The 72,089-nt window shown below is 39.4% G+C and overlaps 1 protein-coding gene and 1 pseudogene across 1 annotated transcript; both read right to left on the bottom strand.

Moving 5' to 3' along the window:
* Positions 1-19,458: 19,458 nt before the first annotated feature.
* RAB11FIP2 (RAB11 family interacting protein 2) lies at positions 19,459-61,775 on the bottom strand. The gene is made up of 5 exons (XM_036106499.2): positions 60,789-61,775; positions 54,782-55,224; positions 53,612-54,080; positions 29,307-29,352; positions 19,459-23,498 (listed from the first exon to the last, which is right to left on the bottom strand). The coding sequence occupies exons 1-5, from the start codon at positions 61,139-61,141 to the stop codon at positions 23,271-23,273; spliced, it is 1,539 nt and encodes a 512-aa protein (XP_035962392.1). The 5' UTR covers positions 61,142-61,775; the 3' UTR covers positions 19,459-23,270.
* Positions 61,776-68,604: 6,829 nt separating this feature from the next.
* Positions 68,605-69,353, bottom strand: LOC118544535 (ferritin heavy chain pseudogene; annotated as a pseudogene).
* Between the last annotated feature and the right edge of the window lie 2,736 nt (positions 69,354-72,089).

Below are 72,089 nucleotides of genomic sequence, written 5' to 3'. Positions count from 1 at the left end.
CCTCTCCCCCTGCTCAAGCTCTCTCTCTCTGTCTCAAATGAATAAATAAAACCTTAAAAAAAATAATAATAACTTTGAGTAACAAATGCAGTTACCAGGGTAACCTAGGGCTCAAAGGTGGGGTGTGATCTCCTTTTCTCTGAATGGCTACCTTTTTGAGTCTCCACCAATCATTATGAATCTCCCTTAAGCATACCCAAAGCATTTAATGAAAAGATTTGTCAAGCTGTCATCCGTCCTGAGACCTTTGCACATGCTGTTTCATCTGCCCCTCCCCCATCACGGACTGAGTCTTCCTATCTTTAGGACTCCACGTAGAGGTCACCACCTCAGGGAAGCCCTTCTAGATTACTGGTGTGAAGTAGATTCCCTGACTTTCCTGACTCACAGAGGAACCATTTTTATAGACTGCAAGAGCCAAACGAGACTGACTCCATTTCCTGACTCCATTCTTCTCCTTCTCAAGCTTAAAACTTGTAATCATGTACCACGTTGTCTGCGTGCTCAATGTCAACTCCCAAATCCCCTGACCTGGAAACCCCATGAGATCAAGGACTGCGTCCTTATCCTCACCAGCGGATTCTCAGAGTCCAGCAGTATGCCTGGTGCACACGGTGGGCCTGGTGCACATGATCATATTTATTGATTTTTTTTAAATCTTAAGAAATAAAAATAGAACATCAGAGATCGCTACAGTCCTGTTGCCCCCCACCTCTTCCCCAGCCCTGCTCTCCTTTGTCCCTCTCAAAAGGCTGTGCCTTATACATTCATAAAAAATACACTGGATTGTTTTGCATATTCTTTTCAGTAATCGTAAAGATTCCTTTCAATGATCATAAATGCTGCCATACCATACATGCCATTCTGCAACATGTTTTGGTACTGAGTGTTACAGTTTTGAGATGTATTCAATTGAATATTGCCTGAGGAAAAAAAAAAGTGAAACAATGCAGCCTGGGAATTGTCCTAAACTTTCATTTTTTATTCACATGCCCCATCTCAACAGAGATTATTTCTAATTTCCTGTTTCCTTAATTCCCCTCGCCCACTTCTGCACTTGGCTGGAGTGATCTCATTCAGTCCCACAACTTCACATGCCGCACCCCCAGTGATGACACCCGGCTGGTTATCCTCCAACCTTGACCCCTCCCTGGAAGTCCACACTGGCATCACCCTGGTGCTTTGATTCCATCACCTGACTGTCCTACAGTCATCTGAAGCTTCTCATGCTGGAAAGGGAGATTAGTGAATTTCCTCCCAAGACTGATTCTGCCCCGGGCTCCCCAATTTCAGCAAAAGACCCAAACCTGCTCAGTCACTTTAACCAACATTTTAGGAGTTACCCCTGTTCCTCCCTTTCCTTCACTTGGTCTGGGGTAATAAACCCCCGAGAGGATGTGGTCGGAGAGCGAGGGAGGGCAGCTGACATCTGTCCGGCAGCCTCGCGTCACAGCCCAGGTGGGAGGTAGGACAGAAGTGGTCTGGTGTAGCATATAACGCAAAGGCAAGCGACCCTCACGCTCTGCCAGGGATGGGGTGGGTGAGGACGGGGGTTGTTGGGGACGCGGCATGCTTGTTTGGATGGGGCATCTTCCAGGCACATCTGGGGATTGATACCATCAGCCCAAACTTGCTGGATCTTCTAAGAGGAGCTAAAGACCTGCATTTTAAATGTTGGCAACTAATCAAAACCATTTTTATAGACTGCAAGAGCCAAACGAGACAAAACATCCCTATGTCCTGATCTGGCCCATGTGTCACCACCTTGCAATCCTGTGTGTGTGTGTATGTGTGTATGTGTGTGTGTGTGCATAGGTGTGCGTGCGCATACGTGTGCATGTGCGCGTGTTTGTGTGTGTTCTATATTTGGGGGAGGGACAGTACTTGAAATGCAGAGATATGGGTTCATCATACTCAGTTCATAGTACGCTATTATTCCATATACTATCTTTCCATCCATAGCCCCCTTTTCTGTATTTTTAATTATAATATTTATTCTTCATGCCCTACTCCCATCACCCACCTCCACCACATGCAATTGACTAGTGTCTTTTGTTTTTGTATGTGTTCTTGTAAAATGCATACTGTTTTCTGTATGCAAGTATTGTCGATTTACATAAACAGTGCTGTCATATAGATCTCATTCTGTATCTTGCTTTTTTTTGGTCAGGACTATGTTTTATCCAGTCAATCATCTTGCTGTGTAGATATCTATTCTGTTACTTGGAATTACTGCACAGCATCTATGATATGCGCCACCATGTTTTACCTGCCCACACTCCCCAGTCTCTTCCAGGATCCCCTATGAAAAATAATACTGCAATGAAACCATCCTCTACCTGTCCTGTAGGAACCTGGATGAGCATCTGCTTAAGATCTACCTTAAAAGGCAGAATTGCTGAATGATAAGGCATGCAGGCTTACCTGCCCAGCACCGCCAGCAGTGTGGGAATATGCTTGCACCCCTGCGTCCCCACCAACTTCCTTCTTCCCAGCCTAAGTGGAAAGTGATACCAAGTGATACCTCATTTGCTCTATGGTTCCGAAGAGTATTTCTAGAATTAACACAGCTCTTTTTTTGGAAAGCTCGAAAGACTTTAAAAACTCTTTGTGTTCATCCTCAGACCTGGTGATTCTCCCCACTTGACGTTGATTCAGTTATGCACCAAAAAACTTATACCTCATAAATTCTAACTTCCACCTACTGGCAAGGAGGGAGAGATGAGGACTGCTTTTCTTATCATCGTATCTCTCCATTGATTCAGCTCCGTATGCTAATCACTAGCAAATACTTCTTGGGTAGGAACCATAACACCTACTTCTGACTAGAATGTTTTGTCAATTAAAAAAAAAAAAAAGAATGTTACTTAAATAGAAATCCAAAGCCTAGACTATAAAGTGAACTTTTTCAAATGACTTTTAGAAGAAGTCACAGTCCCCATGTGAGATGAAATATACTCCGGACACAGAGAAGTTGCTCTACTTTAAGAACAGACTAATATGATGATCTGGTCCAGAGTCTTGACTGATGTTGCCTTGTCATTACAGAAATTATTTTCTTCCTTTTCTTATGGCATAATGTAATCCAATACTTAGGTGCTTAAAAAATGTTTCCCCTAAAGCGGCAGGAGTGATTATCATGAATGATAAGTGCATTTGTCAGCATGAGCGCACCAAAGTAGCTTCCATCGGTCTACTCGGAGACATACCCCAAGGCTGGCAGGGTGCTGTGGGCGTCCGGCTCACAAGAGGGGCTGTTGGGTGTGCGCCGTGTTTTGTTTTCCATTCTGACATCGCAAGAATATTATAAGTAATTTAATGTTTGCTAAAATATTGAAAATCCTTTTAATTGAATAAGTTTACTGAAAAGCTTCATAGATTTAAATGGTCTTACGAGTCATTTACTAGAAAAGATTGATTTCCTTAAGAGGATCCAGCTGTAACTTGCCTTGAGCATTGTACAAATTCTTTAGGGGGAACGGATGGCTTTTTTTCTTGTCAGTCTAGTTGAAAATGATACTCAATAGTTCTATTTATCAGTGGGGAGAACTTGTTTAAACACATTCAGAATGCTGCTCCTGTTTTTCTTGAATCTAATCCTTCTGTTTCCCTTGTTAAGAAGGTTTAAATATAAACACAATCAAATTTGTTCTGTGTGAGCTGTTAAAACCCAACAGTAATACAAAGAGGACCAAAATAGCTCTGCCATAATTCATATTGACAACATAATGCTATTTATTTATAGGACAGAATGATAACACCCGAAGAGATCAAAAGAAGAGTGAGGGAGAACACTGTCCACAATTAAAAGTAACAAAATTAAATTTCATAATTCTAGACTGCAGGTTGCTCAGGGCAGGGACCAAGTCTTAGCCTTCTTTATAGACTCGGTTCCTGGGAATGAGCCTGGCTCCTTGTAGGTAGGCGTCGATTGACTTATTGGAGTTGCAGGGGCCACAGTAAATCACACCCCTTTCTTCCTAACCTGAGACAGAGGAGGAATGGGACAACCGGAGACAAAAATACCCACTTTGTTAAAGATAAAATTAAAGACATCATGCATCCAGAACGGGTTTCTTAATCCTCCATTCTGAAGTTGATAAAATTGGCCACTTAATCACAGTCAGCTCTGGCCAACTAAAGGTTCCCCTGCAGATGGGGGTGGGGAGCACCCATGAGCTCCCAGTTTGACTGAGATGCCCCAGAATGCATGCTTCCTGGGGACAGCCTGCCTCAGAGGCAAAAATGCTCCGCCCCCTCCCCACGCCCACCCATCAGGTAAGCCACGCCCCCTCCTGGCACCGAGAACCTGCAAGTGATTCAAAGGCTTTTCCTTTCTGGAAGCAGAGCGGGGACTGCAGCCTTTCTATGGAGTCACACAGCCTTGGCAGTGAATGTGTAGTAAAATGGGAGGGGCAGCGGGGGCCAAATGGTAGGTTTTAGTATCCTATATGGGCTGCGCTCTGGCTAGAATTCTCAACTTGACGTACGCTGGTAACCGAGGTATAACTATTGGCAAATACGGGTATCTCCTCCTTTTCCAAACTTCACATTTTGCCCCTTTGCTTTTCTGAAAGACCTACATGAGTACCTGTTTTCGCCCACCGAAGTGGGATTTTTCACTTTTGCGGAAAGAAAGGGTGGCGGGGGGAGTGAAAACAGCATCGAGCGCCGAGCGCCGTTTGCCGGAGGCCGGCGGAGGCTGCGGGCCCGGGGAGAGGCTGGGCAGTGGGGCCGCCCCGCTCCTTCCCCGGGGCGACCCTGGGCATCTCGGCACCCAGCCGCCCCGTCGGAACTGTCTGTGAGCACCTGTGCTTTATCTTGACTTGCTTTGTGCCCCCGTTAGCAAGATGTGTCCTAAGGTATCAGAAAAGCCTAGGCTGGGTCATTTTGGGGTCTGGAAATGCTCACATATTTTTTTCCTAAAAATTAATGGTAATTGTTTCTTCGCTTTACGCCTTTTCAAATTATGAAAGGTTTCGAGGAGCACTCTACTTTTCGATAGCGGGGGAAACCTGCGTTCCTCCAAGTAACTTGAAAGTTCATGCCATTGCTTAGATCCACATTTTATATCTGCCTTCCATTGAGCTTAAATTATGTTGTTGTCAAAGGAATTGCTTGATCATACTTTTATTTCTACGTTTGTATTTTCCCTCCGTTCTCTGACATGATTTGGTATACTCTTTTTGTAACTTGTTGCTGGGGAAACTCACTAATTCTAAGCTTGGGCAGCTATTTGAATCAGGGCACTGTTCTTTAATGACCCTAATTGGCTGGAAAGAAAAATCCTTGTTATAGTGCTTTCTATTCTGTTTTGGGTTTTAGAATTTCCGGATGTGTGACAAATATTAAACAAACGATCACTTTGATTTGGGGTTTCAGGCTCAGATCAAAGTTACCATCATCAAACACTCGGGGTGAGGTGATGAAACCAGGCACGGCTGGGTGGTGTAGAATGCAGACGCGCAGGCGGGCATCCAGTCGTGTTTGCCGAGAGGCTCCTCTGGGACTCAGATCAATGAGGAAGATACCCTGGTGTTGATTCACTGCCCTGCCTGCCCCCTGCTCCGGTCTTCACTTGTCTCCCGCTTCGTTTTATATCATCCTCACCCTGGGGTCTGATCAGGTTTGGCTGCTCAAAACGGAGCTATCAGAATTATGAAATACACAAAGGCATTTTCTAGACACCATCGGGGAAGAAGGTAAAACCCCAGACCACCCTATTTCACGGTCATGGGGCTTTAGGGCTGGAGGAGGCCGTACAGGTCATCAAATCTACCAGCCCTTTGCCCCACTTCCTCAATTTACAAAAAGGGGGAACAGACGCAAACAAGTTTGGTAACTTGAACAAAATTACAAAGCTCATCGCTGACTCGGTCAGGGTCAGTACTCACTTTTTCAGATCCTCCAACTATCTTTATTAGTCTCTGTTTCTCAAATGTTGGAAACTTGGAGGAAGAATACCCAAGAGTCAAGAGAAGAAGGCAGTGTCGATGCCACCTGGCCACCTGTACTTTGTGTCTAGTGCTGATTTGTTGAAGTATTTAACTAAGGATAAATCTATGTTGTAGATAGCAATGTTCTAGCCCGAAGCCTGACTGTCCCTTGGTTCCCACAATTTTCCAGTTTTCATTTCTCTTCTTGGTAGATTTTTATACTATAGTCACTATACTAATAGTCCAACCCATCGGACAGATCACAGCTCAGATCTGGGAAATCCAGGTAAGAATTTATCCATGCCTTGCTTCCTTGCTTGGGTGGACCCAGTACGAAAATCATTAAATTGGCCTCAACTGTTTGGATTTATTTGCTTTTGGCGTTATTTGGAAGGTCTTGGGGATTCCAGGAGAATGATAGGAAAGCTTTCAAAGTGTGAAAGTTAAAAGGTCAAACAAGGGTGAGAAGGGGCGGGGGGGCCCCCAGGAAGGAAGAAGCAATGGCACCTTTCTTGCCGCATGGGCTACTGACAAGTGGGAACACAAACCCAGACAGGCCCTCTCTAGATAAAACAGATGCTGATGATTGAGAACATGTCCCGGGGCACCCATGTTGGGAATCGGTGCCTGGAGAGACGTGGGGGCACTCTCAACTGGGCCTTCCTGGTTTTGGAAAAGGCCAACAGCAATTTACATCACAGCTATGAACAGGACACCTGGGGATGCTGCTGCCCGGACAAAAGGGAAGGGAGGGCAGGAAAGGCCAATGATGCTGACAAGAAATTCATGACAGCCCCAGAGGGGAAAAAAGAAAAAAACAAAAACCACCCACCCAAGGAGGCCCAGGACGGAAGACGTTGCCAGGTGGCACCACTTCAGTTTAATTAGACAAAGGCTTAAGGGGTGGGAGCAAGACAGAAAGGGGGGGTCAGGGCAAAGGTTGAGAAAAACAAGCCACCTGGGACCCTGACAGAAACACTCCCCCCGGGAGAAGGTGTAAGGAAGCAGGTCAAGGAGGCTGGCGGGAATGGAGGCTGCGCAGGGGGCAGGTGGTGCCCATGACCTGGCCTGCTGTTAGTCAAGAGAGGTCAAATGGACCGGGAAGAAAGGACAACGCTCACAGGGACCTTACCAAGAGAACGTCCTCCCCTCGGAGGAATCGGGGTACCTGTCAAAGCAGGAGGGGCGGCAGAAAGTGAAGGAGTCTAACCTAAAAAGTCTTCCGTCTTCTTTTTTATTTTATTTTCATTACGATTTGCTACTACTAAAATTAAATACTATGATCACTATTTAATACCACTTAATACTACTAAAATTTTCATTTTATTACTATATAACTACCATAATATTATTTTTGCTGTATTTGTTTATTAACAGTATGATTTTATGAGTCAAATCAGATTTTTTTTTCTCTCCATGTTTTCATTTGAAAATTTCAAACTTTCTTAAAGGAAGAGCTGAAAGAAATATACGCTCTCCACCCATCTACCCTTCATCTCCATTTACAAATTGTTGCCGTTTGCTACATTTGCTTTAGCTTTCTGTTGTGTATTTTTTCTGAGCCGTTTTAAAATAAGTTGCAAACACCAAAATGCTTCCGTCCTAAACACTTTAGTAGGCCCCTTACCTAATAAGAAGGCCATTCTATTACATCCACATACCTGAGAAAATTAACAGTAACTTTACTTAATAAGAGTTCATATTCAATTTTCTCAATTGTCCCCCAAATATCTTTTTTTTTTTTTTGCCTTTTTTGTTTCTAATCCAGATCCAATATTTGAGCAATACATTTGGTCGTGTCTCATTAAACTATTTTAATTTGGAGCAACCCTTTTTTGTTTATTGTTTTTCATGACATTGAAGATTTCGCAGGCAACTGATTAGTATGTACTACTTCTGGATTTATCTGATTTATTTCTCATAATTAGATTCAAATTAAATATCTTTGGCAAGAATACTGCATAGGAGGTAACTATTTTTCCTAGAAGGAAAGCATGCCTTAACTACCCCTCACCTAGAGGACAGAAAAGGTTCTCATCAGAGTGACTTCAAGCCTGATCATTTCTTTACAGTTTACTTTGCTGTCATGGTTTCTCCCATAAAAGATTTACAGTAAATGTCTTGGTCCCAGACCAGATCCTTAAATAGTTATTAAGCACCCAGTTATGTACTGAGCTCTGAATTTGGTTCTAAGATTCTGTGGGGGGGGGGGGAAGCAGCATTCTGGTAAAGAAACTGAATTCAAGAATTTCATTGTACAACTCATGTTGTAAAAAGAAATTCCTGGACTAATTTCTGCCGGAAATTTATCCTAAGAAACACATAATGGGCAGCACCCTCCCTGTGGTTCTCCAGCCGAGGCAGCATCCATCCTCATGAAGAGCCTGGGTCACAGGGATTCTGTGCTCTAAGGAGAAGGGCCCCATGTATTCTGGATGCCAGATGTGACAGTGGGGAAGCTGACAGTTTTGAAAATGAAGGAGCCTGACTCCTATTCTTGGCCAGATGGTGAACCCCTCACCTCAGCAACGCAGTGGCTTACCTGAGGTTCTCTGTGTATTATTTTCCAAATACAGACCCCTCAAATTAAATAAAGAGTGGCTCAAGTCTCTCATCAGAAAATAGTCAAATATTCCTGAAAAGGATCAAAAGATGTATCTTATTCAATTCTGAAAACGGCACATGGATACGATGAAAAATTAAAACAGGCCAAAAGGGGTTTATGAAACATTAATCTGTCTCCTATGCACATACCCAGTCCTATGTTTCATAAATAACCACCACCTCATATATTCTTCCAGGAATGTTCCTGCAAATACACATACCCATACCATACATAGTTTCATAAGAAGATTATTGGAGCTCTTTATACTTTTCTATTGCCTTTTCCTTCTCTCTCTACAATGTACCTTGGATATTTTGCTGTATCAGCTTATATACAGATTTCCTGCTTTTTAATTGCTGCATAGTACTCCATTAGATACCAAAAATGTTTGGCTAGTGGCCCATTTCCAGTTTTTTGTTTTCATCAACAAAGCTGCAGTCAGCATCCTGGCAAGCACATGTTTGTATATGTTTGAGAATATTTGTAAGATAAATTCCTAGAAAAAAATCACTGGATCAGTAAAGGGATGCATTGAAGATATTAACGGATCTTGTCAAACTGCCCTCTGAGGAGCTTGTCTCCAGTTACACTGTGAATGACCTGAGTACCCACATCTCCTTCTCCTGGCCAGCCGGTGTGTTTCTATGGCCTAGCCATCTGCTAGGTGAAACACAGCATCTCCTTTGTTTTTTCTATTTTGTTGATGTTTATTAGGATATTTGGGTTTCTTCTGCCTGTCTGTCATCTTCTGAATATTCTCCTAATGGTTTACCTTTCTCTTACAGGTGTGTGGCCGTACTTTGTATAATAGAGAAGTTAGACCTTGTTTATCACATGTGGGGCAGTCTTTCGCCATTTTACCATTTGCCTTTTGACTTTGTTTATGGTACTTTGTTGTTCAAGTGTTTTAAAAGGTTTATGTAGTCAAATATATCTATGTTTTCCTTTATAGAATTTAGGTTTTGTGACGAACAGAAAGGCCTTTTCAGCTCTGACATTATTAAGAAACAAAACAAAAACAGAACAAAGTTTCCCACACTTTTTCGGTGCTTCTCGTATTGTATGTTTAAGTTTTTAAACCATATAGAATTTATTTTGGTATAAAGAGTGAAGTTTGGATTTGAATTTGTATTTTTTCCAGATGGCATTCAGTTGCCGTAAGTCTATTTATTGATTGGCCCATCTTCTTCCCATTGCTTTGATGTTTGGTTTTCATCTTTTGAAGGTAATTATTCTCAATAAAAAGGCTAAATCAGACATCATTATATCCTGGATATGAAAATTTGTCAGTTAGTTTATTCAGTTTAGAAGCTACTGAAAACAATTCCTTTTATATACAACTCTTAATCCATTTGGCAGTTTGATACTTATTTTTCTCCAAACCAAAGAAGTCATGTGTCATAAATGTTGATGAAGTTTTCTTTTTTCTTTTTTCTTTCTTTCTTTCTTTTTTTTTTTTTTTTTTTTTAGAGAGAGAGAGAGCGAGCATGGAGGTGTGGGGAGGGACAGAGAGAGAAGGAGAGAGAATCTTAAGCAGGCTCCTCGCCCAGTGTGGAGCCTCACGCGGGACTCGATCTCACGACCCTGAGATCATGACCTGAGCCAAAATCAAGATGTGGACGCTTAACCAACTGAGCCACCTGGGCACCCATTAATGAAGTTTTCTTAAATACAATATCCTTTCTTCATCTTTCATTTCTAAATAATATGGCTGCAATTCCAAGTGGAGAATGAGGAGTTTTCTGCAATGCAGAAAAGGATAGCAATTGGGACGCCTGGATGGCTCAGTCAGTTAAGGATCTGACTCTTTTTTTTTTTTTTTTTTTTTTTAAAGATTTTATTTATTTATTTGAGAGAGAGAGAGAGCACATGAGAGGGGGGAGGGTCAGAGGGAGAAGCAGACTCCCCGCTGAGCAGGGAGCCCGATGTGGGACTCGATCCCGGGACTCCAGGATCATGACCTGAGCCGAAGGCAGTCGCTTAACCAACTGAGCTACCCAGGCGCCCAAGGATCTGACTCTTGATTTTGGCTCAGGTCATGATCTCAGGGTGATGGGATCAAGCCCCACATGGTGCTCTGTGCTCAGTGGGGAGTCTACTTGTGGATTGTCTCTCTCCTTCTGCCCCTCCCACGCCCTTCTCTGCTCTCTCTCTCTCTCTCTCAAATAAATAAATCTTAAAAAAAAAAAAAGGAAAAGGCTAACAATAGTCCATTTACATCATTACCTCTAATCATTCAAGAATTTTCTCTATACTGGAGATAATTCAGTGTTTTCTTTTTTTCTTCAATCTTGTTAGGAAACATCTCCCAGGTTTCAACTATATTTTGTCAAAATTAAACTTGTGAATTAACTAAGAGAGTCATGGGAGAATTGCACGTGAGCTCATCATTACTTCTTTGTGATACTGGATACATCTATCATTAGCTGTTGTCCAGTCTCAGTATCACAAGATGACATAAATGTCCACCCTCATAAGAAGATAACACTTAACTGGTTCCTCCAACTTGAGTAGACCTTAAAAGACTCAAAAATGCCTCTTAAAAAATGGGGTGGGGAAGAGGGAGCATGAACTTCCTGAGCCCTTGGTAGACATCACTGATTGATTATGGCACTCTTTCTGTTTGTCCATCTTGTTCAACTGTGTATCATTTGTGTTCAGGATAGTACTTTGCACATAGCGGGTATTTAATTTGTTGAGTGGAAGGAAGGATGGGTGATTGTGGGGTCCAATCAATGGATGGGTGGGAGACTTTGCCAACGTCTACAACATAGTGGTAACTGTTTATTTATCAGTTAACACTGGAGGTGAAATCTATTTACCTTGCTGCACTGAGGTTTTATTCTCGACTCATTTTTCCTGACTATTCAATGAAAAATAGGTGCATTAAATAAAGCACTTCAGTCAGAAAAGCCCACCTTGCTTAGTGTGCTCATCAAGATGATATATTTTTGCATCATAATGTAATTAAATAAACTGTTTTTATATCTAGAATTTCCATAAGACGCCTAAGCAAAAGTAGATCAATGTACTCCCTGTTTCAAATAGGGACCACTCAAGCTTTCTTTCTTATTAATTACAAATATAAGCCATATTAGAATGGGAGCTCCTCCCTTCATCAAGGACAATGAAAAGTGTTTTTATAACAACCATGGTTGCAATATTTTAAAGTGCAGATAATTAAAATCTCAGCATGCTGCCATCCAAACCACATACAACAAAAAAGTAAAACCTTACATCGTATTTCAAAGAACCAGCTACGAAACTCCTCCCTCCCCTCCTTTCTCTAACGTGCATCTAGTGAGGACCTGGAACGTGACGTGTGATCTGTAAGTGGTAGGGAAGCAAAGGTGAGCAGCTATTTTGTTCTGTTCAGTTTGCATACAGATGAGCAGGGCACGCAGACAAGTAAACAAATATCTACAGTGGGACATGGCAAGCCCTCCTAAAATATTGAATGAAGAAGCTGATTAAGCATGCTTATTAAATTTTGATAGGCTGCCTCCAATTGGAGATGAATTCATTTCTGCCTGCTCCCAGTTTCCCCTAAGCAATGTTTTGGTAGCCATCATTTCTCCTCTAGACCCAACTCCTACTACCTATCAAAAACCCTTATTTTCATTCATTTCAAAGGGGGCTCCCTTATAAGATAAAATCACTCTTTATAATAGCTATTCGTAATAACTATGTGGATCTTGGTAAAATAATTTGATCACTCATTCAACGAATATTTATTTGATATATACTAGGCACAGTGCTAGCTGTCAGTACTGGGGTTCCAATGACTAGAGGCTCAACTCTTCGTCGGGAATTCTTTGTATATTTTTATAACATTAAAAAAATAACTATTAGACTCAAAGACAAGGACAAGTAAATGTGTAGGTTGGGGGTTTGCTGGAGGTCGGCAGAGATCAGATGCGGCAATTTGTGTGGAGTGAAACCAGCAGGACTGGAAGAAATGTATTCATATGATGTAAATGTATTCATGACAGCTCATTCCACAAAAGATCTGAGGGGATTGGCCAGGATACGTACAATTCAAAAATGATGAAACAAACGAGTCAGGACAAAGAAATAAGGATATAAAAATAATAAAGATAGGAGTTAAGTTTACCATTTAAAAATGCATACTGAAATTCACGTAGTTACTAGGAAATGCTGAACACTAATGATTGCCAAACTGAAGGGTAACTTTGGGGAAGTCTGTTCAACTCGACGATTCACTACAGAAATAGGAGGAACTCAGTGCAGAGAAAACAGAGAGGCATTTATAAAGTGCTTGGCCCATTTGTGGGAATCAGCAGACAAGAAAATCCCAAACTATTTTAGGTGGATAATAATAAATACCTAGGGAATCTATAATAATGTTGAAAGAGTAAGGGTCAGACAAAAAGTTGAAGTAATATACTCATATACTAAACTAGTGAGATATTTGCAATAGCAAATCAGAAATTAAGGTGTGGTCCATGGCTGTGGTCTTAGTCTGGCTTTTGACAAGAGATGTGCTTTGGGAGTTTGAAGGACACCCATGAGTGAGGTCACTCCTGTCGTTGTGAGGCCAATAAGTAACAGGCACTAAAAATAGGTTGGAGTCTGGTTTAGACCACAAAACACAAGAGTTGAAAGCAGTCAGAGAAGGCACCGCTGGAGGGTGAATCCCAGGATGAAGACTTACGATCAGCTAGACATTCCCTAGGTCTGGTGGGAGCTAAGTTTTGTCTCATGTGTATACCATTCTGGCACATTCTTAGGAGGAGGCATCATGATAGGTGTCTTGGCCCTAGCTCCTCAAGTGGTGTGACCCCGAAGTCACAATAAGCCTCCCAGGAATGGGCAAGTCTCCTCGGAATCACTCCTAGCTCAAATGAAAGGTGGGTGGTATAAGATTCAGGTGTCTCCACGCAGCTGAGCGACTTAGGACACCTTTGTTTCCAATCTTTCACAGAAGGTCCCTTGCTCTGGAGTGCTGGGTGCCAACCTGCCCTCTGCCCCCGTCCTTCACCATCCAGAGAAAAGAAATAAACAAATAGCCTCAACCTGCAACAGGATTCAAGGATCCTGCACAACCTAGGATGTCACCTTGCCAGCTCAGGGTTCCCAAGACCATCCAATTAAACCCGATGCTCCCCGCAAACCCTTCGTCCAGGCCTGACCCCCAGACCCCCAAGCTGTCCCAGTCCCAGCCTCCCTCCTGGCCTGCTGCACAAAGCAGTGCGCTTACCCCGGGTCCCGTGCGGTCTTTCTGCAAGCACTCCTCACACCTAATGAAGAGCTCATATAAGCACAATTCCAATTAGTATGATTTCCAATGTTTTCATTTACAATCTATTCACTTAAAGTCAAAATGACATCTTAATGCCACTCAGCAGAGCAATTTGCCCAGAATAAGAAGTGAGCTGCATTTTTGGAAAGACTTACTGCTAGATTTCAGTCCACATTTTTTTTTAATTAAAATACATGGATTGTCTTCACAAACTCTTCCTGAATATTTCATGTGTTTTGTGCTTTACTTGCTGTACATATCTTCACAGCATGCGTATTATTCAAATATTCCCAACAGATGGTCTCAAGTGCTACATATTATATAGCATTAAGTGAATAGCTTGGTAAACAAATGAGTCAAGGATTAAAATATTTTACAGCTTATAAATCATGAAAGATGTTCAATAACAGTACATTAATAAAAAAATCTTTAAATGTAAACATAAAAACATTAAATGCCGCTATTGGATCAGTCAACTGTTTATGACAAATGAATTTTTTCGTAAAACAGGTGGTCGTCTTGTACGGTCTCAGATTAGAACCTAAATTAATCTGAGGCTGGCAACTAGCCTACCTGCACGCCTGGCCTCAACCCTGGTCTCCTCCACCCACCTTCCTTGGCTTTCCTTGCCATCTTCCCCTCATTAACACCTCCTCCATAACCAGGAAAGGAAAGGAAATACGTGAGCCAATTCTGGTAGTCTTTGGACTAACTTGAGCAGAATTTTGCTGAAAGAAGTTCAAACTACAAGTTCAAGTTGAGGATTCTGACCTGGCTGTGACTCTAATGCCCCGAGCTCTCCACAGTCAGCTAAGCAGGTGTTTGGCATAGATGTCTCCACAGAGGAAACAAACCAAAACAAAAAAAACCCCAACCCAACAACTTTTGCCAGTGTTCAGATGGCTTGGAATCCATTTTACGCAGTTAATGTTCTAGCCGTTATTCCACTGAGGAATAAAAAGCAATAAAATGCTCTCCTGCTAGATGCTCTCTCTCCCACCACCCTTATTTTTGATGATGTTACTTAAACCTAATGCATAACGGCCTTTCCTAACTAGTTGGCATTTCTAGTAATGATGCAGGATCTTGCAAGACTTTTAAATTTCATTCTAGATTTCCCTGGAAATGAGAACTCAACCCAGTTTTGATTGTGAAAATAATATAAGCTTTCGAAACTATTTTTTTTAAACATTTTATTTATTTGAGAGAGAGAGAGAGTGAGAAAGATGAGTGGGTAGAGAGTCAGAGGGAGAAGCAGGCTCCCCGCTGAGCCGAGAGCCCGATGTGGGACTCGATCCCAGGACCCTGGGATCATGACCTGAGCCAAAAGCAGTTGCTTAACCAACTGAGCCACCCAGGCACCCAAGCTTTTGGAATTATTTGACAAAATGATTATAACCAGCAAAGTTACAAGGTGCCTGTTAAATAGAGTCTCTCACCTACAGTCATAAGCTGGCCGCATTTGTCCTATTAAGGTTCGTTACCTGATTGCACACACAGAGTCAGGCTTTATTCTACTACATTCCATATGCGGCTGTGTTCTCTATTTCTTCTCTATACTAGTATCTTTGACTTCAGATAAAGACCTCTGTGAGGCGGAGAAGGATGCTGCCTTCCTTAACCAAACGTGGAATAGCCACATCACAACAAAAGGAAGACACTCTAGCCTGTCTGCAGGGAGGCCCATAGTCTCAATCAGAATCCCCAATCTTACTGCACAAACCAAAACATCCGTATCAATAAATCCATAGTATTTATTAAGTACCCACTTTGCATAATGCATTGTGCTTATCTTACGAACATTCTATGATGTTTCATCATACTTGAAGACTAAGTTTCTTTAAAATACAACATGTTCATTTCACCAAAAAAACAGAAACAAAAACAAACCCAAAAAACAAACAAGAAACCCCCTCCCAGATTCATAAATTCAGGACTGGCAAGGAAAGTTATATTAACTTAAAAAACAAAAAAAAAGGATTCTCTATAATAAGCTACCCCAAAAAAGGGCAGGGGCTCTATCTCAATGGTTCTCAAACTTGAAAGTACATTTGGAATACCTGGAGGGCTTATTAAAAGGTTCTGGGTCCTACCCTCACAGGTTCTGATTTAGTCAGTGTGGATAAGGGCCTGAGAATGTGCATTCTAACAAATTCCCAGGTGATAGTGACATTGCTGCTTTAGGGACAACACTGTAAGAACCAGTGACCTACACTAATCACCTTTCCTCACCTGGCTGGAGTCAAATATGGTAGAATTTTTTATTTTATTATTTTTATTATGGTAGGATTTTAAATGGCTAATGTACAAAATCAAGCAAACTATGGAATTGACAGCCATTATATTTTCATTGAAATACGTATTTTATATCCTAAAAAAAACACATGAAAACACATAACTCAATACAAAGTAAGTACTACTAGAAATTGTCATAGACCTTATGACCTTAACACAGCACATTATGTGCCTAACTGATCTTTGGGACACTGAGCTTTTTTGTTTGTTTTTCTGGGGGGGGGGGTTGGTTGATTTTTTTTTTTAATAATTTTTAATGCCGTAAAGTTTTGTTGTTGTTTTTTAAAGATTTTATTTATTTATTTGACAGAGAGTGAGAGAGAGAACACAAGTAGGGGGAATGGCAGGCGGAGGGAGAAGGAGAAGCAGGCTCCCAGCTGAGCGGAAAGCCTGACGGGGGGCTCGATCCCAGGACCCTGGGATCATGACCTGAGCTGAAGGCAGATGCCTAACCGACTGAGCCACACAGGTGCCCCATGTTTTGGGGTTTTTTAAAGATTTTTAAAATTTATTTATTTGAGAGAGAGAGCATGAACAGGGAGAGGGGCAGAGGGAGAAGCAGACTCCCTGCTGAGCAGGTGCCTGGCACGGGGCCAGATCCCAGGACCCTTGAGACCAGGAGCTGAGCCGAAGGCAGACGCTTAACCGACTGAGCCACCCAGTTGCCCCGTATTTTTTTGGGATGCTAAGTTTTAACACAATTTTTGCCAAAAGCAAGACCATCATAAACAAGATACTGAAAAATCGTAATTACCACAAGAAGGGTATGTAAGAGATCCCAAGCTAACATTCTAAAATGCTTTAAACACTAGTGCAGTGGCCCTCCGACCGTAACTTGGATTTATCTGTACAGTTTTCCTTGTTCAAAGCAACTGCATGTCAGGCTCAGGGACAGGCTAATCGGGGAAAGTCTTTGTTCTTTACTGTAGTAAGAAAATTTAATGCGACCCACCCTCTTAACAACTTTTTAAGTGTACAAAACAGTGTTAGCGACAGACACAAGTTTGCACAGTAGAGCTCTAGTCGAGCAGAACTGGAATTGTGTACCCATTGAATGGGGACTCCTCAACCCCTGCAAGAGTCTTGAGCTGGGGTTCTTACATCTCACACACACCCCACATGCCTCTCGGCCAACCCAGTTTTTGATTAAACACAAAATCATTTGTTGGGGGAAGTAAAACACCCAGAGTCTGAATTGCTCTGACGACGACCAGATGGTACATTAGAAATAGTGACTCAGGATGTCGCACACTGGTGGCCCTCGGCTTTGTTGAAAATATGAATTCGTTGCAAACATTTGGAAATCGTATTTCATATAGAAATCTGTATTTCCATTTTCTCTAGGAAGATCAGGTTTAGCAACCCTGGCCTCAGCTTCACTTCCATGTGGCCACATGAGCCCGAGCTGAACAGCTGCTGTCCCCTTTTAGAGGAAGAATTGGGCTCTCCAGATGGCCCCGGCCTCCCCGTAATTGCTACTCTGCTAAGCCTGGCCTGCCTGGTGACCCACCATACTTACCGGGCTCTGTTCACTCTGGAGTTTGCAATCCCTGCACGAAGGCTGTTGCAAATAAGGAAGTTGGCTGGGAACTGCAAGTGACCTGCAGACTTGGTCTCCTACACTCCCCTCTCCCTTCCCAGAGCCTAACAGGATGCAAGTAACGTTCTAATGGTGAAATCTTTACTCTGTTCTAATTCATTAGAAAAGAAATAAATTGTTTGCAAACTTTGGTACTAATATTAGTAACAAACTGGACCACAGCTTCCATTTGGCCACAACACACTATCATTGAAAACCTCTGATAGAGGAATTTGATTCTGTGCTTCCCAGCATCAGTTCTGGCTTTGGGGTAGACCTACCAAATGATGAAACCGCTGAACATAGGGTGTGAGGAGTAAAATAATAGAATCAAGCATTTCTAGTTCATGTAATTATAGGTTTCTAAAAATGTTGCTTCTAAGTAAAAATGTGAAAGCATGACATTTGTGTTATCATGTAAAATTATTTGGGGGAAAAATGTAGAATGCGAGCATCCACGTCACAAGGCCATTACCTTGAAAACCTGAACAGAAACATTTCTGAGACAGGCATTGCATTACAACAAATCCTTTGGGGAAAATGGCCACTTTAATAACATGTCCCTATTCTCAAATTACCCCAAATATCTTTTGTCTCGGTAGACTAAGGAAACTTAAACCTGGGGATAGGCGGAAAGGGGAACAATCTAGAGATATAGTGGGGGAAGTGCAGGGATGTGTTAAATGGGCCCCCCAAAACTGATAGCAGTTCAAAACAGGAAGACGTTCTGGCCTGCAGAGAAATCCCTTGCTCCAAATGTGTGTGATTTATGCCCCAAAACTACTACATATGGATCACATCTCCCAGTCTGGAGTAATACAGCTGCCTGAGAGGCTGCCATCCATATACACAGCCCCATCGCCATGCGACTGGGCCCTTCCATGCCTGCCTCCTGCAGCCAGCAGAGGATGGACAGGCGCACCCTTGGACTGCTGGGCGGAGACAGTGGGGGGTGATCAACGAGTCACTTCTGCACGAGCTGGACAATCCAAAGTGGTAAGAAATGCTATGGGTTTGCCAACTCTGTTCTTGAGTTTCACAAATAGACTTTTCATTCGTCGTCTTACATTTCCTCTGAACCCCTAAATGGTCCTTACCTTACAGGGTTGTTGCAAGGGATAAATGAAATAATGCATAAAGGGAGAGCTTTCAGGCTCGGCCCTAGCCTCCATCTAAATACTCAAATGTCATTTTCTACCCAAACCATAAGCTCCAGCCCTCTGAGGGAGGGCATTCACACCTCTGTTGAAGAATGTCCAGTCTCGGGGGCTTGGAAACCACTCTCTGAATGACTTTTCAAAACTACTTTCCCACAGTGAAGTGAGTTTGTAGGTCTTACAATACGCTTGCTGTAATACGCCAAATAAGAGGCATCCTGAGTATTTTTCAAAGACAAGCAGGACTCATGTAGAAATGCGTGCACTGTACAGTTTTACCTGCAATAAGAAATTACAACTGAATTAAGATTGAACACTTTAATCAACTATAATAAATCGATAATTATATATTATATAAAAATTCTGATTCATGCATCAGATTACATAAATTACACAACTGTCACATTCTGCAATGCTTACAGACTTTTGGGTTTGTACCTGCAAAAATGTATACAAGTTACCAGAGCATTTTACTTAAGAGGATGTAATACTCTTCAGTTATAAATAATGCTTATATCTTTCAAGTACCTACTAAATATATACACTTCTAGATCTGCAGCATTTTTTTTGTACCTCAAAATACAAACCACCTGGAAGTTTCAAAGATTAATAGGTCCAATGCATCATTTTTTACAGACCTCAATTCCATTGTAAGAGTGGAAATTTTCGACACAAGAAAATAAATAAAACGTCAACTCTAGTTTAATGCTTGAAAGCTTCTACACTTATTAAATACATCAGAAAACCCTTCATATGCAGATTAATTAGTTAAGGTGCCACCTATTGCATATTAAATACTTCCAATGATTGCATCTGGATTATTAAAGTTATAAATCTGTGAAAATGGGGGCTTTCGATGTGTGCTGACAGACCCTTACATCTCCATGAACCAGCAGCGCTGTGGTCCTTTACCTCTTACTTCAAAGAGATCGAGTGAATGAGCATGCTTTATACTTCACTTACACACACACACACACACACACACAGACACCTACCGTATCTATAAGACATATGAGTACATGGACATCAAAAAGTTTCAGCTTGAATTACAAATCCAAAGTAGGTCGCTTCTCCTAAAAAGCTACAGAGGAAAATAAAAACTCTAGTGTAACAATTACTAGATACATTAAAGACAGCAGTTTTTTGTTTTCGTTTTAAGATTCTCCTTGCTAAAGAATAAGTACCCTTATGGGGGTGGGAGGTGGGGGGAGGGGGGTGCGAGGATGGAGAAGTAGGTGAAGGAAGGATGTGAGGAAAGCAAGTCTGTCACTAATGAGCTGAGTTTTACTTAGGTTTCCATTCATGAAATCCTTTTAAATACACGGCAACATTTTCACAGCTGGAAAATTACAACAAAATCTTCATTTACTGCCAAAAGCAATAGATGTAGTTATGCATAATCTATGGATAATACTACATTCATGGGAGGGTGGCAAAACTAGGTTCAATGCACAATACAGCAGCAAAAAGCAATACTTGAACGTTTTTCATGAATGGGTGACACGTCACTTTATATACAATTCTAAGCTATAACCCTGGGATTCGGTAAATGCAATTTGAAGTCTAAGTGGTAGGACAGTAGGTTCAATACTTTCAAAGCCGAATTTTAGAAATGGAAGGGGAACCGGTTGGAAAACAATACTGTTTTGAAAGTAACAGCAGAAATACTTTAGTCAGTAACAGAAGTATGTTAGCCTAAGATAGGTTTAGGATAAATATCGATGCTGTGATTTAAAACAATTCTCTTATGGTGGGAACATTCTTCAGCATGCATTGTTTAAGCCTAAAAGTAAAATCTGTCTATGTCTACTGTGCTGTGCATTACTGAATGAGTGCATGTCTTTTATTTCTATGTCTAAACTACTAACAAAATATACCCTTAGAATACTTAAAAGTTACATTTTGGAGAAATTAAATGAAGGTGATCTTTTTTGGCCTTTTTTTCCCTACAATGCTAGAAACTAAAACTACTCTGTTCACACTTCTGCCCAAACACAGGAAACACTGACATGTTTGCTCGGGAATTCATTTTTACTTTTTGATTTTAATGTTTTATATTGACCAAATTATGAAAACTTATAGTAAGTTTGACTCTAGGTCCCGAGCAGAAGTTCATAAACATTGGGACAGAACATTTTCAAGCAGTGACAAGTACAGATTCCGTTTTCAGCACAATTCTTGTCTCAGGTTGAAAGATAAAAATATTGATTCAGTTATAACCGAATCATTCATGTCTGATAAGGCTAATCCTTAACAGTTCCATCCTGGCAGAGAACCTCTCCTTAGAAATGAATTTCCTCATAAAAAGAATAGTAGTATTTGCACAATACTTTTTAATGAATTCTATTTACATAAAACAAATCCCCAATACAAAACGGACATCTCGGTTCATTTTATAAGGAACAAATTTGGCCAAAGCATATTAAAATATCTGCAGATAATCTGTCATAATACTGAAAACACATGGATTTTAGTATTTTAAAAAGTATAAGAAGAGCTTCAGTTATACTAACAGAAAAAAATGCTAAGAATTTTATAATATTTAATAAAACGCTAACTAAAAATGTCACTGTGTTAAAAAAATAATAATTACTAAGACCTCAAATGAGAAAATAGAATTCTAAACCAGATTTTGAGGTTTAGTACAGAAATTTATAAGTGGAAAAAAAAAAGTTGGTAAAAGCTATTTTTCCTTCTCCATTTCTTCATTTAAAAAAATTATTTAACTTTTTGTATTTAGGAAAAGTTCCCAGAATTTCAAAACATATATATGCTCTCATAGGAAAACTAAGGTAACTCAGAAAACACAAATGAGCAATTTTAGCTCACAAATATACAGTTGGCCAAGTATTATCTGATTCAGAATATTAAAATGAGCAAAACTATTCTATCTGCTTTGTACTGAATTTTCAATAAAGTCTTTGTGGAGATAAACATTAGACAAAAATGCAGTTCATTAAAAGCCTGGAGGACATAGGTCTCCATATACGGGTGAATTTTTTCTTTTAAACCAGAAACAGAGATTCAGTGTTTCATGGTAAGTATTTCAGATTTTTAAGGGAAAAAAAAAAGCAGATGACTAGTAATATTTTCATACCATTGTTTTCCACTTTACATTTCAGGCTTATTTTGTACAAATCTATAAAGATAATTCACGGAAGTAATCAATATTTTGGGGGAGCAGACTTAAAAGAGCTGACATAAAATTTTGCAATAAACCAATTCTGAAGGGTGGATGTGGAACAGTGTGTAGAGTGCCATGCTAGTGAAGGGCTGTTCCAACAACTCACTCCTCCTTCAGTGACTCTTATTTTGGTTCAAGACCCAAATGCAACCATCTGTTCTATTATTTACGTAACTTGAAACCAAGCCGAATTCTTCATTCCTAGAATTTGTCCATTGCTTTGGGTTATCAGGCATCTGACGATCACCTACTTTTTTCCCCCTCAGAATTATTTTCAGATCTGACTTCCTAATATTTTCTTTGCTAGTGATTTAAAGGCATTCAGAATCTCAACAGAACAGACTACATTAGCTTCTCTCCTACTTAAACAAAACGCAAATGTTAAGATAAAAAATTAACTCAAGAAATTTGTACTCTTGTGACGCTAGTAAATTTTCCTCATATATGTCACGCTTTAAAAAAAAAGAAAAAAACCTTGGAATCAGTCCTTTTAGAAAAAGAGCAAACATCTGATGCTGGAATAATATACAGGAGCAGCTCATTGTGAAACCAAGATTCGCAAAGTCAAGAGTGATCTGAAGCAGCTTCCCTCTAACACACTGTACTGGCAGCAATGACGACTTGTTTTGCATCGACAGAGCACACACTAGATTTTCAAATTAAGAAATTGGTATCCTAATTTTAGAGGCAATCAGTTGTTTTTAAATGTTCTAGAAACACATGTATACATATGAGGTATATGCATGTATTTTACATACAAAGATACATGAACATACATTCATGTACATATATATGCATATAAAATATGAACTTTTTTTTAGTGTTTATAATGAACAGTATTCCTGCAGCTAAGTATGTCTACAAATTGACTTCTGAGAACCCAGCCAGAGCATCGATTCTGCTTTATGAGATCCATTCCTGAGGAACAGTACGTCACGTACTTCGCAGCTACCCCTAGGCCTGTGGCAGGTTAGTAGGCCGGCACCAGCACCTAAGTGAATCCTAAGGAACTGCTTATTCATTGAGAATCTGGCCCGTTTTCACTTTAAATGTTTCAATTATTGAGCTCACTTCAAAGGTCACTCTTGATGGTCCCTGTTAATATTTACAGGTAAAATAATTTTTCGCAAGGAAACAGTATATAATGACGCCTGATAATGCAGTTTCTTGCGGTACCAAGATTTTCTTCATTCTTTTTCTCTTTCTTCTTTCCTTTTTGCCCCTAATCATAAATGCAGCACAACTGGCTTATTAACTGTTGGCAAATTTGCCAGCCTTCCTGGACGGTTCGTACGGCACTCTGAGGATACTGGGTGTCTCCTCCATGACCCTCACGAGGAGGTTGTCGATGTAGTCCTCGAGTTCCCGGATGTGGGTGTCTTTCCTCCTCAGGAGCTCTTTGTGCTTCACCAGCTCCTGGAGGACCTCCTCGTAGGTCAGACCACGATACCCTGCAGTGGCATCAAAAGGGTTGCTGTCCTGGAATAGGAGAAAGATGGGTCACTTTAGGAGACAGAACATGGCGGGCAAATTCAGAATTATTTTGAACTTCAACTTTTGATTTTTCAAATCCTGATCAAGTTTTTTCTGTGTCTGTGGCTAGAACCAACGCGACTGTTCACACCGCGGCTAGCCTGTCCTGAGGCAAGAATTAGGGCAGATGCACCAAAGCCTTGATTGTGATTCTAAATCCTTCTAGAACCACTTTTTACTTTGTGGACAATGTTCTAATATATGAAATTGACCATATAATTTAGAACTAAGAAATAAAATGTTCTATAACAGATATAACTAAAATAGATTAAAACTAAAGATCTCTAAGAGTTACTTGGAACAACTCTAAGAAGTTACTGAAAACTATACATTTGGACAATGGCTTAGTCCTCATGGAACTGCTTCCAATGAACTGTGGTTTAATGTTATGACTTTGGCTTTCTATTGAAGATGGTTTCAAGAAGCAGCAGTATCCCATGTGCTTCTCCACTTTGCTATGAACTGTTCAAGGCCTCCAGAATTAAATCAATGAGCAGCCTTGGAAGAAGCCCCGTGGGGGTAACTTCTGTTTTAATTTAGAGGCAAACGAAGCTTCTTCTCCCCTGAGGCACCAGTCTATTTCCTCCTCCTCCTAGTGCTAATCCCTATATAACTTATTTCCCTTTTTGCCCTGGTTATTAGGAAACTCGGAGTTCAACTACAATCATGTGAAGGAACACTCAGGATTAGTTTATCTGCGTTCTCTCCTTTCACTTATTATTTTGCTAACCTTACTCTATCGGTATTCTTTTTTACACAAAAATAATATAAACAAAACAGAAAAAGACACTGATTTAATTCATTTTTATTACAAAGCACTCCAATAATAAAGAAAAATATTTGTCAGAAATTTCATCAAAACAGCACTGGAACATCATCTACAGTGTATAATATTTAGATTTATTATATAAACTGTAACATCCAAATATAAAGGAGCAACCTTTATGCCTTTTTATACATAGTTCTATCCTTAAAACTCAACAGCTTAGAACTGGTTTTTATCACTTTCTTTCAAAACACTTCCATTTGGCTGTAAGGAAAAATACACTGAGGAAACCAGTCCCGCTCTCAAGGACTATATCTAATCTATTCCATGGAGGATGGAGAACAGGGACTGGCAGGTGAATGCAAACAGGCCTTTTTCTTTCTTGTTGTCATTGGATTAAATTTGTCTTTATTCATTTTCAGGATCTACTTTAATTTGGTATATGTCTAGTGCTCATCACGAGAGCCGAAGTGTAACTTTTTATCCCCTCGGCCCCAAGGCACCTTGACTTTGCCGATCAGAGAAACACTGAAGTACAGTTATCAGTTTGATGCTTCGGTTACCAAAGTCACTCCCTTCTCAAGGAGAAAGGGAAAAATTCAGGATCGAAAAATGCTCCAACCTCATGGAATCGCTCACGTTTTATAGAGAAGATATAGCTCATGCTAGGCCTTCAGAGACTCTGCCAAGCAGAAATGGATAACAGGCATCCCAAGCAGTGGGCTCTGCTTGTTTAAAGGAGGAAACCAGATTGAAGGCACAGTGGGCTCAACAGCAGGTGATCAGGAGGGAATGGGTGCCAGAAAACAAGGTTCAGGGCAGGGCATGGAGAGACTGAGATGGGAGGTTCCAACAGACCATCGAGGACGCTGGATTATTGCAATGGGAGACAGGAAGCCACTGAAGGTTTCTAAACAGGGGCAGGAAATGACTGAAGCGAAGTTCTAGGAAAATTAAAATGGCAGCAGTGGGTAAGATCATTTGGAGGGGCTGAGATTCTCTGTAAAGCTACTGCAATGTTAAAGTTAGTGAGAGCCTCCGCTACATTAACAGAATGAATAGAGGGGATGCCAATGGAAAATGAGCTTAAATTCTCTAAGACTGTATTTAAAACAACTTATTTTAGCAATAGAAACTGGGACCAGATACAACTTTAGCAGTTGTATTACCTTTGTCCCTAAAAAACATTTAAGAATATCGCTCTACCACAACCCTGGGGACAAGTGTGGTTTACTTTTTCTTCTCTCTCAATCTTTTGTAATAATAAGAGTATACACACACACACACACACACTCACACTCATGTATTTACTAATTTATTTAATTGGTCATGAGCAGTTTAGAGATATAAAACTTAAAATTTCCTAACCACAATCTTATTAAACATTTATTATATTAAGCAGATTTCTACAGAAAAGATAAGACACAGTATTGAGGTAAGTATATTTTTTAAATTTATTAAAAATAAGCTAAACTTTCTTACTGTAACTCAGGTAATTCTGCATAGATTTGAGACAGATACCAGCCTGGGCCTCACTTCCCTTATCTGATAAATGAGATGTTCACCACGGTTCCTTTCAACTCTAAAATTTCCTGGTCTACAAAGTAATTTTTTTTCCTGAACTGCATTTTAGAAAAGTAATAACATCCAACTAATGTGATTTCATTTATCTAATAAAACATATTCTGAAAAATAGGCGTTCTTGTGCGAATTGCAGGGGTTAATGAAATCGAACTAAATGGGTTTCATTACTGACTAGTTGAGGCTGTTTTATGTTTTCTTGGTTTAACATAATAACAGCATCTGAGTCTCTCTAATCTTAATCAAGTTACACATATATGAACTGATTTCTCCAAACTAAGTGATGATACACAGTTAGAAAATCATTTATATTGTTATCTTTAACCACACCAGTACTACCAGATAATGTGATTGAAACTTTTTTTTAAACATTTCTCTAAAGACAATGAGGATGAAAGACATGTTGAAAAATTCTTATTCTGACATACGTAGTCTACATTAATGCCATGATATGAATCAATCTAACGATTTAATCTCTCAAAATAATTCATCATCATCCCAGGATAATGTTCAATGCTTTAAAGCCATAATCTAGAGTAGAAAAGCCATTATTTGGCTTATTTTTCCCCTCACAACCATCTAATACTTATGTACAGACAGATTTCCTGAAAATACATTTCTGACCTTTCAATACATTTTCCATTTGTCCTTTTATGTGAAAATTTTCCCCCAAATTTCTGCATCAAGTTTCTAGGCAGGAAAACATCTTAGAAACACATGTACTATAAACTATATTCTGGAAAAGAATATATAATAATTAAAAACAGTTTTGTGCTTAGTTCCAGATTTTATCCCATATTTGAAAAGCATTTAACCCCTCTAATTTTAGGCCTGAGATTCTCAAACTGACTGATATACTCAATACATATGTATAGATCTACGTCTCCTTCTGTTGTTGATATAGTTCCCAATAAAATAATAAAGATTAATATTAATCCATACAATAGGAAATTAACTTTCTGGTCACAAAAAGTATTTTACTTGAAGAGGAAAACTCTCAGGCAAATACAAAATCAATTATTTTTCCAAAAGATACTTCTAATACTGTTCTCGGAAAAACTTCTAAAACTGAGAAACCTCCAAAATGGTAGAGACCCCCCTAACCTACAGTGGGACTCGGAATTACTTAATATTTACTCCCCTGGCTCCACACAGATAGCACATGTGTTTTTAAGATGTCTTCTTATATTGAAATTTAATGTAAATTTGTCTTCTCTCTTCCCCTTTCACAACCGATCCTTTGTCATTCCGACCCAACCTCTGTTAAAAATTTCCATATGCAGATATCAGAAAATAGGGAGTGGGTGAGAGATCAGCAGAATTATCACAAGAAGTTTTCCAATCGCAATTTTAAATAACAGAGTTGTACAAAAGACTTTGGAGAATTACTAGTGATCTATTTTTACTTCACACATAGCCTAGCCTTTTAAATGAGGAAATGTATATTTTTTGCAATATTTAAATTTCAACAAAAGCAAATTATCAGGACTCAAAATAACTGGAGATTTAAAGAAAGGTTGTCCTGGTAACCAAATATTGGTGGGGCACTAACTGACATCCAAGGCAGCCAGAGGAGAGAGAGAGAGAGAAGATGAAGGCTTGGCATTCTCTGATCATCTCATTATTGTTCTAATGAGGAACTTTGCTCTGGGAATATCATCTCAGCTACTTTCACATCTTTTGTCCTACTGCCTTCATCTCCCTTTCAGTTCTTAATTAGGCCTTAAAGAGCTCGCACTGCCCTTTCAACTGGCTACTCCTCCTGTTTAAACACTGAGCTTTCACAGACAGGTGTTGGCAACAGCATGTAAGACACACAAACTTAATTACAAAATACTATGTCCAGAAGGGGAAAGAAATAACTTGGTGGACGGCTATTATCGGAGAACTTAATGTAAATTACTTCAAACATCTTATAATCTTCAACATAAAAATTGTTCAAATACTTTTCCTCAATAACGCTCGGTAGAAGGATGAGCTTTCTCCTCTTAATTGTATCCTGCAGTAAATTAACAACACCTAGTAATCCTTTCGCTGCCATTTAGAATAGTTAGTATTCCAGAGAAAAATAATCACACATCAAGGATTCTTTTATCACCTTTAAATCCTTTAACTAAAACAATTTTCACATTTTATTTCTTTAAAGAATTCTAAGGATGCTTTTACGGCAATAAATTACAAGATTGGGAAAAGTACATTTACAAGCACAGAGAAATTGTAATTAAGGTTACTTAATAAACAATGGCTGCACATTAGATCGATTTTTTGATGTTGCATTTTGTTTGAGATTAAGTAACCGCCTGATAGAATTCATTTTACTATCTGATCAAAGGCTGACTTCATATATTCTGACATTTCTCACCAGACTGCCATATTCTAAAGACTTGAGTATTTATGAAACATCAAAACTTATAAATCATTTACATAAAACAGCAAAAACGCAGCACAAAGTCCTCTGCTTCTATAGTGTTTTCTACCGTTCTAAGTACAAATAACTACATTTAGAATGGTTTATTCACCACACCACACTGTCTTCTAGGCATATCACATCATAGAAAATTGTGATATGTTATTGCTTTAAAAAATTCTTATTATACATCTGGATCACACACATTAAGGACAGATGGTTCAAACAGCAACCACCAGTCTCTTGGAATAAAGGCTCTATTTCTGTTATTCAGTGAGAATTCAGTTTTCTACCAAGAACATGTGCCCATACTTTTGTAAAGTAACTTACTCTCCAGGTTTGATGCATTTAGAATTGACTGAAGATGCAGTGGAACTCGGAACAGAGAGTCAAACCTGGGCTTCAAATAATAATAAAATGAAGTTAAGATATCTGAATAGTCCTTGCACAATCTGTGAGTTAATTCAGCTGGTCGCTTCCAAGCCTGTTAATATATTTGGTTTTGTTCTAAGAAGGTAAGTGTCCTAAAGGTTCTTTCAAAGCCTCTCCCCGTTAGCTAGATCTCTTGCCAGGACGCTTTTCCTATTGTTCAATGTTAATAAGGCAATTTTATTCTTTCTTCGATTTTTGCCACAACAACAAAAAATGTTCATTTTTCTCCACGTGCTCTTATTTCCTAACTATAATGTTGACCCTGACATACAGCTTTCACATTAATTTTAAAACAGTCTGTAAACAGAATATGTGGATTCTAAATTGGCTTCAATTAGAACTATCATATTTGCTTGAATTTCTATAGATCATAAAGTCACACCCTATCGTATATTAAAGACAAAGCTGGAATTTTGCTTTTCTTCTTTCTCCCCAGATTACCACATTAAACTATAATCCAAAGGTAACTGAGGGATTCAGGATGAAGGTCTTTTTAAAAACGTATGCCAGCCAGAAGGCCGGCTTGTGGCTTCTTTTCCCGTAATGCACTAACCCCTGTGCAACTTACCGGGATTTTCCTGAGGTCCTCATTACTTGTCGGATTCACATGAAAACTAAAGAACAAAAGACAAACACAAATGTTAAAAGTATATCGCACAGTCCGCATGGTTGAGGAAACATAAAAACAGAACCCTCCTAACCAACACGGCAATAACAATTTCTGAAGTCCTAAATGACATGGATGAATGAAACTTAACCCAGGATGCAGGAGAAAAACAATATTGACTCAACATTCCCAAGCACCTACAATTTTAAACTTTAAAAGAAAACCTTTCAGTTATTATCAGAACTGAAGAACTGTACCTCTAAATGTATAGTTTCTAAAAATCTTTAAACATAAGCGATTTTACCCAGCAAGATAGTTTATACAGCTGAATTTTATCACTTATTCATGTTATATACACACTCACCTGAGGCCCTTCTGATATAAACTGTGGAGAATTCAATAAATTTTAGTTGGAAAGACTGCAGAATGCCAGAGTTAAAACAATGTTTTAAAAAGATTATATAGGTATTAGAAAAATTATCTTTTAAACATTATCCTATCAAGGAGAATGAGTTCAGAGTTGTATGAACTATTTCTGTCATTAATGTGACTTCTAAGTAAGTGGTCTTCAAAATTTAAATACCCAAATGACCAAAACAAAATGGATTTCTTCCAGGCAGAGAGTAAGAGAACATCACAGCTGAATGCTACAATCATTTTCTTCTTTGAAACATCTCCATTAGGAAGGGACTACAACCAAAAAGTGGCTAAACTTCAAAGCCATCTGATGAGTAAATATTTCATCATTGCTATTCAAGTTTAACTTTTACCCAGCACTTAAGAGTATTGGACATTAGAGCCTCTACTAAGCATTACTGTCCTAGGAATCTTTTTATACCACCCCCCCCAAAAAAATACTTAGCTATAAAATAGACATTTTTCTTTATCTGTGTTTTATCAGCCAAATAATTGGAATCCTTTGAAGAAATTGAGTTTTACAACTTTGGATGGCACGCACAAAAAGTCTGAACACTGGCTATAACGTCTGGCCAGTCTCTCTTCCTACGGGCACATGTCCCAAGCTATAAACCCATGGGGCACACCTGCGTTTCTTGCATGAGAGCAGGCCTCACACGTCCAACATTTCATTTGTTATGACTAAGATTCGTAGCACGAGCTTCCAGAACTGATGACTGACCTTTTCTAGCTAGAACTCCTGTGGATAAACTGAGTATATTTCAGTAGAGCTGGGTGACATGGCAGAGAAGATTAAAACATATTTTAAATACCCACAAATGAACACCCCAGCAACAGGCTGATGCAGCTGACCCACATTCTCATTCACTGTCTTTACAGTGTTCTGTACGGTTCCAGACTAGCATCAGTGTACCAGCAAAGCCTCAAGAGCCTGAGCAAAGAGTGGCTTAAAAGAAATTAACACAAATAAAATCCAACAAGCCACACGTAGGCCTGGAGTGTCATGGGAGGGGCTGCTAAACACAGGTGGTCCCTGTCCTCCCCAATTTCCAGTCCCAGGCAGTCAACGTCAGGTTAGTCCTGGACGGCTAACCTCTCCTGGCCATCCCCTCACGGCACACTGTTTTCTAATAGGTCAAGAAACACATCCTGTCGCATGGCTCTCCAGCCAACAGAGATAGTCTCATGCTCAACATGATTTCCATTCAGGTCTGCGGTACACACCGTGGTTAGAGGAGAGAAGTGACTGATGGCCCTGGGGCCAAGGGGCGTGAATTCAAATCCCGATTCTGCCCTTATCTTGCTGTGTGACCCTGAGCAAGTCACTTAACTTTGTATCATCTGTAAAAGGGGGGTGGCAATAGTCCACGCACAGGAGACTACTGTTAGGATGAAATGAGTTAACAACATGTAAAACACTCAGCACAGTGACTAAAAGAACATGCTCAGTGAATTATTTTATTTAATAAACATTTACACTTAGACTGTGCCAGATACTCCTCGAAGCACTTTACCAAAATTAACCCATTTAATCTTTATAACCCATAAGGGAGGTGTGATTTTTCATTTTCAGGATAAGGGAACGAGTCACAGAGAGGTTCGGTAACTTGAGTGTGGCCAGTCAGTAAGAGGGGGAGGTGGGGAGGTGTGTGGTTCCAGCCCCTGCCCTCCTAACTCGGACACACGGCCTAGCCCTGCTCTCTGCACACGGACGTGCTGAGTGCGCCCCGGCCACCCTGCTGAAGCCCTGGACAGACAGGACTCCCGGATTCCTCAGGACACAAACCCCCCTCCTTTAGAGCAGGCACATGGGAGAGCTGCACCTGTGGAGGGAGGGGAGCGCACTCGAGAGTCTCATTTTTAGACCACAGGGAAAACGAAATGTCCCATCGCAGCAATTAGCTAAGGAAGGCCCACGTCAAGGAAAAGGGAGGATTCAAAATTACACGAAGGACAGGTTTGGCAGAGAGAAAGGGCTCTGAAGATAGACGCGTGGCCTGCGGCTGCGAGACGGCGCCATTGCAGGACACGGAAGGGGCTAGAACACAAGGCCCGTGGGGAGGAAGCAGCCCTTGAAGGCTCTTGATGCAAAAGATGGGGCTCTTGGACCTGATCCCTTAGAGCAGTGGGCAAGTTTTTGACAATTTTAATCTTCTTTCATAAATGCTATTTAGACAACTCAAGTCCGGTAGCATAATCCATACCATTACAATTGACAATAATGACAACTGTATGACTCTCGTGAACAACAGTACGACTGTGCAGATATCCTTCTCTGTCTCAGGAAGAAAGTACTGAACTGAGAAACAGAAATGCTGGCATTAGATTTACTGTAATACCGACTTTTCGAAAACAGACATTGAGGACACAGATTTTACCAAAATCACAAAACTACCAAGATGTAACACCCAGTAGCTTTAGCCTATGGAACTAAAGTGAGACTCAGTGACAGCCCGGGAAATGTCTGAGAATTCTTAAGAATGCTGAAATGACAAAGGTCGCCCCCGGGCCGGCGAAAGGGTGTCGTGCGCAGCCGGCCCCGCTACCCCCATTATGACTGGCAGCCATGCGCAGCGCAGCGCTGAGCGAGAGGGCTCTCGTGGGGCATTGTCTGCAGTATAAAGGCACGGCCCCTCCCTTGGGGTCGGCTTTATTTTCACACACTGACGTGTCAAACACATGACACACTCAGTCATTCATGGCTACCTTTTTTGATCTGTCCTTAAGGGGGGAAAAAGAGTTAACTGAACTGGATTGAATTAGCTTGGGGAAAAATAAAATGTCTCTATTTATCGAAGTGTGGCACCAATTTGTGTTATCTTTCTCTCTGGAATGCTGTCCTCCTGTCAGACAAGATATCGAATAATGCAGTCTGACTGCTCAACTGAGTTGTTGACAGGTTAAGGGAAATGGTGTTTTTAATCAGGTGTAAGGATGAACTTAGACATGCTCCTACTGAAAAAGTCTATACAAATTTCAACTTCATGGTTAAGGAACTTTAGTTTTAGAAATCAAAACTGAAGGAGCTTGGGGGTGACAAAGAACTTTAAAGCAAATTTTAAGCTGATGAAAATATTTTAAAATTTGTATTTTCAAAAATATTTTAAGCTAAGAAGGTGTGTTACCCGAACGTTCTAAAGCTTTTATGTCAATTTTTTACCTCATGGTATTTCCCAAATTTTAAAGAATTTTTCCCAAGTAAACTCTAATTTACAAGTTTAAATGAATACTACCAAATATATTTCGAGGAATCATTAGTATCTCTTCTATAATGTCACTTATTAGTTATTTTGAAGTTAAAATAAATACTGAGTAAGGAAACAATTGGTAAGAACTTGAAACTGTCCTAAAATAGCTGCTATGGACCAGCCCTTCACAGACAGACTAGAAAGGCCAACCAACCTTTATAAAGTGATAAAACTAACCACCGCATGAGTCACTAAGGCATTTGGCCGCATTCATTTTCTTCTTTGTCCTTCCTTTTCTCTAACAAATACATTCTTTTAGAGCAAGAATATCTAAGAAAGACTAGAGACTATTGAGAGTGAAAATGTATAAAGTCCTTGTCAAGAAAAAAAACAAAAACCCCACAGAAGAACAAAGATCTATTAAAACTGATTAACTGTCTTGTTAGCATAAGACAATGCAAACTGTGTAAATTCCTGGCTCTAGGACTTCAAATCTTTCAGTGAGAAGTCACGTAACAACACTTGAAGCTCTTCTGAAGGCATTTAAAAACAAGTATTATTACCTCTTCCATGATATCTCTTTCCAAGCCCCATTATTGCTGAAATTATAAAGCTAAATATATTTTTGGCCTATACTGTGACCCATTTTGTATTTAATAAGGGAATTCAAGTTATTTGCAAAATCCAGGAGGTGACCCACCTGGCTGGAAGGGGGCAAAGAAGGAAGGGGGGGTGTAGCAGAGGAGTAACTTTCTCAAACACCATTCAATTCCTTATTGTGTATGGGAAATAAGTATAACTTTAAACGATCACAGAATAACTTCTAAGATTGTTTGCAAAGGACACTATGCTATTGCTCTTCTTGTTTAACTGTGAGAGTAGGCACTAGAGACCCAGGGCTTCACTCTGGGGACAAATGTAGTTGGGAGACGAGTATAAACTAAGACCTCTAACGTAACAGAAAACTTCTAATGAATCTGAAAAGAGGAAAAGAAAAAATAGCCCACTGACAGTGAAGCAAGGGCAAAGAATGACAGTAAGCCTTACAACAGCTGATATTTTATTGACTTTAACTGTGCTACCAGGCACCCTTCAGAGCACTTTACATGTTAGCTCACTTAATCCTTGTACTGTGCTGTTTTTATTTCCATTTCCAGCAGCAGAAAGAGGCACAGAGAAGTTAAGAAGCTTACTCAGGGTAACACAGTTATCAAGTGGTACAGTCAGGATGCAAAGAAAGGCAGCCAAACTCCACAGTCCAAGCTCCTGAGTCGAACTTCTATCCCTCACACTTTCTAAACCCTTCAGTCCTGCTGTGAGCTCAGAGAGGGTTCGCTTCAGGGAGTGCAGGATAATTTCCTGAGGGGTCTCGCAATCAGAAGTGACTAAGAAAAAGTACAAGTTGATCTTAAAAGAGGTAGAACACAGGCTGCAAAGCAATAGGTTTCCAAAGAACTGTGCCCACGGTTTTCTGTTGGCCCCTCCTGCTCCATATTCTGCCCCTCCCTGCACCCCAGCAGGCTGACGTCAGCAGAGTGCGTCCTCTGCGCCGCCTTGCCCAGTGGCTTCCAGTTACTCTCCGGCCCTGGGAGGCACCTGCAAGAGAGTGGGGACAGAAAGGGGCGGCAGGGGTCAGGGCATGTATCCCCCGCTCCAGCCCCATCTCACTGCTGCCTCAGGCCCTCCCTGCTGGGCTACAGTTTTAAGCAGGAGCTTCTCTATAAATGGCCACAGATGAACTACAGCTGTCCCTTCGCACTAACACAGCTGTCTCTTCTAGCCAGTGCTGGCTCCCGGGGCTAAACCTTCCCTCCTCGGGGTCCTTACCCCCAGGCACCCCTCTGTAAATGGTCTCTCACTAAACGTTCTTCAATTATCTGTTTGAGCATGTCAGTTGTTTCCTGCTGGGGCTCTATACATGATACAAGAATATACAAGAAATGCCATCAATTATTAACTTCATAATATAAAGCGGTTAAGGACAAAGGTTTGTCCTATTTATCTATTAAAAAGAAAGAAGAGAGAGCCAAAGAAAAAACAATATCCCACAATTATTCATATGAATTATCTACACTTCCCTTCTCCCTTCAATTTCTGGCTTTTGCTCTATAACTACTTATTTGAACACTCTTTTCTGTCTTCCCAGAATATACAACGTCTTCTACTTTGTAAATGATAATTCACATTTACATGCTGGCCACAAAAAAGTTCCTGGCCTTCATTTAACAACTCTTTTCACATTCACAGAGCTAGAGTACTTTATGTTCAAAATTATTTTCAATTTAGGAATTATATTATTAAAGACTGATTGCTCTTGCAGTTTTGAAATGGCGTAATTGCTTAAAGTGACTTGAATCTGAATAATACCACCTCATATTTATATACTACCTTACAATTTATAACATATTTTCCCAAACAGAATTTCTCTAGACACGTTTCCAAAGGAAGAGTAATCAAGGTGGGATACTGCTACTCACGTTCAGATCCATTCAATCAAAATCCCATTTGATCAATTTCGTCTTCTGATTCCCCAACTCACTCCCTCTGACGGATCTGCTTTGTGGACCCACTACCATCCCAATTGTTCCCTCATCCATTGTGTTTACTCACCTCTCCCCCCAGAGCATGTTGACAGCCTGTTACCCACTCCTACACTGCCCATTTTTATTTTGCCAATTTCTAATCCCTCCTGAGTAACCCCTGCTGACTTTGTTACTCACTCACCTTCTGTAATCTGCAACACATCCCCCACCACCAACACTCACTGCCGCTTTTATAAAGGTCACCAACAAACTATTTTTATAAAAGGCAATAGCCTCATTCTCTTTAACCTCTCAGCTCCATCTGATAACAATGACTGTGTTGTTCTTTTTGAGACTCTCTTCTGTGATACCTGGTAGCCGAGATGTTCTCCTACGTTTCCAATTACACCCTTTCCTTGTCATCTTCATCTTCTCACCCCTATGAGAAAGACACTGGATATTTCTTAAGGTTCTGCTTTCAGACCTCTTTGTACTCTGCCTTGGTGATTTCATATTCTCCCCCCACTTCCCCTGCCACCGTGATATGGCCTGGTGACTGCTAAATCTTTTATCTTCCACTACGGTTGCGTTATCCTTTGAATAGCACCTTTACAAATGTCTGTTTAAAGTCTCAGACTGGATATCCCCCCATACCTCAAAGTTAACATGTCCCAAACCAATCACCATCTTGACTTTTGTATCAGTTCAGTCTGATTTTCCAATTTCTGGCATAACCAAGTCTGCTGGTCATCCCAGGTGAAGCCTCAGGGAGGCACTGGACCCGGCCTTCAGCTTGGAAGATTCTGCCTCCTCAGTAAGCTGCAGATTCTCCCCATTCAGCTCCTGGACATGGCTCTCTCATGTTCCCTTGCTACTCATGGTCACAGCTACCTTTCTGATCACAAGACCACATCACCCCCAGCCCAGACTACTGCCAACAGCCTCTTACCAGTCTCCACCAGTCCTTCCTTGTCCAATCCAGCCTAAGCAACATGGCTGGGTAAGATACTCTGAAGCTCAAGTCTAACCTTGTTACTCATCTGTCAAAATTAACTTCTGGCCTTCAACTTCCTCCTGAATAACAAATTTCTTAGCCTGGTTTTCAAAGCCTATTGGATTTGACTCAAATTATCTTTCCAAACTTACCGCCCAACCCCTAGTACCCAGGTACAACCTACTTGCTCTAAATTGCATATTTTTAATGAAGAAATAAGAGATGCCACCTATTTCAAAAAATTAGGATTGAAAGAAGGTTAAGAGAAATGAATATGACATTTTTATGACAAAGTGCTATTCAAATGTAAGGTAAGTAAACCTAGACACAGACCTTATATCCTTCATAAAAATTAACTCAAGACTGACCACAGGTTCAAATGTAAAACAAAACCGTGAGACTCCTAGAAGATAACATAGGAGGAAATCCAGATGACCTTGGGGATGGCAATAACTTTGTAGATACAAAACCAAAGGCATGATCTATGAAAGAACGAACTGATAAGCTGAACTTCATTAAAAATTTCTGCTCTGTGAAAGGCATTAAGAGAATGAAAAGACAAGCCACAGACTGGGAGACAATATTTGCAAAAGACATCTGATAAAGGACTGTTACCAAAATATACAAAGAACTCTTAAAACTCAACAATAAGAAAACAAGCAACCCCATGGAAAAATGGGCCCCAAATATCAACAGACAACTTCACAGAAGTGATACAGATGACAATAAATATATGAAGAGATGCTCCACATCATATGTCATCAGGGGAGTGCAAACTAAAATAACGAGATACCATTACACACCTATTAAAACGGCCAAAATCCAGAACACTGACAACACCAAACACCAATGAAGATGTGGAACACCAGGAACTGTCATTCACTACTGGAAATGGAAAATGGTACGGCCACTTTGGAAGACAGTTTGTGGTTTCTTACAAAACTAAACCTACTCTTTTTTTTTTTTTTTAAGATTTATTTATTTATTTGAGAGAGAGAGAGAGAGCTCAGGGGGAGGGGCAGAGGGGAAGGGAGAGAGCCTTAAGCAGACTCCATATTGAGTGAGGAGCCTGACACGGGGCTCAATCTCATGACCCCGAGATCACGACCTGAGCCAAAACCAAGAGTCGGATACTTAACCAACTGCGCCACCCAGGCTCCCCACTAAACATGCTCTTACAATACAATCCACGCACAATGACAACTGCACTACATGGTATTTACCCAAAGGTGTTGAAAATTATGTCCACACAAAAACCTGCACACAGAAGGTTTATTCATAACTGCCAAAACTTGGTAGCAACCAGGACGTTCTTCAGTAGGTGAATGGATAAACTGCAGTACATACAAACAATGGAGTATTATTCAGTGCTAAAGAAGAAATGAGCTATAAAGACATGGAGGAACTTTAGATACATATTACTAAGTGAAAGAAGCCAATCTGAAAAGGCAGGCTATAGACTGTAGGATTCCAACTATATGACATTCTGGAAAAGGCAGAAACTATGGCGACAGTAAAAAGATCAGTGGTTTTCAGGGTTTGGGGGAAAGGAGTGATCAACAGGCAGAGCACCCGGGACTTTTAGGGCAGTGAAAATACTCTGTATGATACTGCACAGGTGGACACATGTCATTATACATTTGTCCAAACCCACAGAATGTACAACACCAAGAGTGAACCCTAACGTGAACTACGGACTTTGTATAATTATGATGTGTCATTATAAGTCCATCAACTGTAACAAAAGCACAACCCTAGGGGGAGTGCTGATAATGGCAGAGGCTATGCATGTGTGGGGGTGGGACACTTATAGGAACTCTCTGTACTTTCTGCTCAGTTTTGGTGTGACGTAAAACTGCTCTAAAAATAAATTTTGTTTAAAGTTTGCCTTTTGTGCATCTATCTTAATTCCTGGATTCCCCACCCCTTCTGCTATAAATTACTTGAAGAAAGGAATGATATTTCATTAATCTTTTCAGTCCTGTCATCTGACCCAGTACCTAGAGCACAGCAGATGCTTAATAAATATATATTGAATAAATCAATAGCCAGTACTTAATAAAAATTTCTAAGAACTGGGCTAATAGTTGACTGAGCAAATCGACGGTAGGTCAATATAAGTTTTAACAACAAGGTATCAAGTTCTCAAAGAGCAGAGGAAATCGTTTTTGCTGAGGAACAAAGATTAATTATATCTAGACCTGATAGTATATTAATGGAATGTTTTTCAGTTCTTTTTAAGATAGGAAGAATTATTCTGATACTTACAACTGCCAATATGAATTGAAGTAAGTTTCAAATTGGTGACCTGCAATAAAATCAATTCAACTAGCCAGTTTATCCAACCAGGTCTACCACAGTTTAGGTATTTGACCACAATACAGATTAATTTTGAGATTTTTCTGGTAAACCCTGAAAACATTTATTCCACAAAAGCTCAATGTTAAAAGAGCTTAAAGAAATGCCCTATAATGATCCTCTTTATAAAAACCCTAAAAAATAAAGTGTCCAAAGAGAGATCCCACTAACAAACACAACCTGTAACGTATTTCAGTTTTATTACATGTGCAAAAGGGCTTAAGAAACAAGGTACAACTCAATATTGCTCCTTCCTTCTTTTTAGGGAAAAAAAAAAAAAGTCAGCACAAATCAAATTAATGACATTATAGATTAAAATACTACATTATCTCTCCTGGGACTGGGCACACACACTGAATATCTGAATGGCAAAACAAAACCTAATACATAAATGTCTATGGGGATTAACTGTAATTTACTTATTAATATTCTCACAGGATGTCTTTCATGAGATCTCATAGGCAAGACAATTAAAAATTGTGGTCAATGACACCAGAGATCATGGACAGCAAATTCAGAGCAAGCTGCTTTTCAATCATGAATATCAATGAATATGTCATTGAAGAAGTCCTAAAACTTGACGATTTAAAGAGATCTATGAAGTTAAGGCATTTTTCATCAAGAATATCATATTCAATCCAGTTTAACTTACCATTTTCTCCTGGTGAAGAAATGAAATAATTATTTTAAATACATTCCCAAATTTCCAAACATAAGCCCTATGGCTTGTGTAATCAAGGCCAACCCAAGCACCCTGATAAGCCTTTCCTGTGAGAGGCTGAGGGCTGAGGACAACCTGGGCACAGGAACTCCTCCATGAGGGGCGGGCAAGGCAAGTTAGCCCTGGGTCCCTTTGGCCAAGGCAAAGAAGGCCAGAGAGCCCACAACATCCTGGGCCAAGAGCATTCCAAGCTGGCTCTGTACCTGGGACAAAGCCAAGTTCTGGAGAGGAAGCCACGGTGCCCTCTGGTCACCAGGAAGGCCTCAGATGTTCAAAAACAGCCTGCAATGAGGCCCCTGGCCAGAAAGCATCTGCTTCCCCAGCCAGTCATCTCTGTTGAGCCTTCAGGGAGGGGCTCCCAAGGCAGCCAGACTTACCGGGGCCCCTCCATTAGGTGACACAAACCCCAGACTCCTGTGCATACTCCTTGGAAGCAGAGCTGCTGGGGTGACTGGGAGACTTCTGGCCACTACACCCTCAGCTGAGAAGCCCAGCCTCAAAAACCAGGTCTTGGTGATCAAGAGCTGGTTTCACAGAGCTAAGAAATTATAAAATTTTGCTGGAAAAGAATTTATTGTTTTGTATAAAAATATACTCCCTAGCCCCTCGAAAAGTAGATGAATATAATGATTTCATTGGAAATTGCATATTATACTGTATCCCTCAGCCACCTTTTTCTGAATGGTTCTTTTATTAAAAAAAGGAGGAAAAAAAAAAAACAAGAACATTTTAAACACAGGCATCCATTGATTTTTTTACAGCGTACCTTGTCATATTTGCAAATTTCTGCTGCCACAATAACTTCCCCATTGTCCTGTTCCTACAAGCTACATAAATAAATTACTCTTCACTCTAAACAGTTTTTATTCTGAATCTAAAAATCACACTTAGAAACAAGGTCTCACTGGCATCTTTTCTTTGATTTCGTGTCTCTTCCTATTCAGGCCTGTATTATGTATGCATTACCCATATCACTGTTCTCTGGGTGTCCCCAAAATTGGTGTTCCATCACATCACTCATAGGCCAAAATATCTTTACACTTACTACAGAATTAGGTGCAAATTCTTCATTCTGGTATGCTACATTCCCATTAACAAGGTCCAATTTCCACTACTACCTCCGACCTTAACAATTCCAGGTAGTGGGTCCCTGATAGCCACTTAGAACACTCACTAATTTTAACGCACTGCCTGGTCTCATTTTAACCTCCATTCATAAAAGCACTTTCCTCTCTCCATAGATCCATCCTTTGAGACTCTGCCAATTCTACCTTTTCCACGACGCCTAGACTGCCTGACCTTACCCATTTAATCTGTCATTTTTAGCTCTCTGAGCATTTACTAACTGCATCACCAATTAGGACAATTAATTACATATTTTGTATCTACCTGCCTGGGATCTAAAGACAGAGACATCGCCTGATGCATCTCTGTTTCACAATATTAACAAATCTTATACAAGACAGGAAAGCAATGTCCATACCTTATTATCAAGTTCTAAAACATCTTTTTTAGAATGTCACCCTAATACATACTGTCTCCTGGTAGTCTAAAGATAACAGGCACAAAAAGTGACATTTTAAGACCCTACCCATCTATTATTCCATAAAATAAACTGATGGCAATACAAAAATATCTTACATTTAACTTTTGTTTATAAGCATATTTTCTCTTAAGTGAGGAATATCTTTTAAAAACAGAATGACAAAATATTAAAAATGCAATTAATATTATTTCAGGCACATTAAAGAACCTTGAGTCCAGAGACTCCTCAAGCAGAATCTTATTGTCTTAGTGAAAACCAGAGAGAAAAGAAGGCACCCTCCCTAACAAAGAAATGAAAGGAAGAGCCCACCTTCAAATCTCAGTTAGAAGGGATACACTGGTGCCTGTGTTGAATTTCCTAAGGCAGAGACCCTTTTTGCAGAGGACTCTGGAATGTTCTGAAGAGTTTTCCGTTAAGTAGCATTTATCCTTCTTATAATGAGAGTTTGAACTGTCATCTTTAACAATTTAATCTAAGCTCAGCCACGTGAGTTTAGAAAATTTCCATCATGATTTAAGGAAAAGCCAAAACTGAGCTGTCTGCCCTGCCCTGTCCTTATTAGCGCTACGGAAGGATTTGTGAACACAGGATTTTACAGCACTATTGATTATAATACCTTTGCCTTGTAGAGCAATAAAACAAATTTTCTACTTAATACCGGGAATATTTTACTTAATCTCAATGTGGTTCAGTTTATCAAAGATTATTATTGAACATACTTCTTGAAAGAAACTAGAAAAACTATCAAGTTTATTGTTTTCTGCCAAATGTATAGATCCTCTACTAGTCAGTGAGAAACATGAGCTCCTAAATTCTACTTTAAGTTGAGAATACATTAGTACTTGGAAATAATTTCAGGTAACTTATTTAAAGCAACTATGACATATTCTGTAGACACTGCGCAGTGAGGTCACAGCGAGGGCTACCATTTCCAGGTCCACCCTGTGGCAAACCATGCTCAGCACGTTATCCCATTTTACAGTTGAAAAAAATGAGGCTTAGAAAGGTTAGATAAGTTCATAGAGCTAGTTATTCAACAGACTCAAATCCAGACCCGAATCCAAAATTTGAACTCTTAATACCTATCCTATACTTCCTTTACAATATTCTACTATTACTATATTTATATGTTCATGTTATATTATAACATCTTTGAGTGGAAGAAGGTAATCAAATATATATATTCCGAATCAAGTATTAAATTATGTTCAGTATGATTTCCATTTTTCATTTATTTGGGGCATTTAATTTCTTTGAAAATGAAAAAATCCGTATGAAACAAAATATACTGTATACCTCTGGTCAACAAAATATGTGATTAACCTGAACACCCCCATTCCCACTCCAGGATCCATAACAAAGAGGTCATTATACCTAATGCAGAGCCGCTGCAGGGCACTCACTAATTGGCTCCTTGGTAGCCTAAAGTAGCAAACATACTTCCTCAGGAACCTACCAGGCATGGAGTATAGCTCCATGACTCCAACTAAAAAAGAAATGGTAGAATTACCAAGTAGTGAGTAAAGAGCTAATGATACAAGAGTATATAGTCATTATTTATAAAATATTCCTTCAAAATGCATCTCTCAATTTTTAAAAATAAGCTTTCTTGCTATTTACTGAAATAACTGTCTATCCACTCATTCCCCAATTATAAAATCATCTCTGATGGTCAAGAACAAGCTCAAAGGCTTCTTCCTTGAAGAAGCGTTTTCCAATTTCTAGCAAACTGTTCCTTTACCTTTTCTACAGTAAACTCTGTTCAACACAGTTCATTCTGCCTGGAATATGGGTCACTGCTTACACGTTCCTCTCCCTATGTGGCTACTAGGACTTTATCCTCTATGAATTCTATCTTCAAGCCACCCACCCCCAGCCCTGGTAGAGCTTCACATACATGTCTGTTAAAACAATTTTTAAAAACTGGCAATTTGAATTAAGCTTTACTATAGGCAGAGCTGAGTCATGTAATTGCTATTTAAGTGGTATTAGCACTTTTGTCAGAAAGATTTCTAAGGTTAAAATAAATACATAAGGGGCGCCTGGGTGGCTCAGTCGTTAAGCGTCTGCCTTTGGCTCAGGTCATGATCCCAGGGTCCTGGGATCGAGCCCCGCATCACGCTCCCTGCTCAGCGGGAAGCCTGCTTCGCTTCTCCCTCTCCCACTCCCCCTGCTTGTGTTCCCTCTCTCTGTGTCTCTGTCAAATAAATAAATAAAATCTTTAAAAAATAGATAAATACATAAATACATAAAATACATACATTTTTTACCTGATGTATGGTACGTTATATTTAATATATAATACATATTTATATATCACATTTTAATATTTATATTATAATTATGTTATATATTAATACTATATTTAACACATCAAAGAGCAATTATTTATCCTTAAAATATAAGTTCAAGGAGACAAATGTCAAATGTCTGGATCCCAATATTCTTAGGAACTAGCTAAATGTGTAAAAGGAAAATCATTTCATAATCAAATTAGTTGCTTTATTTTCTATCACCAGCAGCTATTTAGAACACCCTGCCACAGGTACCACTACTACCATTTATTAAAATATAGAAACAGGGCGCCTGGGTGGCTCAGTTGGTTAAGCGACTGCCTTCGGCTCAGGTCATGATCCTGGAGTCCCGGGATCGAGTCCCACATCCGGCTCCCTGCTCAGCGGGGGGTCTGCTTCTCCCTCTGCCCTCTTCCCTCTCGTGCTCTTTGTCTCTCATTCTCTCTCTCTCAAATAAATAAATAAATAAATAAATCTTTAAAATATAGAAACAGTACATGTGTTTCAAAAGTTAAAGCTTTATTGTTATGGCAAAAAGTAAACCGCAGGTGATGTAGTCATAGTGGCCGAAAAGGAAGTGTTCTAAACATAAAAGTAGGGGCCTGGAAAAGTAGAGTTCACAGAAGTAGGGCTAAATATAAAAGAAACAGAAGTTATTCTCTTGTGAGAAACTAACAAAAGGAGTCCAACAGGGACAAGATTTGGTAAAGCCAAAACTGCTGGAGAGAAATACATGTAGTAATTACAATTCTAAGGTGAACACACTTTAAATGTATTAAAGAAGCCAAGTGTGTTTCAGGATTCAAAAACAAACTCTCAAGAACTGTAATTAGTGTACTGATTCTAACTTGCTTGTCTTCAACAACTCAAAACACATAATTTCTATCTCTAAAACAAAATCCTAAAATAAACAAGACAGCACCTCATAAAAAAAAAAAAAAAAAAAACTCAAACCTCTCCATCAAGACTAAAATGCCAACTCTGACAACAGACCTGACGTTGTTAATATAGATCTTCCTTGACTCACAATGGGGTTACATCTCAGTAAACCCACTGTAAATTGAAAATACATGCATTTCATACCCCTAATCTACCAAACATCATTGCTTAGCCTAGCCGATCTTAAACGTGCTCAGAACACTTATATCAGGCTACAATTGGGCAAAATCACCTAATTCAAAGCCTATTTTGTAATAAAGTGGTGAATATCTCATGTAGTTTACTGAATACTGTGCTGAAAGTGAACAACAAGATGGCTGGATGAGTCGAGAATGGTTAAGTTGTCTGCCCTGGCGATCACGTGGCTGACTGCAAACTGCAGCTGCTGCTGCCCAGCCTCACCAGGGAGAGTCCTACGGCATATCCCAGGCCTGGCAAAAGACCAAAATTCAGAATTCTGAAGTATGGTTTCTACTGAATGCATATCACTCTACCACCATCGTAAAGTTGAAAATTCAGAAGCTGAACCATCCTAAGCTGGGGACCGCCTGTACAGTTTTTACATGCTGTGTTTCATCAAATTTAAGACACTGATTAAAGACACATCGTTGGAATAATCCTCGTTGCTTCTTTTCCTTTACCAATCCCCTACCATCCCAACCTCCACATACAAAAGGAATGTATCTCCAAGATGTTCCCTTCTTTTCCATCCTCACTGCCAAGTAACCTCCACCAACTCTCACCTTCATAACCATACTAATTTCTAATCAGTTTTCCTGCCCCAAGTCCTCCCCCTTCCCATTCCTGTCCCTACCAGTCTCCCCCACATCACAGGGCTATATCTAAGATGTTACTCTGATCATATCACAACCTAACTTAAAAATCTTCACGGCTCCCCACTGCCTCTACAATGTCCAGTCCTTAGCATGGAATGGAGACCTAATATTTACATGCCCATTTCTATGAACTCTAAGAGCAGGAATTTATATATTAATAAACCTCTGATTTTCTTGTATAGTAAATATTCCAAAAATAACGCAAATGAAAGTGTCACTTGATTATCAGATCTGAAATTCAGAAAAAAATCATCTGGAAGGACTGGAGTTGTCACACGGAAGAGGCAATGGAATGAATCAGGAGACCTGCAAGGGCTTTCTTTTTATTTTTAATCTTCAAAGTATAACATGTTTATAATAAAGGTCTGCTGACTGTGGGAGTTTTCTGAACCAAAACTCGATTCAGACCCCAACAATTTCAAATTTATGCAGGAAATAACTATGCCAAATGTCTGAAATTGGGAATATCAAGTCTCAACCTAGAAAGTACCGTAACAACCTGAGTGGCGCTGTGCATATCACATAAAAACTACACTGGTGAAGAACAGCCTCCTCAATGGCCAGATCCCGACAGCTTTAAAGGGGATAAGGAAAGTAAGGTCAATCTGGAATAGACAATTTTACCCAACAGGCCACTGGTGAAAAAGAAACAGAACAATAAATGTCTAAAATAATTTAGAATCATATAATTTATATCTTTCCAATGTATTGTTCTCAAAATACACATGTTCATTAATGGCAATTAACAACAATTATTAATCTACATGTAACAAGCTTGTTGGTTTGACAAAGAAGTAATCCTCTCAAATTCTACCTTAAAAGTTAAAATTTACATATTGATTTGCACTGGGGTCACTGGAATATAATCTTAATACTTTCCTATCAGAAACCTCAGAAGGACTTACATACTATTATCTTGTATTTGATCATATCATAACAACCTGTTCTCTTTAACTATTGGACTCGTTGTGTTATCCTGTGTCCAGTGCCTAAGAGCTCGTTAATTACCTAAACTATATCTCCATAGGTCTTGTTAATTACCCGTCTCCTGTCTCAGAGGACCTTGTTAATAACTTGTACAGTCTCTCTAAAGAGGTCCTAACAACACATTAAAATTAAAGATGCTTTTCTTTTAGCACCTGTCAAGTGCTGTAAATTGAGAAATTTTCACATCAGTTTATTAGCCTACAGTAGTTTTTGTGGATTTTTTTGGCTGGTTTTCTCTTCTCACAAAATCTCTCTGTATCTCAATCTCTCAACTCAAAATAATAACAATGACTTAGCAAAGTTTCATCTTTTTTTGTTACAGAGCTTTTTTTGTTTTCAATTTTGAAGTCTATAAATATCAATTGCATTAGTGAGTTAGCAAAAGGATGGCATGGTTGGTATCTGCAAATTAACCCATTGGGAGATGTACCAATTAATGAGAGCTATTATAATGAGTATTAGGATGACAAAGGGTAAAAAAGTTTCAAGTAGTATCTGGGGAGTTTAGCATAAAAGTTCTAGTTAGTGTTAAGGGAACTAATCATATTGCATATTTCATGTTCCTAGTCACTGCTTCATTGGATACATTCTGCAAATCCCTGGACACTAATGGATTAATGGCTCTAAAAATCATTCAAAAGTTTTTGTTTTCTGTCTTGTAAATGAGGCCACAAAGTTTCAGCTGTGTAAAAGATTTATGGCCTGTCATGAATGAGGGCAAAATTATCTTTAATATTAGACAAATATGAACAAAAAATAAATATTGCTATTAAAATAAACCTTATACATGTTAAGGTTTATTATGCCAGAGACTGAGCTTTAAACTCATATAGGGAAAAAAAAAAAAAAGGTCCATACGGAGCATTTTAAAACTATGAATAGGATCATTTCTTTTGGAACATTTGTTTACTCTAACTTTTTAAAATCAAAATGTAGGCCTACAGTAAACAGTCTATCTTTTTTTTCATGGACATGTTATATAACTTCATAATAACGACTACATGCTTATAAGCCTATGGTGATTTGTAAAAATTAGAAACACATTTAAATATACATTCTAGGTAACCAATTTTTTTGTAGCTTCTAAGAAAGGTATGATGCAACCATAGACAGGAATTGATGAGTTAAGGAAAGAAAGAAAGGACGAAGGGAAAAAGGGATGTAGGTCAACCTGATCCCAAAAAGTAAAAGGCATATTGTCATGCAAAATTATAAAATATTAGTGATAGACAGGAGTTCTTAATCTTAAGACACTATTTCTGTACTGTCCTAAAAAATAACTGTTTCACCAGCTAAGCAACACATAGGTTTTTCCACAGTAAATACTGTAAATGGAAATATATGCATATATGCTCTAATAGAATCAATAACACCACGAGTGATATTATACGACATACCATTAAGTTAACATAGAACAACTAGGAGTTTGCTACATGATATTCACAATGACAATAAGGCAGAAAATAATGAAGGGAAATCATGTTCTTTGTATGAGTCACATATAGAAGAATATTCCCAAATCAACATTCTCTGGTAAAAATACTTCCCATAAGTTCTTGCTCTCCAATGAGCTTCCTTTCTAAAATCAAACATCAGCTCTTCATACAGAGTATGCTTATATATATATATATATATATATATACACACACACACACACACTTTTTTTTTTTTTTTTACATTTCAGAATAAGACATACTCAACAAACTTTCTCCTTGTGGTAATGAATTCTCTTAACTGGGGGCAGTCCTTCAATCCTAAACTTTCTCATGGAGCCTCAGAAGAACACACACCACAGAGTTTCTGTTCAAGTTATGATAGGTAGCGTATAAACACAATCATATTTTCTAAGTGTTGTTCATCACTACTGATGTCTACGTTTTACCTGAACTCTGAGAAACAACTCATCCACAGATGCCATAAATATTAAATACTCAGACAATTTCTGCCTGATCTTAAATGCCTACCATAATTTAGATGTTTCTTAGCTATTCAGCCAAATCTTATACTCCTCTCCACATCCCTGTTTTAGTCTGGCTGACCTCCCTCCTGTGTCCTCCACCTTACTTAGGGCCCTGTGAGCAAAGCGAATGTGACTAAGTCATCTATTCAACTATCAGTTTACCAACAGAACTGCAGATTTCTATTCATCAATTAGTAATTACTGAAGTCTTATGAAATACATGATATAAGTTAGATCAGTACTTTTTAAACCTGACAGAGAATCAGTGGGAAGTTTTAAAAATGCTGGTTTTCATTTCAGGGCCCATTCACACTAAAGATTCTATCTAATTCAGTCTGAGATAGGACCCAACAAATTGCAGTTGAAAAGAAATCCCCAGGAGGCGCTGATGATCAGCATTGAGGACATGCACTCATCTAGATGCTGTGGGGCACCCACAAGAGAAGATTCAGCATAGCTATTAAGAAGCTTAGATAACTTAGTAAGGAAGACTAAGACCCAGACACAATAGATATCCTAAAGCAGTTATGTTCTGTATCAGCAGAAAGCCAAAGGGAAACACCACGTTATTAATCGAGAAAGAATTAAAGAGTTTTTAGCCTCAAGGATAGGCTGAGCACACTCAGATGAGTTAAGTGCATTCCAGGACTGAGCTAAGGAATGGGCATAGCAAGGCTTACAAGGGCCTCGGAGGAGAGAGGTAAGGAAATTAACTTACCTAGAACAGAGAGATAAGGAATAGTAAAAGAAAAGTTGGACCATCAAGAAAAGCCTAAAATACAGTAAATCTTGAAAGTTAGAAGAGTTGGATTTGGTGTTACAAATCAGTGGTTCTTAAATTTTTTTGAACTAGGCTTTTCAAACAGACCAAAATTACCATGCCTCCTGTACCCTAAATACTAAGAAATAATAATGCTAAGTGTTGTGATAAATAAATGCAAAAACCGCAGTTCACTTAATAGTCTCAGAATGTCTCACTCAGATAAGGTTTATTCAGTTATGCTTGGTTAGGTGGACTTCCACATTCAGGGACCCAGGCTGCCCTGTCTTAACGGCTCTGCCCTTTTCAAAGATCCCCATTCAGCCAGCCTAGGGCTGAGCAAGCGATTTCAGTAAACTCTGCAGGCCACACAGTCTCTGTTACATTGACTCAACGCTACCGCTGTAGGACAAAAGTAGCCACAAACCAGTGGCTAGGCTGTGGGCAGCTGAAACATTATTTACAAAAACAGGCAGCAAGCCAGATCTGGGCCCCCAGCCTTGTTTCCCAAACCCTGGCCTAAGGTACTGAGGAAGAGAGGCAATACAGCCGACTGCATAGGACATTTTCATGGACCAGACCTGGACGCGGTAGACATCTGTTCCACTAACTTCATCACCTGTCCCCACTTAGCTAAGGGTCTAGCTGTGTCTCTGTTTTAAAAAAAAAAAAAAAGGACATCCTGTTTGCTGAACACACCCACCATTTCCACTTTCCACTGGAAGACTAGCCTAGTGTTAAAGAAGACACGGCTGTGAACAAATGATTAAAAATGGCATAACAAACACTGAGGGTTTTTTGGAAAACTATGTACCTGCTGATGCAAACCAGCATTTCTTTACAAATCGTGGGGCTAACCACACAGCACATTAGTTGATACTGATCACACCAAACTACCTGTGATTGATAATTAAAAAGCAAGAGTAGCCATAATTTGAAAACACAAACAATACCAATCATAAACTGATGAAACATTTTCCTGAAAATGGCAAGCATTCCAACTACACTTTCCAGCGCATGTGCAGAAGTCGCGCAGCATGCCAAGTGCTGGTATCCAGACTTCTCAGAACTGGCACAGACCACAAACACAAGGAGGTGCCCTCACCACACCCAACTCAGTCTCTTCTGGGTCCATCGCCGGGCCAGATTTCTTCCCTGGCTGCACTGGGGTTGGGACACGATGGACTCTGGCCAAGGGGACAGCTGCAGAGGTGATGCACACCACGGCCAGGCCTGGCACAGAAAGACGTGCCACACGTGACCCTCGGCTCTCTGCCCCTGCTGTATGACCCTGCAGGCCGTGTGGTAAATGGTGGCACCACAAGAAGAAAGGAGCCTGGTTCCTGAATAACGGTGTGGAGCTGAATGACCACATGGAGCAAAACACCCACTTCCCTCCTCCCCGTCATCGTGAATCAGGCGGCGACAACGAGTAACACACTTTGACTGTGATAAGCCACCGAGATCTGGGGTTGTTTATGACAGCTGATAACCTACTTAACACGGGGTTCTTAAGAAACTCCAGAAATGTGCTATGTAGGGTCTGAATATTAAATTTCAAGAGCCCTTTGACACTCCTTAGGTTTTGACTAAAGCTGAGTTTTACGTAAAAATGTACATATTTGCCTTTGTGCATCTGTTTTCAGTGTACCAGAAGATCTTCAGCCCACACTGGGCTGCAAGAGGAGCCTAAAGGAATAAAAGCACATTTTAGGAAATCGGTCTGCTATTCCGTGTTCAGTGATTCAAAAATGATTTTTTCTAACACCCACTACCTACCAAGCATCAGACTGGAGATTACGGGTGGAAAGATGAATGAAATGCAGACGCTGCCCTCAAGCTGTTCATGGTGGTGGGAGGGAGATCAGTGACTGGTCTATTGGTGAACAGTGGGATGCCCACAAAAAGTAAGACTTACGTAAGAAAAGACTAAGGCTGCCCCACAAGGATCAACTACCTCTCCCTACAAGAGCAAGCAAGGCTTCAAAGAAGAGGGGCAGGTAAGAGGAAGGAAGCCGCAAATTAGTTAAGTGCAGGGCAGCAAAGGGTTTCAAAGAACCCCCTTCTCTGTTCATTTCTCCTATCGGTTTTATGCAAGACTATTATAGGACCTATTAAAAGAACGGAAGCAAAAGGTGGTATTTTGGGGGGTTTACAAGGTGATCTCTTCAGGTGGATTTTACTTTTTCTTTACTAAGAAATAAAAACTCTGACCTCTAAGAAAGCGTTCCTTAGTACTTTCAAGTTTTTCGGAATAAAGAAAATTCTCCAGGTTTAATCACACCCTATCCCCTTGCAGGGCAATAGCACGGTTCCCCTGCACCTGCGATCCCAGGTGAGGCAGCTCACTCACAAAGAACATGATGCAGGTCCACAGCCACAGAGTTTACCCTTCACTCTGCTCAGTATTCTCACAGACGCCAGTCACAAGAGTCCAGGAGACTCTAAATAGATCCATCTAGCACTACTGGAAAAAATAATCTGCAGCACATGTCCTCGTGGTAGGAGTCTCTAGCTTCCAAAGTGCCTTTGACTGAGATGTGAACGTGAGAAATCTAAAATGTCTCCCATAACTGAGGGCTGATGTCGGCAGGAGAAACAGGAACACAAGGCCACATAAAGACGAAACTACCTCGACTGTATCCTCCCAAATTCCACTCAAGATCAAGCTGCTTTCCAGAACTTTCAACTGCACTCTCTTCCTAGATCTACTTATAGTCAATCCTTCTTTTTTACACTATAAATTAGAGCAACCCTTTAACTGCAAATGTTATTTACCACAAACACGGTTTTCGACACACAGAGGAAGAGGAACTTCCCAGGAACCTACAAATGTTGTTGGCCTCATACCTGGCATCCCAAAGAACACAAAGAAGAGGAAGACTTAAAATGTAAAAATCCTGTTTTACACACTTGCAAGCATTTTATGCATTTATCAAGAAATAGCTCTAATTTTGATAGAAACAGCATTTGTCCTGAAGTCGCCCAAACAAAGCCTAAATCTGGCAAAATGCCACACTCACTTTAAAAACCCGTGGCAATCCATGTAAACAGCCCAAGTATAGGGCAATTAAAGATGTGAGGATACTTATTTTTCCCCATGCTGCCATAATTTAAAAACATTATTTTCTTACCACTTCCCATTTTTCTTGCTTTTCTTTGAGTCTAAAATTATATAAAGTACCCAATCTCTAAGTTACCTCAGATAGTTGTTTTTCATTATCTTCTTCAAAAAAAAGTTTAGCAAAAGGGAGAAAAAGCAAATATATTTCTATTTACCTCTATAATTTAGGACTTAAGACAATATGTGGAATATGCTATGTGAAATACCAAAATAAAGTATTTGAGTAGCACAACGAAACTATGGACTCTTCGAAAAAACATTAATGCCACAGGATAAAAATATTATTTTTTGGAGTATAGTTTATAAAGAAAACTGAGCAATACTTTTTAAAGCCACAGCAAATATTTACTGCTAAAAGAAAATGAAAGAAATACACGTTTCCCTTGAAAATGTTAACTGCATACTTGAACGCATCGGCAGAAGATCAGAAGACAGATGGGAGAGCATGGTCTAAAAGGGTGCTTGTTAATACTACACTTTCTGTTTATGGTGGGACAAAACAAAGCACTTTTTGAATAAAATATGGCATGACAGTATATAAAACATAGTAGTAACAGCCACCATTCACGGGTTCCCTATTTAGGCCCTGGCTTTATACCATGTACTTGATTTATAATTTATCATCACCCAATGCTACCAAGCAGGTATTCTTTTCCTTGTTTCAAAGATGGAGACGATGAGGTTTATAGAGGTCACAGAGCTACTGAGCCAGGATTCCCACTCAGGCTGGTATTCTATATGTTATTGCCTTGAGGAAAAACTACATTCCATGGCAAACACTCTACCCTGCTATTCCATAACTGCTTAGGATTCCAACAAATTCATCTTATTCTTTGATTAAGTTTTCTTTAAACAGCTATTCCACCGTTCACTTCTGCAAAATCTATAATCTCATTTAAAGGTATATAGTTCCAACTTGTACTAAGGAAGAAGAAAAATACCATTATATATGTAACTGAGAACTCAGATTCTGAAAATCTATATCATGATAGTGATTATTCCTATGACCGTAAGTCATCATATAGAAAACTCTTTTGATATATTTAGAGTACCCACAAGGGTCACAAAATTCCAGTAAACATTCACAAATAAAAGCTGCTTCTAAACAGACATTTGATAACGGTAGTTAATGCCTACGATGAAAACCATTAATACTTAACCTAAGCCAGTATTTCTTAAAGAACAGCCCATGGGCTGCTTTTGGTCCACTAATCCTCTCCAGAGAGCCCGTGAACTAATCCCTGGAAAATAATATCTAGAAACATAACATATCACCTAATTTCTGGCCTGAATTAACACCCAGTGGTGATTCACTCTCACCATGTCTCATCAAAAGCTATGTCCTTCCCTTCATAAGTTTCAGTGAGTTTCTTGCTCAGGGAAGTAGAAAGAGACTAGGGTAGGGATTAATAATCTTTTATCCTTCTAAGATAAAAAGTTCAATTCCAAAGATGTATGCAATGTTGCCTGGCTCCATAATTAATTATAAAAATAAGATAAGAATTTTGTTCAAGTCAAATAAAAGGAATTTAAAACATTCAAGTATTTAAAAGGGATATTTGATACTTTCAAGTATAATATTTTTCAAAATAGCACAATTTCCCCCAATGTTAGGCTTACCTTGAAGATGGCATTATATTTGAAGCCCTGAATTTTGTTGTAAACGGATTAGTTGACTCATAATCAAAATAGTCCTGACGATTTTCACTAAATGCATTAGGTGATTTCAAGTCACAAGGGCTATCAGATCCCCCATTGTTAAGTTTATCAGATCTTCGGCTATCTTTTTTTCCAGTCACTCTTTCAAACAGGCTAACTTTCTCCCTTTTCTCTCTTTTATTTTCTTTTCTAACTTCAACTGATTTTGAAAATAAATTCATGCCACTGTCCCATGATTCACTGCTTTCTTCAAATGGATTTTTCTTCCTTGGCAGTGTTGCAAATTTTTGGGGTAATGAAGCAGTCACATTTGTAAATGGGTCATTCTGTCTTCCGAAAGACGATTCACCTTCATCCACACTGCTGTCAGGTTGGTTCATTTTAGAAGTATCAAAGCTTAATGTTCTTCTGTGTGGAGATTTGAGACTTCCTGCAAACAATTTTGTAGTTAGCACATAATCAGTGACACATTACATCACACTACTTGACACATTCTGTGTGCATACTGCTGCTTTTAGAATGAGAGCAATTAGCTATTTAAAGATATTAACCTTTAAAATAATCAAGGAAAACAATCTTAAAATGGTAAAGTATAGCACAAGTAGGGAGGCTAATGATAATTAGCATATTGCTAGACAATCAGTAATTTACTCAGCTCAGAAAAAAAAAATCACATAAGCTATAATGTCAAAACTAGAGGTTCTGGTGGGCATAAAGGTGCTATAAATTCTCAAAGACTTTTGTCATCATTAGCATTAAATATACTTTGCTACTTCTGAACATACAAGATTTTTTTTCTGAACTTTCTGATTAAATGGAACATTTATTTATGCTTCAGGCTTTCAAGACCAAAGAAACAGCAGGAAAAAAAGAGGCGAGGCCATGAAAAGCAACTGGGACTCATTTTTGTTATCATTTAATAATATAAACACAATGCTGAATACAGACAAGTTCTGCCTTTAATAAACTTACCAATTTTGAGCATACTCAGCACCTCAACAAAGAGTTGATGACTAAACTTAGAAACTACCAAGAAATTGCAATTTTTATTTTCTAACTTTATAAGTTAGACTTTAAAAATTGCAACGGTAGTTCGGATCACTAAGGATACAATTAGAAGGTGTCACTTACCACTTTCCGGAACTGCTCCAAAGGAATCTATCTGCCGTCCAAGAAGATGCGTTTGACCAGTGGTGCCAGACTTCAGTTTCTCAGAAGATATGTGGGTCCCAGTTAAGTCAGACATTGAATGTGCTGAAGAGAGTCGCTGAGGACCCAAAAGAAAAGGCTTTTTTGGTTTGGATTTCATCTGTATTTCACCACTTGAAAATTCAGTATTGGCATCGGGTATGTGAGAACTTGGAATGATTGCAGAAGACGTATCAGAAAATGTCCCATCATTTTTTCTACCTTTCATCTTATCTTTTAATTTTGCAAAAGGAGATCTTGTTTTGTCCTTCATTGATAAGTCAAACATACTTGCTGTCATATTGTTCCTCATGAATTGAATATTGACCTTTATCTCACCCCTGTTTTTGGCTCTTTTTCCTTGTTTGGATTCTAATCTAAACCACCTTAAAGAGAAGGAAAAAACTGGGTTGTAACACATAATGAAGAGAGGATACGAGCTTGTTATATATAAATAGGTTTTCAGGTAAAGCTATTACACATCAAGGCAATCTAAGCACGACAGCTCTTCTGTGTCCATCTGACATAAGCATTGCTAGTGGCCTAAAAACATTTGTTAATGTTAAAAGACATTGAGGTAAAGGCTATGAAAGAATTCATCAGTTCACTACTCTTGAGCATTATACGATAATGACCCCATTTTTAATAATTAAATATTTAGCCCGTTTTTCTTCTGTAAAAACTATCGAAAGAATTTCATTAACATCGGAGACCACTGCATTATAGTTTGCTCACTGTGAAAATTACCTAAGATGTAATTTAGATTCATATCAAGTGGGTCAAAGCCTTCTCCTGAATAAAGTATGAAAAATGAGTAAAATGTAGGAAGTGACAAATAGTCAGAAATCCTGTAAAGTTTTTGAAAAAGCAAGCTTAAATGCTTCCTGTTAGAATCTATTTGCTTCATTTACTATTGCTACTGTAACAATACCAAAGAAAAATTATTTTAATTGGAGCCAAATCTTATGCTTGTAGTCAGTTTGCTGAATTGCACTGCCCATTGTCAAATGATGTTACAGCAGTCCCCCTTATCCACGGCTTCAGTACCCGCGGTTAACCGAGTTCTGGAAGCAGACGATCCTCCATCTGACATATCCTCAGAAGGTCAGTAGTAGCCTAATGCTATGTCACAAAGCCTATGTCATTCACCCCACTTCATCTCAACAGGGAGGCATTTTATCATCTCACATCAGCACAAGGAGAGTGAGTACAGGACAATAAGAGAGAGAGACCACATTCGCATTGCTTTTATTACAGTATATAACTGTTCTATTGTACTACTGATCTCTTACTGTGCCTAATTTATAAATTAAACTTGATCATAGGTATGTACATATAGAGAACAACATAGTATATCTAGGACTGGGTACTAGCCACAATTTCAGGCACCCACTGGGGGTCTTGGAACGTATCCCCGTGGATACGAGGGGGCTACTATATACGAAGCCAAGTTTGTTTTGGTTTTGTTCATAGTATTTTTATCCACAAGAAAGTCTCCGGTGGTCAGTGATACAAGTGGTTATTCTACAGGGAAAACAGCCAAAAAAAAAAAAAAAAAAAAAAAAATTGCAAAATCAAGCCTAGAAGAGTTTCTACAGTGTTTTCACATTACTTAACAATGAAGCATAACCTGCACACAGGTTATTACTTAAATACAGCTCTAACCAAGTGTAACAAATTTTCTTAGCTACAAAGGAACTCTGATCTAATTTTACATTAGTACTTTCTCTCCTTGTTACCAGGAAGATATGCCAGAAGAAGCCTATGTTTACTATCCATCAGGTGGAAGACTAGTTCACGGGTCTTTTCCAGGCAGGAGAGAAAATTGGCACAAAGCATCCATACCAGTTCCATCTCAGCAAGTAACACACAAGAGAAATGTTTTCTTCATTAATTTGAAGCAATTCAATCAATTAAGATCTAGTTGCATCAAAGCAGTTTTTTAAAAATAAAATATTTTATAATAGGAAGCATTACCCCAAGACCCTAAATTGAGAAACGCCCTTGAAGCAAATATTGAAATTTGAAGACACAGGGACTAGAAATAAGAAATGACAGCAATAAACTCTATGGAAGAGAGAACCTTGAACAAGACAAAATTTAATACTCAAAAAGCAAGGTTATACACCCTGTTATTAATTCCCAGTTCTGGAAAATAAAGCCATTTTCAAAGGGGGAGAAATGCTTCTAATGGATAGTACATGGGAAATACTCTGTAACATCCAGGCTTTACACAAAATAAGTGAATATACTTTGCAAGAAGTGTACCAAAAACAAAAAACCTAAGCAGGTCCTCTTCCATGTATACAACAAATCAAAGCAAATCTGAGGAAAAAAATAAACCAATAACCCAATAGATAGTAGGAGGTGAGAGTAATCAAAACTCATTGAATTTCAGAAATAAGACCAAATCAATCATCTACTTTTAACATCCATTTTTCATAGATGAGGGAATTGAGGCACAAAGGCTAAGTAACTTCCCAATGTCAGATTAAAGTCAATAAGGAAAATATCCAAGTTGATGAATAACATCTGCATGAAAATAGAAGTTCTTTACTATTTGATGAACCACATATGTTAATAAGGTTAAAGGCAGGGCTGGCCATGTGTTACAGAACGCTGTGTTCAATCAGGAGGCAGTCACAACCAAGGAAGAAGGCAACGCAGGTCTTCTCCTGCTAAAGGGTAAGCTCCTTGAAGGCAGTTTGCCTTGCACTCGATAAATGTTTATTGAATATTTTTTTCTAAAACTATACTCTTAACACAACCAAGCTACAACTGTGTGTGTGTTGTGTTGTTTTTGTTTTATGGGAGGGAACACTACTCAGGAAAGCTTTAAAGAATCAAGCAAGTCAGTATTTGAATACAAATTCTAAATACAGTGTATTTTCCATCCTCTCCCCACCCTTCAAGAAAAAAAAAACTGCAAAGAACTTTTAACAAATATATAAAACTTAAAATTTAGGCATGACAAACTACTTTAGCTGCTTTGTTTTGAAAGTGATATAATGGGGAAGTCTTAATGAGACCTTCAAGAATCATTCCAGAGATAGCACTTATTTTCCCAGGCTTCAGAAAGATAAAATGAAGACACAGCATTTGGGGCTTAGTGGATTAATGTTGATTTTGTTTCACCTCTGGAGTGCTGTTTTTAAACTGTATGTGGCCTCTGTTCAATTTTTAGTGGGCACAGGTCCATGTTCAAAAACCACCACACATGTGGGAACTATTCCCAAGCAATTGGTGCTGTGTGGTCAGAAACAGGACAAGATTGGCAGGAAGGGTGCCAGAGGCCAGGACACAGGTGCAATGCAGAGACTCACACCAAAGTCCTAAAATCTGCATGTGTTTGAGTCATACCTAACTCTAGGGACTCTGATTGTTATTACTTTTCATGAGCATTAAAAAAAAAAAAAAAAAAATCAACATTACCCATTCCTGTTGTAAAAAAATCAATAGATATTACATAACAGCATGAACGATTTTACCGTTCTATTATTAAACATTGTATTATTTCCTTAAATCTCATGCCAGAACCAACCCAGACACCCATAAAAGTGGGAGATACAGAAGTTCTCTTTCCATGCCCCACTCAAAATGTTCTGGCTCAGGCCCTTTCCCTCTCCTTAAAAGAAAAAAAAAAAAAAGAAAGAAAGGCATTTAATCTCAAATTATAAAAATAAGTAAAGTAATAGTTTTAGCCATCACATTTCTTTGCCTATCATGACACAATTGGAAGACAAGCTGTAAATACTTGTCTTCAGTGTCAAGAGTATAAAGTGTCACACCCAGCAGTTTCATGGGACTTCTAAATCAGCTGGTAGCCTTCATCACTCATACCGGTTTTCTAAAAAGCACTTGGGGATATGCCGACAAGGCTCAGCACTGTGCAGAATATTAAATATCTTTCTTGCAATACACCGGTGGCTCGAGTTCATCTCGTACTGTGCCACATGCACAGCTGTGCTGGAAAAGGAAGCTATTAAATATATTAAAAAAACTAGAAATATTACCAATAAAGCTATCTCATCAAATATGTGGTCCTCATTTATCCACAACGAAAATGGGATTTAATAACATCTGAAAATCACTTTGCATGCAATAACATCACAAGCCCTGTTGAGAACATTTAAAAGTATTTTCCCCCTGAAAGTTCAAATGAATTTTACGTAGTAGTCAATAGAGAATTTCTGTAGGGAGACCACGATAGGAGAGAGTTGCTTACGGCCAAATATACTGTCATTCGGATGCTGCCAAAGATAAGGAGTAAAACAAGAAGGAATTTTAAAAACTCATTTCATCCTCTGAATCTCTGGATTCACAGTTGGGCCTACTTTCACTCAGAAAATTTAGATTTCAGAGAAGGCCTTTAATAGGTCATTCATTAACATAAAAAGTACCAAAAAACGCAGCATAAAATATGCAGTTACAATATAAAGTTTACATTCAAAGCACTTTAAATATTATAGAGTAAGTGTCATCCAAAATTGGTGATTTGAAGCAAATTATTTGCTGATTATCCATTCTTCAGTTTCAATTTGATGAAGAACTCCTCAGAGGAAACAATGCCATTTTGCAGGTAACAAACAGTTGTCAAAAATCACCCGTATATATTCAACTTTACATTTTTTGAAAATTTTTTTCTTAAAATATTATCTCCTAATTAAATATTTACCATTTTTCCTCTTGCATTCCTAGTACTTCTTATCTCTCTACCCTTTTACCCTTCACGTATTAAATCTTACATGAAGTCCTAATTTTAAAAAATGTGATAAAAATAAAAACACAAATCAAGAGAAGACTGCAGGAAGATGTACAGAAAATAGTAAGACACACTTGTTCTAAAATACAAGAAATTAACACGAACTTCAAGAAAGTTACCATTATCAAAAGTTTTTAAAAGGGCAAATAAATTTCAGTTATGACTGAAAGAAACACCAAAGCTGCTTTGGAAACTTGAAGTCCTCTTATAAATTCAACCTATATTTTTCTCTCATTAATTCCATTAATCTTAAGGTTCTCTCAGATCAGAATAATTACAGGTTTAAGGAAGGGTGAGTATATCTATCTCTAAAAACATATCATTTTTCAACTTAAGACATAATATCCAAGTGCTAATTTATATTATCCTTTTTTAAATGAGACTATATCTATCCTAAGCTTAAAAGTCGTAGGTTAAAGGTCATGTTTGCAGTGAAGATGTCATTAAATCACTTCATCACAAGAACTGAATCACTGTCTCCAATCTGAGAGCATTTAACATAGTCTAAACACGCTGGCTTTACAAAATTAATTCTGAAGTAATATACTAACTCCAATACATTGTAAATTCACAGAAAAATGTTAGCGTGTATTCAAGGTTAGGAATGTTTGTAAACACTTTTAAAATTTTTTTCTTTTAACAGCTTTAGACTCCATCAAGATGTACTGACCCCGAAAAATGGTTGAGCTAAATAAAATAAAGACCAATTTGTGTTTGTAAATCTGCAATGAAATACTGAGCTCTAAATTTGGTCATTTATCTTTTGACAGCTTCAGAGTTCAATATGAGACCTTATATTGGTGGATTTAATTTTCTGATGTTCCATTTCCTGGCAAATTGTAATGTTTAATGATCATAACAATTTGAACATATGTTATGTGATCCAGTCCTCTTATAAGTAGTGAAACAATGTCAGTTTACTTAAAATTCAGTGCAAAATATTCAATTATTTGAGATGTTTACCTTAAAAATGAGAGAGTAATGGATCATTAATGCCTCCATTTAAAAAATATTTCTTCACAAGGGCTATTTTTACTTCAGATTCGTGCAGATATGGTGCTTAAAACTAGGTCATATTTCAATCCAAAAACCAATGCCCCAGCTATACAAATAATTTCCAAGAACAGAATATCCATAAATAAGATATAGTTAATCTCCCCCAAATTCAAAATAAATTACATAACTTACTCTGTTTTCCTTCTTTGTTTGTCCTCAAAGATGTCATTGAGATTGATTGCCACCTGCCCTAAAAACTTATCCAGACCCACCAGGGACCTGTGCATAACTATGAGGAAAAGAATGTATTTCTCTGGATTCCCCTGCATTAGCAACCCAGGTAGCTCAAAAGAGGCCTCTTCCTTCCAGACTGGCTCAAGGGTTTTCTCAGCTACAGAGGTGGAGTACTTTTCCTTGCCCAACTGAATTATAGTGTATGTGTCATTGGTGCCACTTTTGCCTTTTGGCTTAAGATCTTTGGCTTGGAGCACTGTGACCTGCACGTGGGTAGGAAACCACTTTTGGGCTTGCTCGGACAGCATCATTCTGTCCTTTTTCTCTGCACCGAGTTCTCAAGCGCAGGCAGTGCCCCTCCCGGAGGGAGAGCCCAATTCCTTAATCACTGCATCCTAAGGGCACTTAACGGCGACAGGCAAACTCACAGCTGCCCAACTTCCCCAGGGCTCGCTGTCAAGCGCCTCGCTGGGGCAGCCCGGAGGCACGGCTGTTCTGGGGGTGCCCTCTCCGCTGCAGAAGCCCAGGGGCCCACCATCCCCTGGCCGCACAGCCCAGGCCTCCGTGCGGACCCCCACGCCTGGCGTCCGCACCTTCACGCGCCGCCGGCCGCGGGGACGGACCGTGGGCGGCGGCGAGCGGCTCCCGGGCCTGCGGGCAGGTGAGGCCTGGCCGCCAGGGCCCCGCGGAGGGCTGCGGGGGTGGGAGGGCGCCCCCCGCCCGACCTACTAGAGCTCGCCCGCCCAAACTCGCAGCCCCCGGCCCCACGCCTGCCTCCTCACGGCCGGGCCGCCCCCGCCTCCTCCGCGTCTCCCGCCCGCCCGCGCAGGTCGGCTGGCCCGGCCCGGCTCCTCCTTCCGACCCCGGTAATACGAACCGCCGGCGGCTCGCGCGGCCTGGCTCCCTCTCGCAAACCTCTCCCTCTCCCTCCTCCTCCTCCCCCTCCTCCCCCTCGCCTCGGCTCCTCCTCTCGGGCGGGGGCGGGGGCGGGTCGCCTGGCCGTGGAGCGGGACGGGGGGCAGGGGACGCGGCCGCCCCAGCGCCGGCGGGCCACGGGCTGCAGGACGGCGGGTACGGGGCTCGGCCTCGCCCGGCCGGCTGCTCCTAACACCCGGCGGGCGGCGGCGGCGGCACTTCCGGGTTGGCCTTCTCCATGTTGAGCTCGGGAACGCGACGGGGCGGGGCAGGGCGGGGCTGCGGGGTCAGGGGTCAGCGCCTCCCTGGTTGCCGTGGCGACCGGGGGCGCGCAGCGCGAGCTCCCCGCCCAGGGCTGGGCGCTCCTCCCTGGTTTCGCGCTCGGTCCTGGGGCCTGGAAGGGCGCTGGGCCCCGGGGACGTGGGGGCCTGCACAGGCCAGCAGGGAGGCTCCAGGGGGAGCGGCGGAGTGCTCCTGAGAGGTGGCTACCAAGGCCCGGGCCTGCACGATCTAGGGAGAGACCCGATTTCAGTCCTTGGAAACTAACACAGTTTGGTCGTACCCTGATGCCTGGCGCCTGGCACAGAGCGGGCGTTAGATAAATGGTGGCGGGATGCGTCAGTCCTCTTCATTGACCGAAAACACGCTTTTCCCCAACCCCTTACCCACTCTTCTCTAATTCCATGGAAAGACATCCCCCACCCCCAACGGAAGAAGAGAGGAAAGCAGATAAAAGATTCCCAAACCAACACAGGAATTAAAAAAGATCTGGAGAGACACTGGCTAGAGTCAAAAGACCTGGTTCCTGAACCCCATGTCGGCCACCATCAGTCTGTGTGACCTTGGACAAGTCATTTCCCCTCCCTGACCCTCAGTCTCTCCAGGGGCAAGAAGACTGTGTCTAGGACACCCTCTGGGCACTCCCAGTCTCGTAGGACTATCCAACTTCCGAAGCCAAACCCAGAGATGATTCTCATTCACCAAGGGCTACAGACTGTTGCCTTACCTGCACTTAAGGGCATAACCTGATGGACACCAGTGCTGTTGGAAAGGAGGAGGCTTTTTAAGAGAAGGAAATGGAGATCTGTTAATACTAAGCTTTTTCTGGACTAGCCAGATCTACTGCGAAAAGTATGGGTAATGGCTGATGAGTCAGGAGCCCTGCTGGGATGTTCTGTCTCTGCTGGAAATTCAGTATGTAGCCTGTGATGGGCACTTAGCTTCCTTGGGGCAAGGGACTGAGATTCTGGGAGCCTCCGTCTCTTTGTCCATACATTGTAGATAAAATGGCTATTGGATTGTAGATAGCTTTTTATTTTATTTTATTGTGACTAAAATAGTTTGGAGGAGTATTCTGAGATAATGTACATTTCCTAGCATAGTGTGGCACTGGGTCTCCTTTTGCCCCTCTATTTCTCAATTATAAGAGATATTTATATACTACTTTTATTGTATTTATTTCTGTTCATGGCTTATCTTCCCAAGGAAATTCTAAATTCTTTGGACTGCCTTGTGTATCATGGATCATCCCTTCACAGTGCCTAGCATTCAGTAGGTACTTGGTTTATTGAATGACTTAATGCCTCTTTTCCCTTTATAGGATGAATTTTGAGAGTAAAACAATTTGATAGATGTGCATATACTTTTCCAACTAAAAATGACCATAAGAGTACGATAGAGTGTTTATTATTTTTAGGCAAGGTTCAAAACTTTTCCATTTGAAGACATTATGTCCTCCATGTTCCTCAGTGTCCCATGTTTACAGGATACTAGCTGCGGCCCTTAAAACTAACAAACAAGGGCCTTTTCATTAAATATTTATTGAATGGAGGTATGTGAGGGCCCAATATATTTGTGTCAGAAGAGCAGTCATTGAAGAACCTTAGTGGGAGAGGGGATGACCTTATATATTATTTTAGTCTTGTGGAAGGAAGGTACTTTTCTAACACTAAAGGACAATGACACAAACCTCAAAGAGCACCCAAATTCTAGCACATTCTTTCAGGGACCCACTGACACTTACTAGTGTCTATAGATTTCCTTTCATGTATTAGAAACTCCCAATTTTTTAGTGCTGCTTACACACAGTGGCTGGTGTGAGTTCTGCGTGAAGTAGGTGCTTCAAAAAGAGACACTAGATTAATTTACCACCAGAATCTTCAGGGAAACAAACTATAGATTAATCTTAAGTAATCCTGAGCTAGATACCATCTAGAGTGAAAAGACCTGGTTTTAGGTCATTCTAAGGAAAGCATACTATAAAAATGTTAAAAAAAAAAAAAAAAAAAAAAAGCAGAATTTTCCATCTCTGAGACACAGTGTATGAAAAGACCATATGTGGAAAATAAAACAAAATCATCATCGTACTGTGAATATAGCATCTGGATCCCAGAGTGGGCAGTTGTCAACTTTAAAGAAAAATATTCTTAGGGATTTTTAGAGAGTGCACTGAATAGTCAATGGTGGAATTTCAACCAGCCTCTCTAGAGAGAAATAATTTGACACCTGAAACTTACAAAAACAAAATAAACATCATGAAAACAAATTTAAGTTTAGAATTTTTACAAATTGCACTTTTAAAAGTCTTCATGTCTCTATTAAATGTTGTAAATAAATAAACAATAGGCAATTAATTATGATAGTGGATGTGTGTTTCTAAAGAGCTTAAATTGTTTGGTAAGCTTTATTAATGATTATAAACTTGTTTACAAGTATCATTTCACTCATCTCTGAAATATAGTTATCTCTAGGGTGGAAGTTGGCAGCAATAGTTCACAGCAATGCAATAACATACTCCGCCAACACAATTCAGGGAATACTCTAAAGGCAAGAGCTAAACAACTAGAATTACTAGCATCTCTTCCTGTAGCACCTAAATTTCTTTTGAGTTTTCCCAAAACCTCGCTAGAGCCAAAATTGTTTAGATTTACTATCTGGCAAGATCAGAAGTTATGACCTAATGTTTGTAAGCCAGAATAAGAAAATAGCCTATTTTTGCCCCAGAGAAGAAAATAAACGACAGCAACAAAAATGAGCTAAATAGAAGCCAGAATTACATTGTAAAAGTGAAGTGATTTCCTATAAGAAAGTGTTTTTCTTTTCTGGTTGTTTATTAAAAGAGTAAAAACCATGTCAGTTAGGTCAAATATGTAGTTGGCTCAGAGAGAGAAATAATGGCAGTTATTTAAGATCTGGAATCAAAGTGGTTCTGCAAAATGTTTATTGTCTTATAGTTTTAAAAATCCTTCTTACTAATTTTAAGACATACTGGGGCAGTAATTTAAAAGGGGGAGAAGGATTGCATACATAAAGACAACATACCAGAGTTGAAGAGAGTCACTTTTTTTTTTTTTTTTATCCTGCACATATCCTATGTCTAATGATATGTGCAGAGATGTTTGGTATTGAGAAACCAAATACCAGGGCTTAGGAAAATAACACATCTTAAAGGAGTAAAATGCTGAAATTTCGAATTTTAAACTGTTATAATGCCTGTTGCAATGAATAAGAACAATTTTACCAGAAAGTAAAAATAGTCAACACTTATTCTCCAATAGTGGAGGATTTCACCAGTTGAAAATATTTACTAAGTGCTGCACCTTTAAGTCAAGTCCCATAAGGAGACTTATTCCAAGCACTGTGAAAGACTTTTCCCTTTGGGCATCAGCATCTCTAAAATTGCACCTTGTGAATCGATTGTAGGACAATTATAGTGCTCTTAGTGTTTAAATAACCCACTAGGTCACTCCCATGTACATTATATAACAGATATTCATTATTTTCCAGTTGGAGGTTCAGAGACATAAGGGCAACAAGAAGCTTTCCCAAAATACCATCACAATCTTCAGACTTCAAATACACACACACATGCACACACACACTTCAAATATACATACAACTCAAATATATACAAAACTTATATACATATGGCAAAACTCCAGAGTTATGTTGAAGATACATAGATAGATTAATCTTCACATAACCAGTCAAAAAAAAAAAAAAAGAAAGAAAGAAAAGAGTGTTTGGCAAGTTGATTTGAAATTATAGTCACAATAAGCTAGTATCTGGGGGGTTTTGATGATCATTTTGTTTTCATCACTGGATTGATTGATTTATCTTCTGGGATCGAGCAGTGTATGGACACAGTTTGTGGTACTTGAGAAGCAGTGTGGTGTGTAATATAAAGAACTCTAGTCAGCAACCTGGGTCTTAATCCCAAGTCTGCCTATTACTAGCTACATCTCTTTAGGGAAGTAATTTTCCTTCCTTGGACCTCTGTTTCTTCATCTGTAAAATAAGAGTCTATAATAGGAACCACTAAAGCATTCTATAATATTTAATAATTCTAAGTAGTACGTCCACAACACGAAGAAGCAAATTGCATTTTAATTTAATTGAATTTGGTCAATATACTAAAGCAGATTCCCTTTCTATGTAACTTATTAATAAAGGATCCTCTAATTCAAGAGAAAAAAAATCTTCCAAATGCCTTGAGAATTCTCTCTCCCAAATGAAAATGATCATCACAGAAAGGAAGTAAATAAAACTTTTATTAATAGACTGTACATGAGGAAATTGACACTTAACAGCTCAAGATTTGGAAGAAATTACACCTAAGTGTAAGTGGTTTGGGAAAGACTTAAACTCTTCACTTGTAGTAATAAACACAACTTCTGTTCGTATTATTCGTAGCTTTTTCAAACTATGAAGACATGCTGACTGAGGAGGGTAGGAATTTATGGACCAGAATAGATATTTGCACAGGAGAATATTTTGTGTGGCTTTTAATTTCCACCTCATGCTATCATACTATTATGTTGTGCAATTTTTGTTCCCTCAACAAAATTTATGCATGTTGATGCACAGAGGGTGAATTGATTTACTTTAGCTGTTCTATGGTATTGGGCCAGATGAATAAGCCCCATTTGCTCTTTTTCTTTCCAAAAGATGTTTAAATTGTTTCCCATTTTTTACTATCATAAACAATGCTGCAGACATATCCGTATATATCTCCTATGTACATGTGCAGGGAATTTTTTTTTTCATAATCATGCCTCTCTTTGACAACTGGCAGTGAAATTATTAGGAATTTGTGAATGGTAGGTAGTGTGGAAAACCCATGGGCCTGAGCATCAGATCTGTGTTCTATTCCTGGGTCTGCAACTGAAGAGTTGTAATCCTGACAAGTCATAATCTTTCTGTGCCACTGGGTGCCCTTCCATCTTCAGAATTCTCAAAGTCCTTTGTATGTATTATATATATTTTTATATTATATATAATGTATGTTATTGTATATATATAAATATGTACTATTTATATATAATGTGTATGATATATATGTGTTACATAATAGATATGACATATAATATAATGTATATTATAAATTATGCATATTATACGTGCCATATAATACCCATTAACTCATATTAACTTATATATACTATTTGCTATCTTTTTATACTATATGCACTATTAACATATAATATGTATAACTTATAGTATATTATGTCTCATAGATATTAATTTATATGTGATTAGTTTATATTTATAAAATCAAATAAATTTACATATATATGAAATTACTGAAGAGCAAAGATTATCATTATGGAAAAAAGTTTTGTGCAACTTAGATCTATCTTCAAGTTTCAGTTGTCTCATCATCATGAGCCTTTCTGAAATCTCCTAGAACATTGCAACTTGTATAGACAGATGTATGTGGAGGTTAACAGAGACTGGATAATTTTGAGTAATATTGAAAGTAATGTTTATCAGAGTTATGTAAACTTATCACCTTTGTACTTTGTAAACGTGTTAGCAGTTCTTCATTTTCAGTTAGAATCCAAGATGGAGGATTTTTAAACATATAATAAGGGATTAAAATTATTATATCTCTGGAACTAATATATATATGTTCATTTGGGACACATTAAACTAGTGGGCAGTTGGCAAAAACATTTGGTGGTTATGTTTTTTTTTCCCTACGTAGGATCTGGTAATCTAGTAGTCTCTCCCTTTCTACTTATTTAATCTATGCTAAACAAAGCAAAGGGCTTTAAAAGTATTTGATATATATAGTGTGTGTGTGTGTGTCTGTGTGTGTGTGTCTGTGTGTGTGTTATACACAGCCTGGCTGGGTGGAGTAGGGGATTGCATTTTGAGGGACAGATCCAACTCTTCTTGTTCCAAGGTCAGATTTTATACCATTTCTACCTAGCAGTTTTCAACCAGCCTGAACAATGTTTTAGTCCATCTGAATATCTGATAATAAAGATAGTTTTGGCTTGGAACTGGGTGCTTATCTTTTACCCAGCCCTGAATTAGGTCACCTTCAGAGCACTTACAGTTTAAGATATAGGGAAGGATTATTATAAGACTGTATTATAATCATTTTCTAGTTATCGGAATCAGCACTGATGATACAAAATTAAGCATAGGACTTAGCTTGGCAATGTAGACCTAAAAGAAATACCTGCTTCCAGGAAGTTAAGTAGTATAATGGAAGGAACATTGAACTGACAAAAGTTGTTTGACTCAAACAGCTAATGGCTTATATGACCTTGAGCAACTTAAATTCTTCCTCAATAAAATAGCAACTGTAAATTTCTTTTATCGCCATACTTGGATCTCAGATTACCGAGAACATCTCCCCAATAGTCTGACATCAATGAGCCACTGTGTTTTATTGTGGTTGTTTATCAGGCTTATGCAAGAGGATAAGGTATTTACATTATGTAATTTGTGCCTATAACTGTGCCCTTGTAACCTGAAGTCTTAAAAATATTGAAGAAGTTAAAAAAAAAAAAAACACTCCCATCCAAGTATGAAGGGCTTTGTGTGAATTTCTTTTTTGGGGGGGGAGGGGTACCAAATTACTTTGTTTGAAGAATGGTACAAATGAAAGAAGTTAAGTTGATGTTTGGGTACAACTTACAGAAAAGGTAAAGGTAACCCCAACATGCATGCCCTGCCTTGGTGACCAGGAAAGTCACCCTTGTGGCTATGGGAAGAAAGCCTAAGGCTTAGCTCTCACTATCATTGTTTTCCAAGGTGTGCTTGTCAAAGAGATACTCTGCCATGCCAGATTTGGGAGCCTCCATCTTGCGCAGGTTGGTTACGTGGTCACCAAATTCTTTGATGGATTTCACCTGCTCATTCAGGTAAAGAGTCTCAGTGAAGTCACACAAATGGGGGTCATTTTTATCAGTGGCCAGTTTGTGCAGTTCCAGTAGTGACTGATTCGCTCTCTTTTCCAAGTGTAATGCACACTCCATTGCATTCAGCCCGTTCTTCCAGTCATCACGGTCTGGTTTCTTGATATCCTAAAGGAAGATTTGGCCACCTTGTTGGCTCTGCAGCTTCATGAGTTTCTCAGCATGTTCCCTCTCCTCATGAGATTGGTGAAGAAAATATTTGGCAAGGTTCTTCAAAGCCACATCATCGCGGTCAAAGTAGTAAGACATGGACAGGTAGACGTAGGAGGCGAATTTCTAAGTTAAAAGTTTTGCCTAAATCCTCTTTGTAATTTTGAGGGTTTTTGTTTTCCTTTTCTGTATGCACTTGGACATTGGAAAGGAATGGAGCAAACTGGCTTCCTGAAGTCTCGTGCATTAGGCACTTCTAGAATCAAGGGCTGGCAACATTTTCTAAAACAAGATTTTTCTCCACAGTTCCTGGGATACAGACATTCGCTCAACTTTCCTTGAGTGCCTAGCCCAGGATATGTTTCATCCCTTGGGCACCTAACTACCTGTGTGACTTTGGGCAAATCATGTCAACTCTCTAAATTTAGCTTTGTTTGCCTACACAATGGGTTGTTGGGGGGATTAAATGAAGGGTTGGGCACAGCTCAGGGAGGGCCTGGTATGTAGGAAGTGCTCGAAAGATGTTTGTTGATGTTGGGTTGATGGTGCAACTCCACTTCTCCTTGCAACTGCTTTCCTCATATCTGAAGGCAAAGAATGGACAGCACAGTTGTTCTGGGCTGTTCTTCACCAAGTAATTAAGGATCTGGGGCTGCAGCAGATGCCCAGCAGGCGAGAGCCAGGGAATGAAGACCCTGAGTTACTTTTGTCCTAAGCCAAATGCAACGTTGTTAGACCCTTTTTCCAAACAAAAATAGAAATATAAGAACCCCTTAATAATATTTCAAACCTTCATTTGAAATTTAATAATGATTTGTTAAACTATCATTTTAACATCTTCATAAGAGTTAATCTGATTTCTGAATTGCAGAAAAATAAGGACTCCCTAAATTATACAGCTTCCATCTCTACAAGTAGCTGAATTAGAAACTTAATAGATCATATATCAGATAATATTTTAATATACTAGATTTTCACATTGACTTGTGAAAACAATGAATTTGAAAACAAAAGTATGCCATCCTTTGGCACACTTAGTAACAAACATTCGGCAACTAATCAGTGTTTTCTGACTCCCATGTACCACTACTCTAATTTTAAGCATGTTATCTCTTTTAATAAAAACAATAGCTAACATTTGCTGATTGCTCACCTTATGCTAAATTCTTTAACATCACAATCTCATTTAATTTCGAAGAGGTAACATTACAGTCAACACAAACATTCCCACTGTGTTTTCCTAACCCATCAGGAAGAGTGAAGGGAGTCTGTGTGGTGAACTCTCCTCTTCAGGCATGACTCTCATCAGGACGAGGCAGGAAACTTGGAAACCAAAGCCTTCATATCCTTTGAACAACTCTTGTACTTCAATTGGCTTTAAGCATTATCATAATATCCTTGACACAATCCCAGAGCCTAGCACTGCTTTAGTGAAAGCACAGACAAGCAAAAAACAATTGATCTATTTTGCAGCTCATAGCATCTTCTGTGAAGCAGCGGTTGGACATCCATAAACTGCAGAGGGATTGAAATGTATTAGTGAACACATTGAGAAAAAAAAAATCACTGTTTACGTTCCCGAATTCTTGCACTTTCATAATCAAAAGACAAAATGCTGATACTGATACGTAGTCTCTTGTGGAAAAATACTGGGTTCTCATTCGGGAGTACAAAACTCACACACCATCTCAACCTACCAATTACATTTATTGGATATTTGCTGCAGAGTAAAACACAATAGTGTGTGTAAAAGCATTTTATTAAACTTTTTATAAATATAAGAATTTTATAAATATAAGATTTTATCATAATTTTAGGTGTGTATCTATTAAATATATACCTCTTAGCATTCACACATTCTCCTAGCATCAAAAGTTGCTTAAAACGATTAAGGGTTGAACAGATTCAAAGGCAAGAAAATTCTAGTTTGCCATCATTCAAACTATGTTAAATCCAATCAGCTTTATAAGGCAGTGAATAAATAAGAACTTGATAGCTAAGTGGATAAATATATGTGATGGATCAAAACTGGTTGACCATTGCAGAAAAGATAGATTACATTGTATTGACAGATTAAATTTAAATTTATTGTGAAATGAAAAGCCTAGTGCCTTCTTGGAAAAACATACTTTCGCAAGCTCATGTGGCTGTAAGGTTGATAACATGTTGATAATAACTGATGTGTTTTTCATTCCCAGTAGTACCCGGTCCCCTTGTGACTTTCCTCCCAGTTTCAGGCAGCATCAGGCAGAGCCAGACTCATTGCTGTTCCAGGGTCCATTCTCAGCTTTGCCATTTCCAAGTAGCCAGGAGGGGAAGAGGTATAAAAACCAAAGTTCATGCAGTAAATGAAGAATTTTGGAAGGAATGCAATTGATGAAAGATGTCACTGGCCAGGGAGAAGGGGAAAAAAGGAGACCGGGAAAGAAGATCAAGTGTGTCACATATTTTTTAAACATCTCCAAAACTTTTCCCTTCTCCCCTTGTTGGCATGGGAACTGGGCAAATTGTTGACCAATTTGAGCACCAAAAGCCATCAATTCTATCTTGGTTTCTAGGAGGGTCTTTGAAGATGAGCAAGGTCCAAGAGCACCCCCTCCCCGCCGCCCCCAGTGCCTTGCATCATGCTGACTTGGAGCAGCGACAGTGGTAGTAGATTAGCAGGGCAGTGAGGCTCTAGGCAGAGAAGATTAGAAGCAACCCCTGAACCCCCTGTTTAAGATGAAGCACCAGAAAACCTTGGAGAATTTTATCTTTCCCGGAAAGGTGTGAGAATGACTAAGAAACCACTGGTAAACCTCAGTGATTCTCCAAGTCAGGATCTGGAAGATCGGGAGTGCAAAGATCAAGGACCAGGGACCCACCAGGATGGGACCGACACATATGTCTGTACACAAGGAGAGGCTAGTGGGAGTAGGTGCTGACAGCTTTGGGCTCACCCTGGCTTCTCCCTTGGGACCTCCATGTCTGTTCAGCCCTAAGA

This window comes from Halichoerus grypus, chromosome 7 (genome assembly GCF_964656455.1).
Source record: "Halichoerus grypus chromosome 7, mHalGry1.hap1.1, whole genome shotgun sequence".
Taxonomy (NCBI): domain Eukaryota; kingdom Metazoa; phylum Chordata; class Mammalia; order Carnivora; family Phocidae; genus Halichoerus; species Halichoerus grypus.
Note: the sequence above shows the minus strand (reverse complement) of the source record. Positions and strands in the feature narration are given on the sequence as shown.

What these genes read in the sequence shown, in the direction of transcription:
- RAB11FIP2 (XM_036106499.2), bottom strand. Translation starts at nt 61,141, where the DNA reads ATGATGCTGTCCGAGCAAGCCCAAAAGTGGTTTCCTACCCACGTGCAG. An exon ending in TGGAGCAGTTCCGGAAAGTG is followed by an intron (nt 54,081 to 54,781) that starts GTAAGTGACACC and finishes AATTGTTTGCAG; the next exon opens with GAAGTCTCAAATCTCCACAC. An exon ending in AGGACCTCAGGAAAATCCCG is followed by an intron (nt 23,499 to 29,306) that starts GTAAGTTGCACA and finishes CTCCTATTCCAG; the next exon opens with GACAGCAACCCTTTTGATGC.